The sequence below is a fragment of the Accipiter gentilis genome, chromosome 26, assembly GCF_929443795.1.
Source record: "Accipiter gentilis chromosome 26, bAccGen1.1, whole genome shotgun sequence".
Lineage (NCBI taxonomy): Eukaryota > Metazoa > Chordata > Aves > Accipitriformes > Accipitridae > Astur > Astur gentilis.
In genome coordinates, this window is record NC_064905.1 from 16,884,742 (window position 1) to 16,944,261 (window position 59,520).

At 42.3% G+C, this 59,520-nt stretch overlaps 2 protein-coding genes across 7 annotated transcripts; both read right to left on the minus strand.

Moving 5' to 3' along the window:
* Nucleotides 1-976: 976 nt before the first annotated feature.
* On the minus strand, nucleotides 977-25,609 carry MAML1 (mastermind like transcriptional coactivator 1). 2 transcript variants are annotated; one of them, XM_049829483.1, is made up of 5 exons: nucleotides 25,050-25,609; nucleotides 13,851-15,260; nucleotides 11,231-11,500; nucleotides 7,286-7,400; nucleotides 977-5,143 (listed from the first exon to the last, which is right to left on the minus strand). In XM_049829483.1, the coding sequence occupies exons 1-5, from the start codon at nucleotides 25,416-25,418 to the stop codon at nucleotides 4,152-4,154; spliced, it is 3,156 nt and encodes a 1,051-aa protein (XP_049685440.1). In that variant the 5' UTR covers nucleotides 25,419-25,609; the 3' UTR covers nucleotides 977-4,151. The 2 variants fall into 2 exon arrangements, with proteins under 2 accessions (XP_049685440.1, XP_049685439.1); XM_049829482.1 differs by having other exon boundaries at nucleotides 13,851-15,263.
* Nucleotides 25,610-27,523: 1,914 nt separating this feature from the next.
* On the minus strand, nucleotides 27,524-47,443 carry CANX (calnexin). 5 transcript variants are annotated; one of them, XM_049829472.1, is made up of 15 exons: nucleotides 47,384-47,443; nucleotides 39,192-39,380; nucleotides 38,666-38,739; nucleotides 38,033-38,091; nucleotides 37,543-37,684; nucleotides 36,171-36,252; nucleotides 34,566-34,758; nucleotides 33,453-33,642; nucleotides 32,593-32,706; nucleotides 31,943-32,099; nucleotides 31,402-31,617; nucleotides 30,880-30,999; nucleotides 30,632-30,767; nucleotides 30,391-30,482; nucleotides 27,524-29,776 (listed from the first exon to the last, which is right to left on the minus strand). In XM_049829472.1, the coding sequence occupies exons 2-15, from the start codon at nucleotides 39,375-39,377 to the stop codon at nucleotides 29,723-29,725; spliced, it is 1,815 nt and encodes a 604-aa protein (XP_049685429.1). In that variant the 5' UTR covers nucleotides 39,378-39,380; nucleotides 47,384-47,443; the 3' UTR covers nucleotides 27,524-29,722. The 5 variants fall into 5 exon arrangements, with proteins under 5 accessions (XP_049685429.1, XP_049685430.1, XP_049685431.1 ...); XM_049829473.1 differs by lacking the exon at nucleotides 47,384-47,443 and adding an exon at nucleotides 47,218-47,240; XM_049829474.1 differs by lacking the exon at nucleotides 47,384-47,443 and adding an exon at nucleotides 47,138-47,155.
* Nucleotides 47,444-59,520: the final 12,077 nt, after the last annotated feature.

The window sequence follows — 59,520 nt, forward strand, 5'->3', positions numbered from 1 at the left end:
CTCAACAATCCAGCATGGTCTGAAAGACCCGTTTTGCCATTATTTTCCACAGCCGCTTCAACCCACCAGCTCTACGCAGCGGCTTAGGGACCTTACCAGCTTGAAGCCAAAAATCCTCACACAACTTGCTGCCAGTATTTCGTTCCTTGTTCAGAAACATTAACTCACGCTTGCAGTACATGTTCCTCATTTCTCAGTTTGGTTCTTTTTTGTGTCTGTGTACCATCTGCCTACATCAAACAAACAATCTTTGTCTTTCTTCAAGTCTCAAGGAAACCAGTTTGAACCTCTAAGGCCTGTTATTTTGAGGGAATGTGAGCATATTTTTGGAACTCTACAATTTTGCACATGCGAGGTCTCAGTCATTATTAACATCTTTTTCACTAGTAACAACAATCTCTGCAGTCGTATTTCCTAGCTTAAGGCCTACAACTGCATTAAAAAAAAAAAGTCCAGAAGCAGTGGGTATAGCATAATGTCTTGTTTTCAAAGTAAAGTTTTCTAAGGCCTCTTTATCCAGTTCTGGCCTGTTAAAATGGACTTTCTGAAACCGTAAGAATTAGCAAGACACAGCAGAAGAATTTAAGCCTAAGTAACAGGCTGACCAAAATCGTGTGTTGGGATGAAGGGAACCATCTCACTAGGCACAACAACTCTGAACTCTGCTCGGCTCACACAAATGTATAAAGTCACACCATGTATGTTTAATACACTAGCAAAATATTTATTTTATAATGATAAAACAGAAGTGAAGGATTTCTTTTTGGTGTGCACCAGTAATTGTAGTAAAAGAATAAGGGGATTAATGGACTCTTTATACATTTCAATGACAAAAATTCATAAAGGTTAGCATCAAATTCAACTGTTCTCCATTTACAAGCATAAAACTTACCATAATACCCCCCAAACACATATATAAAGAATTATAGTTTTAAAATCTATAAAAAGTAAAAAATATACAGTCAGAAGATCTAACTCTTATTCAAATCTTTAATATAAAATTGTAAACATTTATTTACACAAAGGAAATGTGTATAACAAAATTTTGAGCACCCTTTTCAATTGAATCGTGGTTTTTGGAAGGCAGTGGATGTTGCACAGTGACACTCTCACCTTTCCCACCCAACCAAAACCGCAGTTTATAAATAAAGCCATGGGCGGCTGGCTAGGTACAGTTCAGGGGAGATACATTTTATTGCTCTGAAGCTGCAGCAAATGGAAAGCCCAAGTGCATATATAGACAGCTACACGTTAAAGGGCATAAAGGCAAAGCCCAGCCCTACCCATGCACCTATGTACATCTAAACCGTATTTTCAATTCCATTGAACTGTTTCAACTTTTTTACAGTGATACGATACCGTATTTCCAACAATCTGATTGCATTATGTGGACAGGGACCAAAACCAGAAGCGAGGGCTGTTTTTTCTATCAGGTTAAATGCTGTTTGGATCCTGTTCATGTATGAAGACCAATGGGCATTATAAGCCAGTTTGCCTAGAACCACACTTAATTTTACTTCAACAGTACCATGAAAAGGCCCTGTCAACAAATCTACACACCCTCCTGAACAAACCCTCTGGTCAAGCAGGGCAATATCCACCTTAGCTTCCAGAAACAGTGGAGGAAAGAGTACAATCTGCATTTTCCTGGACATTTAGCTAGATTGCCTTTTTGGTAGTAATAATGCAAACAGCAGATGTTCTTTTCCTCCAATTAAGAAAACACAACTGGATGGATTGTATTTTGACTTACTCGGAACAAAGACTGTGTGCAAAATCTACTGGAAAACGTAGCAGATTTCACCACAACCTAAACAGGGAAGAAAGAAAAGCTGAATCCTACTACCCTGTTATTTCTCTCAAGTGTTTGTAAGGGGGAGAAAAAACTAGTGACATTGAAGGATGTCACTTGAAATTATGAGGTCCCAAGCACCCCCAACAGGAAGGGAAGGCACACTGGTGCAAAGTTAATCCTTAAAAATAAAAATACAGCAAACACTCCTTCCCCTGCCATTGCTAGTTTATATCTATACTCTTCTAATGACACTTACCTTGGACCAGTTTTTGGTTTAACTTAACAGTAAACCAAACTCACTAGCTCTTTTCTTAGATTGCCAGCATAAGAAAAGTTAGCATCAGTTATTTGCATCTCAACTACTTATTCTAGAAAATATCAGAAGTGTCAACAACCAAAGTCACTAACACCTTCATCTTCCCATCCAAAGACAATCTTTATGTTATCTTCTCAAAAACTCTACGAGGGATTAAGTCTGCTTCAGTGGACTATTATCCACTATTCAATGGTGGGATCCACTGATCAATGCACATCTTTCACCAACAGTTCAACATGATACAATATCAAATCTGTTCAACAGAGCGTAATTCATCCACACTAGGTAAGTGTGCTGGACAAACCATGTTCCATGCATATTTGGAAAGGGTAAAAGTATTAGTGTTAAAAAGCAGTTTTTAAAAGTGCAAATTGTCTCATAAAGGAGCTGCAGATACAGTAAAATATTTTCCTTCTTTGAAATCAATGTTATCCTTCACTTCCCTTCACCCACTCTGGAAAAAACCCTTTCTTGCGCATCTCTGCAGTGCAGAAAACTCCTGAAGAAGCCAGTCTGTGTTGAAGGAAATTGCTTTTAAATCACAATGCTGGGTTCGATTAGAAAGTTTAAAGGAGTTTTCCAAAAAAGTGGATTTAAAAGGGAAGAGGTATTTGTGCATTTAAAACAAAAGCTTTCAACTTTATTTTCATTTTAAAATAAAGGTTAAGGCAAGGTGGTTTGTTGGTGGATAGGGGATTTTTTTGGTAGAAAGTAAGGACTTTGGAACACTGACTGTTCCCATTGTGGTTTTTGTCCTTTCTGGGACTGACCCCAACATATGAATAAGAGGTCTCCTTGGGCTGAGCTGAAGAACCAGCATCTGCTTCAAGGGATATTAAAGAAGTAAATCCACCAGTCTATAGAAAGATTATCAAACTCGTAACCCAGTATTAAAAAAAAAAAGAAATTGAAAAAAAAAAGTATTTAAAGGGGGAGACTTCCATATTGGAGCAACCCTGATACAAGCATTCTCCCAGGCTGCCTGTGCTATTATTGCTGGTAAGGACTTTCCACCTCTCAGCCAAATTCTTTTTTCCTCATTTTTATTCTGAAGTGACAAAGTCTTGTGCTCATTGCATCACTGCTAACTTTGGGGAATGAACTGATCTCAAAAGTTAGTTTTACTTTTTACAACAAAGAAAACTAGATGAGCTGTCATGAAGCAAAGCCTTCATTTAAATACAACTACCTTTGGAAATAAGTTATGAAGAAACAGGTGCAAAGTAAATGGCTTTACAATTCATGTTAAACCTACTATAGTTTAAAAGTTCTCCCATAAGAAATTCCCCCTTTAAACACAGCAAGGTATAAGCCAAGAACTGTGCCTCTCTACAACAGAGTGCAAACTGCAGCTTAAAAGACTACAATCTATTAAGACGACTACCTAGACTAACTGGCCAGGTTTTAATACTTTCTTTCATCTATTAACCAGCATCTAGAAATATTTACTGTGAAATATCACTTGCTTATTGAAAGTACAGGCACGTGCTTCAGCGATGGGGAAAAGAAACAATTCAAAACATTTTGCAAGCGTACTCAGGTGCATACAGCCTCTTCTCAAATAAAAAGTCACAAGTTTGATGGACAGTACTATAATAGCATGTCAAGCTATGAACAAATAATGATTGCAAGTAATAGCTGCAGGAGACTAAGCCCTAAACAAAATTTGTGCAACTATTTGCTTTTTTTTTTTTCTGCACTATTTCTGTGGAATTTATTTTAAATAATTAAAAAGATTTAATTTTAGAACACTGCAAGTGAGATTTCTGAAAGGCTGGCTAGGACACGCACAATATTTTTTGACCTGTTCGAGTGTGTGACTCCTTAGAGACACCAAGATAAAGCGCACTGTTCCTGCAGACCTGCTTGGTGCGCCATTACCATGTATCAACACTCATTGAGAAGCAGCTCTAGTCCCTTTCCCAACCATTTACCTCTAATGCCTGCAAGTCTCCTCAATGCCACAGGTTTTTTGGTCCAAGTGTTGTTTATATTTCATGAAATAATTAAAAAAGTAGAACCCCCGCCCCCAGCCCCATTTTAATGAGTTCCTAACAATTCGTCCAAATCATTCATCCACTCCTCTGAAGTCCTGTTTTTCAGCAAAGAGTCTATCAGATCTGTGTCACCAGTTAAGTTCTGAAGTCCATTATTGCCCGACTGGCCGCTGTAGGCAAAAGGCAGCTCTTGACTGGTTGTCCTCACAGGGTACCCTTGACTACAGTGCAGATTACCTCTGTTGGGCATTTGCTGATTTGGATTCTGGTTGAAAGCATTCAGATCTGGAACAGTCTGGTTCATGCCAGGCAAGACTTGCTGTGAGGGTACCTGCTGTTGTGTAGGTGGGTTTGTCCGCTGCTGCGCACCTAAAGATGACGACAACATCTGCCCAGAGACGGCAGCATTCATAGAGGTCATGGGTCTGCTGGTGCTTAGGCTTACCTGAGGCATTCCTTGGGCAAACTGTTGGTTGGCCATCTTTAGATGAGTTTGCTGCATATGGAAAGAGGAGCTGGCAGTAAATGGTCCTAAGCCACTGTTTGCTTGTGTCTGGTTGTTAATATTAGGGATACCTTGGTGTTGCCAAGATGGATTTTGAGCCCCCATAGCAGCTGGTACTCTCGCCATCTGTGGCTTAGATAAGGTTGGGTTCAGTGCACCTTTATTGTGCTGCTGAGAAATACTTGAGTTTGCTAAGGTATTCTGCCCATATCCAGCAGGAACGGCAGCACCCTGGCCCAAGCTGCCTTGTCTCTGCATCGGTGGCTGTCCATTGGCACTTTGAGTTGCATGCTGGGGAACCATCTGTGTCATGCCAGACGCCAAGTTGTATAATCCCCCTCGCTGAATGTTTTGCATATTGGTATACTGAGTCACTCCCCGATCCTGCTGACTGGAGCCCGACTGGAGTGCAGGAACAGAACTGTGTCCAGGTCCCATCTGAATCATGTTCTGGGTCTGAGGAAACATCCGTGGACTGCTGGAGCTGGACTGTCCTAAATTACTGACCCCAGGCATGGCTGAAGATGACCCTGAAATACAAAGAAATATTTTGTACTTTAAATACCTCAGTTAAACCAGAGCCAAGCCAGGCTTGTAGACACTATAATCCAGAACAGAGGTGCAGCTGCATTTGTATAAACTGACCTATGCAACCAACACAAAGACAGCAGCACGTAATTAAAGAGTGCCAATTGTTGCTCCAGTTTGCACCTCCACCTTGATCTCAAACCCAGATATGCCAATGTCCTAAAAAATCTGAATACCACTTCTAAGAGTTCAGCATCATCAATTTAAAAAAAATTAGACTTTAAAGGCAGGACTCTGATATTTCTTTGTGAACAAAGGTATACACACATACTTTGAAGTGCATGCACATTTGCTAGGCTCTTAAAAACACCATTACTGCACACACACAGACACACACATACACAGAGTCAGTTATTCCATGAATACGCTGTGTATCTCTTATTGAACTGTAGGGTTTCCAGCCCTGTGTTTTCCCAATTCCAGAAATTTCTTCTATTTTATATAACTTTCAGAAATTTTTAGTCAAGTATCTTTCAGATTTCCACAATGAAATTTTCACTATGTTACTATGCAATGCTGATAACCAAGCAAGATGATTTGCAAAAATTAGTCTTCTCAGCAAACCAAAACCAAGTCCTTTGTTCTTGTAAATTCTGAGTAAAAAAAGTTCCTTCCTGTAGAAGAAACAGCCCCCACCTAAAGCAAAAAAAAAAAAAAAAAAAGCACTGTGAAGTGAAATGCATATAATCCCCCCCCACCTTCTTACAGTCGATCAAGGGAAACCTACCTACACTAGTACCTTCTCTGCTTTCAAACCAAAAAGATGCAGATTTTTTTTCATATTTTAAGATAGCTGAGGAATATCAGCTGTCCATTATTTTTAATTCAATTTTTATTCAAATGTAATTCAAATTATACAAAATTAATTATCAACAAAGCACACCATAAAAAAAACAATGTTACTGGGAGGCAGGGGGTGGGGTGGGAAGAACCTTACTGGAACACTACAGTGAAGAGGTAGTACACATACCAGGATTTAAGATGCAAAAATTAGTTACAAATCAGCATAACAAGGGAAAAATAGTTTTAATAATACTGATGTTCATTATAGCAAAACATACTCTGTTTCTAACAGGTGTACTACTGTATTTCTGTAGAAAAGTGGCAGGAGAAAAAAAATGTTTCAGTGCAATTTCAAGAATGCTGCTGATCACAATCCTTTTGTATTGGTATCGAGTTTTTGCAGTTAAGTAACAACACCCAGTCACAGCTCTACCAGACACTGCATAGTCATGAATGCTGCATAATGAGGGTATCACATTTCTATTTGTATCTTTTCCCTTCGGTATTTATTTCTGTGGGAACATAGAGAGCAAGGAAACTAAAGTGAAGGAAATAAGCACTTTTTTGTACTCTAGGTTTATGAAAAAAGACAAGTGGCTTCTTGATGCCCTGTTAAGTGAGAATTTTTCAGGTAAGGAGATGAGTTTTTACTGTTCTCTAGTTCTTCTACATTCCTGAAGCTATTCCAGCTTAACAGTAACAACATCTTTTATTTATCAGCGTTAATAAACTGAAGACATACCAAGCTGCTTCTCCTACAAAAAAACCCATGTAGGACACCAAGATGTAATGAAGAGAATTCAAACTGCATTCCCTTCTAAACATAGCAGGTATAAGAATATCAGAGAATTTTAAACTCATCCTAGTAAATGAGCGAAATAATAGATTGCTTGTCTTTTCTATAACGAGGGCCTGTGATAGATAAAAGCAGTAAGTGATGTTAGGCTTCAGAAAAAAACCCTGAATACTAATATATGAAAGTTAAGGAGAATTTACAACCTGTAAAAGGAAATGGTAGTATAAAAAGGCCTTTAGAACAATGAAGGTACCCAAGAATTTTACACATTTCCAAAGCAATATTAAGAATCAGAAGCTTAAGTTGTCCCATTTATCTGGGACAGGGGAAGCTGTTAGTCTGCAGGTGAATCTAAGTATAGGTCTAAAAGTTTTAAGGCACAGTGGAATGGGAAGATGTTGCGATTAATTAATTAAAAGCTATCCAATCCAGGATATTTGAAGACACCTTGTTTTTTACTCCTGATATTTTTTCTGCCATTATTTCAATTGCCATGTTTACTTACCTGTGAACTGTCCAACCTGTTGCTGGTACGGATTCTGCGGTTGATCCTGATACTGGGGAGGTGGTCGAGTCAGATGCCGCTGCAGCTGTTGTTCTTGCTGCTGCCGCTGTTTCTCCTAACAAAGGTCCAATGCAAGACAGTTAGAAAACAAGTCAAGCCTCTTCCCAGGGTGACCATCTTGTATAAAAACAAGCTATCTGCATACTTTTATGCAGAGGTGGTAATTAAAGGGGCTTCTGCAGCCTTAAAAGTCACTTCAGACCTTTGTTCTCAAGGTTCAAACACAGTCAGTTTAATCTGATGAGTGACAAGACTAGGAACTCAAGAGACAACAGCATGCATTACAGGAGTTATTCCAATGCATGTCTGAAGCCTTTAAAACATTGAAAATCTGAGATGTTAGTCTTTTAACCAGAAACATAATCAACAGGCATTTTTAGCAATACTCTAAAGACACTAAACAGGTACAAAACGAGCAAATGTGAGTGTGTATTAAAAAAACCAAACATATACTTTTTTGCTCTTTACCCCTAGATCAATATATTCTAGACCTCTCTTTAGAAATTAAACTACAAGTCATAAATATCAACAATGTTACACAGAAAAGTAAAAACTGAACATGTAAATATTTTCTATCCCTTGTTTCAAAAATGAAAAAATATACATAAACCTGAATTGCTATATACCACAGGTGTTCCTAAGATTATGGAAAACTGCAGAACTAAGTTTATAACAGAAGCTATACAAGTTTTGTAATCATTGTTCAAACCCATTTTCTTAACAATGCACCAATCAACTGAAACAAACCCTACTAATGATTCAAAATAACCTTGCCTCTTTAAAAGCACATTCAAGCCGTACCTACTTTATGATAAAACCATCTGCAAAATAAAACAAGCAAATTTTCTATTAGAAAACTTTTGGGGAAAATGAAACTTAAAGCCTTGAGGGGAATGTCAAGAGTGTATGTACATGCATTCATAGTACACTCAAGACAGCATAAACAGCCAACAGGCTGCTTTTACAATATGAAACCTATCAGGCATAGTATTTCTGGCTCTTCTTCCACAGACATCTTCAACCAGACTGAAATTCTGAGATAACTAACTAGTGATACAATGCACAACTACCTACTTATCTGAAAAGTTACACAGAGCACAGAAGGGGACAGAAATTCCCTTCCAAGAGTACTGGGCTAAAGACACAAGCAATAAGCTTTTAAAGAAGAGACTAGTGCAATGTAACAAATAGACAGATACACATCACTACCATCCTTTTGAAATGTCTACAACTAAGAAGCTGTTGAGACATGCAGAGGAATGAAGAGGGCAGGCTGCCTGACAGAAAGGACCCGCTGCTTGCAGGACCAGTCAAACCTGAAAGAGGCTGACCACAGAAGCCAAGAAGAGATGCCATAGTTCTGAGAGAAACCAAGAGCTGCAGAACCTGGCTCAGAAAAAAAACACCAAAAAACAGAATACCAAATGCAAATACAGCTTTAGAGTGGCAGGGAATGGCACTGAAGCTACCTGAAACTATAATTCTCTTGCAAAATAGAGATCAACTGATTCAGAAATCTTTTTGTAAAACTACATCCAGCATCATGTGTATCAAAAGAAATAAATATCAAATTAGAATGCTAATAAGATGTAGCTTGACTGGGCAGCACAAGGCCAAGAAACATTGCAAATGCAGTATCTAAGTCTGTTCAGCTCCGAAGCAAAGCTGCTCCTTATTTGGGACCAGTGTCCCAGTACCACTATACAAAGACACAAGTTGAAGTCAGTTACCATAACCAGGACAGGAATAAAATATTTTCATAATACTTGTTTACTACAGCAACACATGCAGGCTAAGCAGAAGCAAATAGGAAGGAAAAAGAAATTTTTCAACACTGTGTTTGAGATACGCTACTCATCACCCTGTTAATACACCACCCCACTGTTCAGAGAGGTCTGACACCTCTTAGGTCCATTACTTAGCTAAGGAAACCCACTGAGCCACTAGCTTTAAGGGCTCTAATAGAGCTCTACTAATCGTCATTCACCAGCATGCGAAAGTACAAGCAGGATGCCAACACCGACTATTTCCTTTCTCACCACCTTCTTTCAAAGAGTACCTGTTTGTTAACATCTTGGGAGAGTAATGATTAGTAATTTTTGACATTTGATATTAACACACAAGTCATCAAAACCTGAATGATTTACTAAAAAGTATTATATTTATTTATATTCAAATAGAAAATACGATTTTATTGATGATTTGGGCATTCTTTGTCCTTCAGTCTTTGACCGTATATATTTCCACCACGATATTCCCTTAGCCCAAACTGTATTTTTAGCCAAATATCAAAAATGTACCTTTACCAACATTCATACAATTTTTCTTTAAAACATTGCCCACCACATTCTTATGTTTTATCTACACTGGGTCAAGATCTGAAGGGGCTTTTCTGTCACCTCAATCTAGTCCTCAATTTTAACAGAAGTCTCCAGGGGATCAAAAAAGCCATTCCATCCACTACGACTTGGCACAGCCACAGCTCCACAAAACTCCAGATTCTACTACACCCTTCCCCTCCAAATGGGATTCCACATGTTTTCAGTTCAGAGGAGACTGTATTATTTCCTTTGTTCTCAAATAAAGGTTCTGATGGACAGTTGCTGCAATAAGTTAAGGTGTTGTCGCCCCTCCCCCCCAACCATTACCTGACCTTCTCTCACCACCTCTATTTTCCAAACTATCATTACAGCAAAAATCCTATCTACCAGGATAACAACTCCCAATTTTAAAGTTGGGAACACTGAGATTTATCGGCTTCTAACAGTGCTGGAAATTAAGGAAATTATACATTCCCAACTGTTATTAGTTGAAGGACTCCAGAGCATTGAAGTTTTTATTTTTTTAACATTTTTTTAATTTTCAGGGATAGATGCATTTCACATTTTTTTCCATTAAACCACTGGCTTTCTTTTTTTTTCCCCCGTTATCCCCAAAGACAACAGTTCCTGTGGCTCTTCCCTCCCCCCATCATCTTCGACGACAAAACTTTTCAGCAGTCCAGATCATTACACTTTTTCCAGAAGATCTGAATACCAGGTTCTCCCTAGTCCTCCCAATATTTCTTTGAAAATTCACCTTCCTGTTCCTCCACACACCAGATATTGATAATTTCTATGTACAGTGCTGATGCCTGGAACATGCCTGCATGGACTTTTAAAAACGCAGAAAAGCACTGATTACAGGAATAAGGCCCTTTGGGCTGATTCCCAGCTGAAAGACTTACAAAAGGTTTAAAGCTTAAAAATGTTTACACAAGGAGCCTGTTTCCCTGAGAGGGGCTAAAGCAGCTTTCTGCAGTCTGATGGACAGCAGAGTTGAATTCTTTTGGCAGGATAAGATGTAAGTTGTATACAGATGTCTAATTATTTTCCCCAAATAAACAAGGGAAAGATGTTTTAAAATTTGAAACATAAACTGCGGTGGATCTCACAGGGAAGAAAGGCAGAAAGCACAATGAGCTTAGAGTCCCTTGCTCATTTCTCCCATTTTTAAAGCTCTACAGAACACACCAACAGTATCCCAACCTTATCTTTTCTTTTTGCTCTGATTCCATTTGCCTGCCTTCTTTCACTGGTATGACATATACTCTCCATGTAGGTATTGTCTTGTATTTTCACATTACTCAATTCTACCTATTTCATTCTTTTCAGTCACCACAGTGCCTTGTAACAACAGAAAAAGTAAGTCTCAGCAATCAAGTGCTATGTGTTTGGGTTACTTTTATGGAAACATAAACCAGCGATTATACTTATGATACCAAAGCACCTTGCAGTTTACATCCTCTATTTTGTAATGCGGTAACTGTTCAACAAAATCTTCAATGCTGATTCATCCACCAAAGCAAATCCGTGCAAAGAAAAGACGACTGCTGGCCCCTCTTACCTGCTCAGCCAGAAGGTGTTGCTGTCTCTGCTCCATTAGGAATTGCTGCTTCTGTTGCTCCATGAGCAAGTGCTTCTGTTGCTGCTCTCTCTGCTTCTGCTGGTCCATCAGCATTTGGTGTTGCTTCATCACTGCTGCTTGCTGCTGATTGCTGAGATAAGGTGGGTTGCTGTGGTTACCTGCCATGGAGACATTGGGCGCCTGGGCACCCACACCAGGGCCCGGGACAGAAACAGGAACGCGAGGAACGTTAGGAGAAGGGGTTTGATCCTGCAAAATATACAAAAAGTAACATGAGTCACAAAAAGAGGTTAGCCCTCCAGAATTTAGAAACTGTATGCAGTTACACAGATGAGGAAAGGCACTTTCATGGTGATGACCACAATTTGTATTATTTTTAATCATTTTACAGGATAGGATAAGGAAGAGAGGCTTTATAAACAAAGGCTACACAGGGAAGGGAATCAAAACACAGAAGAACAGAAATTACCAATTATTGCTTATTTGTACATTTATACTATTTAATAAAAATTAGATCAGTTCCTTGTATTTTGCCATCTTTATGCAATAGCTCCTTCACTTGTAAAGCTTATACCAGAAAAGGCCAAGTGTGATACAGTTTCCAGTTCAGCTAATCAAAGACAGCTAAAACCCCATCTATAAAGTGCCAGACAAAGAAACGACAGTTCAGAGTTAAGGTCAGAAGCTCCACAACATTTAGGAATAGAAGCTTTAGCTTCAATCTCAAAGTACTTCCAAAAGTCCAGCTCAAACAGGTGAGTGAGTATAGCTCTGTGTGCTTCTGCTCAGCCAGAGGAACAGTGCCAGTTACAGCTTCAGTTTACTTTGGTAGCAGCTTTTCAAACAGTACATTTTAAATTTTCATTATACAAAGCATTTATTTAAATCTTGCCTCTTCTGTCAACACTTAGTTCAGCAAGTGTTTATGCCTCCCCTCCTAAAGCTGCTTTTTTTTTTAGTATGAGAGTATTTACTACTTGCAGGGGAAGGCAGCTATCACTGATCACAATGAGTCTTAACATATTTTTCCAGCAATCCAACCATCACCATATTCCACAGAGAAAAATACTATTACAGATAAGCCTGTTATTAATTTTTCATAAGTCTGCTTTTTTCAGAGACTGGAACTTGGGATAAGCAAAAATAACATGGAAAGTTTATCATTCAAGATCTGACACTGTCCTCTTTGTACCAGCAAATCCATTTGAAATTTGACAATTTTTATCATTTTTAACCACAGTTCAGCCTCATCTCTAATTATGCAAACAAATATTACTTTCAAGTTTAGAAGTCAGCTAATGGGTTCGGCTGTTGGTTCTCAGTCTCTGCAGTTTCATAAGAAATTATGAGCCAAATATAGGTAATGCTGTGCTAAGTTGTTCTATATGCAAGCTTTTGAGAAGTCCTCCAGAAGCATTCATCAGTATTTCTGTTAATTCAGTGCAAGTGTGGCAGTGTAAGGTACAAGGTCACCCTCATGTTCTTTAGTGCAGGGGAGATGTGACATACACAATTATCTCCACCCTTCCCCTTCTTCCATCAAAATGTCATTAGATTGTTACTTCTGCTAGCTTTTAAAGAGATCTTTTTTTGTGTGTGTGCCTTATGAAGCACACATTTATCTCAGATTTTTATTTGTACATCAGTGTGGTCTTTATCATAGACTAACCAGATCTTTTTCACAGGTTTTTTTTATTATTTTGATTTGTTGAGGGAACTTATTACTGGAGTTGGATCTCCAACAGCTTTTGCTAGAGGAACCTTAATCCTTATAACAAAGACCCTTTTTTCTCAACAAGCCCTCTAGTATGTGCACTGCAGGCACACGTTACAGAATCCCAATGAGTCCATACCCCATCTACTACATAAATTTTCACCTGCAGCATACCTGTAGCATCAGTTATACATAAGGCAAAGAAGCACCACCTGCAATTTTCCTTTACAGGAAAACCTGAAGTATATTGCTTCAAGCAGACAAATATTACTATTACTCATTCTTAAAAATATATTTCTCTCCTCTCCCATGTTTTCCCAATCCCCCGAGACTTAACCAATAACAAATTCTTAGATTTGAAAAGCCCCAAGGAACACCCAAGAAATCAGGAATGCAGCCCCCACTTCCATCTCTCTTCAAAAAAGAAGCAACTGAAGGCATGTCTTTTTATAGTAAGCCAACTATGACACAAGCAGGGACTAAAAAGAAGGTAAAGAAATCAAAGCTTCTTTGAGAACACTGTTTAACACTACAGTTTTACATGAGTTATTTTAGGCAAAAGTTTACAAAGCATCTATTTATCTTTTTAAGTAGAAGCTTCTATGAAGCGTGACATAATTTGTTGCCCACAAAGTATATTAAGCTGGAAATCACACATTACCACATGACCTAGAACTCAGTATTAAAAACTGCCTGCAGTGGAAAACAGAGTTCTTGATTCTTGTCTCAGCTTATTGCATATTATCATTTTCTTCTTTGAAATCATGTGGCAACTGTTTTGAAACAATACCAAGTAATCTCTACTTTAGCCTTACCTTACCAACACCTTCATGCAAAACCTTAGATCTGCTACTGAACAAAGGTAACAAAACCCAGAACATTCACCTGACTGTGTGGTAGCCGATAGGCAATGTTTCCAGACTTGGGTTTCAACAGGATCATCCCATTTTGGTCATCACTCACGTGAGACAGCGGTGGCTGCTGGCGCTGTTGTATGTATGCCAACATGGGAGTCTTGTTCTGACCAGGTACTGTAACCCCCTGTTCACATTCTGCTTTGTAATGGGAAAGAGGTTTGGTGTTCCCATAGTCTAGCATAGAGCCTTGACTGTTCACAGGGTTCTGGTTCAAGCTGTTTTGCTGATGACCCAAAATGTTCACATGGTAATTGCCTCCCGCTCTCGGTGAGCTTTTATTTCCCATGTTAGGCATCATGAGTTTCTGATTGTTGAAGTCCGGCTGGTAAACTGATGGGCTGGTGGGATTCTCCATGGGGTATGGGACAGCCAGTGGACTATGAGAAGGCCCAGACTGTTGCCACGTAGACATCTGATTTGTTTGGTGGACTTGGGAAGCTTGCTGCTGGTTCTGCAACATCTGGTCTCTCTTCTGCTTGGCAGCAATCTGCTGAAGTTGATGAGCAGAAGACATTTCTTTGGCACTTCCTGCACCCTTCCCAGGTAACAACACATTGGGGAGAGGCCTCTGGACGTTCTGAGAGTGGTTTGATGCCTGCATCATGGGCTGATTAGGATTTTCAGTCATTGACTGACTGGAAGGCTGAAACATAGCCTGAGAACTACCAACCGCTGGAGAAGCGGCACTTACAGGTACAGATGCAGCACCAATAAATGCTGGACCTGATGAAGTGGATCTCACCTGGGGAGATCCCATCTGTTCCTGTTCAAAGGGTGCTGGGGAAAACTCAGTCTTTATGTTAATATCTTGTGGCAAAGGAGTCTGTGCAGCTGAATTTGAAGAATCGGCATCTTTTTTCTCTTCAAAGTCTTCATTGAAGAGATCCTTCATGTCTTCATCAGGCACTGATCTATTAAGCTCCTCAATAAGTTCCTTCCATTCTTGCTCATTAAGATTAAGATCAGGCATCAAGTTATTCTGAGATATAGAACCCCCTGCTCCAGCAATCATACATGGAAGATCATCTACGGGCTCCTGCTTCAGCTCTTTGTTCAAACTCAGAGGAAATGAGTCATCAGCATCACCACCTCCATTCATTTGCAGGCCGGAATCTGGAAGACACTTCTTGCTGATGCCATCTAGCCCCATCGGATGTTTTCCATTAAGTTGTAAGGTATCTCCGCTGCCAGATTTCTTGTCAAGATGATGGAGTGGTGAGACAGGGGGCATTCCATTGGAAGAACCACTCACTCCACCAAGACCATCATCACGACGCAGTTTCTTGGACACAGAAAATACATCACCATAGCCATTCTGCTGGTCTCCATTCTGAGGGGAAGCAGCACTATCAAGCTTTCTTTTCACAGTCTCATGGAGCTGCTGAAAAAAAAAAAAGAGGCAGGCTTTAGTTATTTAGTTTTATGCTTCATAGATTAGGATTTTTATTTCTTACCAGAACATTGTCTACCTCTGACTAAAACATTTTAGGAAAAAAAGGTTAAAAAGAATGGTTACATCTTTGCTTTGATAAGATTTGTTTTACAAGTCATTACATGAGATGACCTCCTTACTACAGTTTCTTAGGGTAAACTTTAAAAAACATGTACTGTATCAAACAGAGCCCCCTCCTTCAAACAAAACCAAAAGCTGCCAGGTACTTTAACAACAAAAAGTTGAGAAATGGCTGTGAACTGGAATATATTACGCTTTTTCCTATTCAAAATGAAAAAACGTTGAAGAACGTTAAGATTCAAATTTTAGATGAGACAAAACCCCTGTATTTTATTTGGCCCATGTACACATGGTATAATTGTTCTGTAAGACTGCTTTATAAAGCAGTCTCACATTTAAATATTTAGAGAAAAAGAGGACCATTTCTCTTGTAATTATAATTTTTGGAGAAGAGCTGTGTATATAAGTTTTGTACACAATCACATTTTTGGCACTAAAGCAAAACCAGCTTGTCACTAAGGGACCACTGTTTCACTCTTATATAAAAGGCAATTCAGAGTTCAGTCAATTCTATCACAACAGAGTAAGTTTATTCCTCCCCTCCTTTCTCCTAGAGTATTTGCCAGCTGCTCCTCTTTGCACTATGACCATCAGAGTCCCAACCAGCTCAACAGTTGGCTTCTCGTAGCTAGTGAATGCACGTATTCTTTTTCTTGTAGTGCCACCTAGAAGCAACCAGAGGGTACAGCAACAGTTTTACAACCAGAGTTTGAGCGCCTTTGTTCAACTTCTCTTTCCTGGCAGCATTCTTTCAAATAGTTCTTTCCATAGACCTCAAAAACATCTGAAAACAGAACTCCTGCACACATCAAAGATGACTGTAAACTTTTCTTTCCCTTAGGTGCATTCTGTAAAAAAACTTGGTGTAGTGTTCCAGCACAAACAAAGCACAACGCAGACAAACCTGTAGGGCAGAGACGCTGCTGGAACAGAGCAGTGCGCTTACAGAGGGAGAGCTCCCATCAGCTCCCCTGACCTGTATGAGATGCCTTCGTACATCACAGCAGGACGCATGAGGAGAATCCCCACAAAAAGCCACCCATCTGAAGCATGGTGTACTGAACAACAGCTCTCTCAGATGGCAGGAAAGCAGCTCATTAAACAAACCTCAAGACAAGTATGCTTTTTTTAATATTCCTTGCAGTCTCCACAACGCAGTCCACTAACCCTTGGGGAAAACTGTCTCATCCAAGAACAAACAGGGGAAACCTCAAGATCTCAGTACTCAAGCAAGAGGTGGTATGTAGAGCCAGCATAAATTATCAGAAGAATTTTACAGCACTTGCCTGGGCAACAGCATTCTTTGATTTAAAGACAAAAGAACTGGTTCACAGTTAATTGTTGTAATTTTTTTTAAACAGTCAACAGTTAGCTGATCTTTGGAAAAAAACCTATTTGTTTAATGCTTGCATAGGTAGTAGCAAATTCTTATTTTTATCTAAGGGATTGGCTGCAGCTTCCCAGGAGACTACGATCTTCTAGATGGATCATGGAAATAGCAGCAGAGTAGCAAGATCAGCAGAAGACCTAGTAGGATCAGGTGAGGTGTACATTTGGAGAGGAGGCTGGAACTTGAATTCTCTTAATTTGAACATCAGGTCTACAGCTTGGAGTAGCAGGTCTAGAGTGAATTTTTCAAACACCGACTTGAAAGAATAATGGAAATTTACTTTTTTGTAAAAAGGCAAAGTAACAGAAAGCAAGGAAGCCTCAACTCAATCACAACATTTGGCTTTCAGCAAGTTTCCCATTGTTTACTTAATACTCCAACTGGGAAAACTGAAGCTTAAGGTGGATGAGTAACTTGCCCAAGGTCATATGATGAGTCAATCACTCAAAGTTTGGGAATGGATGCTCCTTAATTCTAAATCATTAGGGAACAACACGCTCCCTGAAAACTGACATATAAGTAGTAACTTAGTTTTGTACACTGAAAGTATTCTTCTCACAGTTGAAGCAAATTTCTATATTAAAATAGAATATATGCCCATTGGGGTCACTGCTGTAATTGTAATTCCCATAAACAACTCAAGGCAACTAGGATTTTGGTAGCATTATAGCTATAATTGCACACAGCTTTTCACAGGCTGCAAAACCCACCTGGGTTGCTGGACAAATATTCCAGAAGTTAATCTGCCCTAAGGTCTTTGCTACTGTACTACACCATTTGCAATATATGCAGCTAACTAGTCTAAGGTTAAATCATCCACGCTTATAAACTACACTTACTGTAGTCTAGAAAAAGATACAGAGTCCTAATATCCGTCACAGGCTCTCTCCATCAATAAAAACACATAGAAGTTTTCATATCTATATGGGTTTTAAGTCATAACGCTCAGATATCTGATTCTTGGTGTTATCTTGACTTTAGCTGCTCTACACAGTCCTCCTTTCACCTAGAACTATATTCCCGTGTCAAAAAAGTTTAAATAAAAAATAATAAATTCACTAATGATGTAAAATTTGGGAGTGACTGCTTCCAGCCTTGCTCCACCCCAGCTAAATCTAAGATTATTTGAAATATAGCCTACCTGTACACGACAGCCAATAGACACGTAGGAATGAAGAAAATCAGCTTATCTTCTATCCCTATCAGAAAAGATTGAGCCCAGTTTGTAACCAGGACACTTAACTTCTGAGTTTTAGAAGCTATTCACCAACTGCACTTGCATCCTAGTTCACTTTTCACGTTAAAAAGAATCAAAAAGGTACTTGGATATTGTGGCAGTAAGTCTACACTGAGATTTATGCTACTGTAGTTAGCTATCTACAATACAGCCCGCTAACCAGCTTAAAACTAACCTAGTAACAGTGTTCCACTTTCTACCTCCTTTCTTCTCAAGAAAAGACAGCGCTATAAAAATTTGTGGGAGCCAAAAGTTACAGGTTCCTTCTCCTCTGCCGTTAGAAATATATCCTGATACCTTCCATTTACTCATGTTTAACTTTGAGTAACAGAACCTGAAATCCTCACATGAAATAGTCATATAACTACTCTGCAAATAATGCAACTTTCTCTTGTGAAATTCCTTTCTTATATGCATTTCATACATACTATCTCAGCTCTTGATTTCCTAACAGAAAAATAAATTAAATTTGGTTCTTCCCCAATTTGTCTGTGTCTATTCAAATAACCTGGTTTTGGGGGAAAAAAATAACAAGGAGCATGTGAGATACAAGTCAGACTGCACACTATCTACATATCAAGCTGGTCCAACAGAGTCCCCAAGGCAAGAAAAACCTGTTCTCTTCTACCAAAACAAAACAAAAACAAAACGAAAAAAAAAAAAAAAAAAAAGAAAAAAGGAAAGAAACACTGACAAAGTAAAGCACAGCTTGCTACTCACTAAGAAAATCCCTTTAGCTTTAATTTTATTGTCCACTATCATTCTGTAAGTCACAGTGGCCCTCTGGTATGCTGTCCATGGTTTCCTTACCAGAATCAATCAATTTCATCCGTAACATGAGCTGATCCTTTCCATTGTCACAAAAACAGGTACAGAAATGCATTCCCATTTTCTCAGCCTATTCCACTTCCCAGCAAATGATGAACCTCCAAGATCTCTGCTATTTAGCTTTGCCTACAAGTATTACTCCAAAAGCATTTATGCAAAGTATTTAAACCAATATATGAAGGGATGTAAGCAGGCCTCAATCCTTTGGCCCGAAACGGGACATACAGTTTCTTAAAGAGCCACTGAAGGGCCATGGGCTGCACCTCCTCCACATCACATCGTCAGAGCTGCATTTTATTCACATGAGCAAAACAGACAGTCCTCAACATGGTCATAAATACACTTACTTGGCAGGAGCACACATGCAAGTCAGGCCGTAACTGTGGATTCCTCATGCGAGGAACACAAACTGATAAAACCCAGGTGTCATCCATCACAACAAAAGGGGTGTTCAACACAAGCAGCCCCTGATCATATAATTCACAGTACATATACGCTATACTTGACTAAGACACGGGACCACAATGCCAGAGATGGATGCATGTCCTGTCAAGTGACAAGGCTTCCATCAGCAAATGGACACCACACACATCATTTTGATGAGCTATATTCAATCTCTGCCTCACACCCACCAGGTTTACCACAATGATGCTCAGCCGTATTGTGGTCTTACTGCAGGGGCAGGTTGGAAGACTTCATAAAAGCCATCCACAAACTAGCACAGAAGCCCAACAAGAAGAAACTGTAAAAGCTTTAAAATTTCATCTATAGCTTTTCTGTTAGCACTGGCGAAGTTCAAAATGTCAGCCCAGCGCAGTGCACTCTTACTGCCTTGGTGGGGAAGGGGCACGAATCACTGATCAAAACAGTGGCACAAAGTTGTTCTGGTTTTTGGTGGGTGTTTTTGTTTGTTTGGTTGGATTTTTTACAGAGAAAAAGATTATTCCAGGAATCAAAACATCAGTGTGAAACACTCAATACCTAAAACTAGTTTTAGATAATAATCTGAAACCAGGGACATTAAGGCATTAGAACTTAACAAGCATGACAGTTTAGTTCACATTGTTCACTTGAAACCAAGAAATCCTTCATAATGCAGAATTTTTAAACTGAAGACAGTCAACTAAACTACTTCAGTAAAAATCCAGTAATTTGTTATACTTTGGAGTCCTGTAACTGAAGGCAGTAAATATATATATATATATAAAAGAAAAATAGAAACTCCATGCAAGTTTCATTTTTTCTGAAAAAACACCTACTGAACATTGTAGAAACAAAACTTTTTTAAAAAGAGGGTTTTATACTGCGCCTTTTAGGCTCCACATAATGTTCTTGTTTAGGTTTTTAAAGCATCTGTACAGAGATTAAAATATACTTACAGGATTCAATAGAGCTTCAATTTCTTTGTATTTTATTTGGAATAAGTTTACCATTTCAGTCTCAGAATTAAGTTATGTCTACAAGGATTTTTCCTTAAATACCAGCAAAAGAAACATAATGCTGGTCATTTTCAAAGAAGAAATGCTGTATTACTCTAGAAACATAATAAAAATCTAGTTCCAATATGCCTCCTAGCTAGATACCAGCATTCTCACCTAGAAGGGGAAACCAAAATATGATTTGTCCATTTTTCTGCCATGGAAGTGGTGGCACTGCAGAGCAGATAAGCTCCCATGAACCAGAGCTTACAGTAGGTCCTCTATGGACACAGATTCTCCTCTCCTGCCTGGCCAAGGACAGGAGCAACAAAGATGACAACCTCTTAAGCTGGAACAACGATGCAAATATCAGAAATTGTGGTGTATGAGTTTTGGATAGAAAACGTAACATTTTGACTACACAACGCACTAAGAACTCTCCATTTACTGTGCATCCATCTACAGCTTCCAAAGTTGCACTCCTCCACAAGGAAAGCATTTTATTACCCAATGTGTTCCTGCATTCCACTGTGTTGTCAGAACCAAACTGCTGGACTAATTTTAATTTTGACTTTTACTTTAATTCCAGAAGACTTTTGTATTTGGGTGACTGCCTGCTGGAGTGAAGAAGGGCTGTGGATATGCACATCTATAAATATCCCAAGCCTGCATTAGTCACAAGGGGCAGCTTCTGCTACAGGAATTGTTCTGCTCAATCAAAAAAACTGCTGTGCCTTCAGCTGCAATGCCGGATCCTCCACCTCACTTGAACTTAAAACAGCAGCAGCAGATCAGTCACTCCCAGATCCTTACAATTTCGGAAGCATCACTGCATATCTAACTAATCTAGTAAGGGAAATGTTTCAAACATACAACAATACCTCACATAGAATTAAAAGGAGACAAAGAAAAACCTGTCTGAGTTGTTGGGCAACAAACTATCAGACTTGTCAGCAAAAACAAACAATGGTGGCAAGACTACACTGCACTATAGTTATGTATAAATAACGTGGAAATAATTTGCTATTTTTGTGGTAAAACATAATTTCACAATTCAACACCCCTACACCACAGCTTAAAGAAAAATGAGGTCTTCTGAATTGTTAGTGTACCAGCCTGAGCTTCGTTAATGGAATACAATTAACGCTTGTCAGTACAATCCAGGCAATCTATTCCCTTTAATTTATTACTTTAGGTCTTTCAACCAAGAAACATCGCATTGCTGTCCTTATACTTAAATTTCTTTTTAAGCTTTTTACTCGGTGCTTTTGCTTAAATTAGAACTCACCTATTATTAACGTAAAAACTTCTATCACTCCCAAATAAATACTGGCCTGCTCTTCAGCTTTAACACAAAGCATTCCCAAAACAAGCCACCGACTAGACCTTCTCTGCCCATTCCAGAAATGCTGTTTGTGGTTTTGTGGCAGCCCTAGACAAAGCAAGCCATCTACGCAACAACTGCTCTCAGGTGCAGAAAAAAAAACAGTGAGAAACAGGGAGCAGGTCTCCTGCCAAGAGACCACATCACAAAACAAGGAGTGGAGATGAAAATCCCGATCTTGCCATTCTCCTCATTCACATGTCAATGAAACACTTTCTGTTCAGCTCAGTGATACACTACATTATAGTCTATCAGAGAAATACAAGGAAGCCTACCTTTTTACTGCTAAGAATTGAAACAGCGTTATTAGAATGAACTTCCTCAAATCAGAACCTAGCAAAGAGGAAAAAATGTTCTAGGGGACAAGACCTGTCTCTTCCCAACTTCCCTGTTCCTCAAAAATATAAGATTAACACAACAGACAATACGTTATCCAAACATTAAGCATCTTCTACTTTGAACATAGTCTTAACAATATCATCTTAAATAACAGAAATGTGAAGTAAACTTCAACATTTGAATTTCCCATTAAATATTGGTCTCATTTTTTAAAAAAAATAGGAAGCTAATAAGTTTTTCATCTTTCTCCTCAAATGCAGGACAGGCCTACATGGTGCACAAATCATCCAAGGTATTTCTGTATCAATACTGCATTCTCTTGGCTTCTGTGGCTCAAATTTTAGAGCCTCTTATTAAGAAAACAAAGGAAGAATCTACCCCTTACCTCTGCTTGTAAGCAAGATCCATCCAACTTCAGGATCTAAAACAGAGGAAAGACTAATGGAAGAGAAAATACCTGATTTTGGCCATATGAAAAATCATACAAGATGGTAAGAAGGAAGTGGCGGTGCTACACTGTTCCCCATGACCACTCTGAATTTGCAGAAGATGCTCTGAAGTAAGCATCTGGGAGCACACACATTGTCCACTGTCCACACTTGTGGCAGTGCAGCTTCACATCCTTCTACTACAAGCCCTCTGATGCTAGATCACAAATCTTTTACCTTTACATGAGTTGCTTTCTCTTTCAAGGATCGAAATAAACACTTCATTAACTTCAACACAAAGTACCAGTTTCCAAGAGAAGACCCATATGCAGCTTCATGGAAAACTCTGGACTGTAACAGCAGTGATAGCTGATATAATGCATGTTTCACTGATCTACCGCATTCTTTTGAAAGGAATGTGTCCAAGATACTTTAAAACAAGATAATTTTGGTGTTCGTCCAAACTTTATTCGATATTGTAAACCAAACCCACGTCCTTCCCGTACAAAGCACATGCTTGGTCTTGATAACAACTAAATGATTGCTAGAGGTAAAATACCAACCTACAGAGGTACCTTTTACACCAAAGGAATGAAACTAGCAGCAGAGGGTTTTTTGTTGTTGTTTTTCAAAACTTGAATTACTAAGCAAACCAACTTTATACCCTAGTAACGAGGTGATGAATCAGCAACTACAATTAAGCTTACAGTCATGTACCCTAGGAAGGAAACAGCAGGCCAGCACGAGGAAGAGTCATTCATACACTAAAACCCTCTTCTGTTGTGTAAATTGGCCACTGGCAGCAGCTTCCTGTACAAGAAGGGCTTCCCCAGATGTGCAGTGTATTTCAGAACCTCACTGCTGTTGAGAGCCCTCATTATAATGGATGCTAATTAGATCAAATCCACATCCAAAGCAATTTAAAAGAAACAACACCAATGAATTAAAGACGTCTTTCTTTTAGAAGATCAATATGAAGACGTGTGGTGGCAGTTTAAGCAACAGGATTTGACATGCTAAAGAGCTCTATGTGTAACAAAAATACACATTATTAATGGATAGAGCCCCATGTGCAAAAAGCCTTAGAGCCCAGACAGGAAATAAATAGAAAACCCACCAAGTATTTAGATAATAAAATAGGAGTTTGAGTCATTTTTATTCTGACACAAGTCTACATTCAAAATCAGCCTACTTAAACAACAGCTACCTGGAAAGTTTTACAGAATGCCTGTCAGGAATGTACCAGGTTTCCTCTCTTCCTCAAGTACCCTTATTTAACAACCACCTGAAGTGCTCTGTGTCACAAGTATCTTCGTCTTCAGAAAAAGTCAGTATGTCCTAGATTCTTATGTATATATATTAGCAAAAATAGAAACAATTCAGCTGAACAACATTTTCAGTTCATCTTGTAAACACTACAAACCGCACACATGCTGCCTAGCGCTAGTTACATTAAAGCTGCCATCACTGTGCCCCACGTTTCACTATTTCACATCGTGTCTGGTCATATACAAGTACGCAGTAATTTCTATCATGATTCCATTTTAAAAACTGTAACTAAACGAGGTCCGAGACAGCAAAGAATCACACCACCCTCGCTTCCAACCTGATCAAGCACACGTACCATCTTAAAAATAAGATTTGATCTGTATGTTAACCTGGAAACGTTTCAGGTTAATCCAGTGTCCCCTTTTAAAGACATTCAGAACAGTACTGTATCATTTTCATGCAGGCCACCATTTAGAGACACCTGGTTTTAAGGAAGACGGGTATTAAGACAGGCAACCTTTAAGAGGTTATCCTACTAACCTACATTACTGACACATTAGTACACAGCAGTATATTTAAAGGGCTCAGAATAAGTTAAGCAGTAGCTATCTTGATATACAAACCGGGCTGCATGAATATATCCTGACAACCAGAAATGCTAGAGAAGCCAGAGAAACATTAAGATTTTGAGCTAAGCCAGTTTTTAATGGGTGGAGTGGGATTCCCATAGTGTTCACACCCACTAGAGCGAGTGGCAAATAAGCAGCTGCCTTTCCACTGAAATTCTTTCCAATATGCACCAGAATTAATAGACACATTTTTTGTCTTAAGAATTCCCCCGCAGTAACAAGCATATCCTTATCAAGTGACTCCACTAAACCCTGACAGCCTAAATTCAAGACGTAAGCAAGCGAACAAAAAATCCAAAGCCACGGCAGTACCAATGCTCCTCTGACAGCTTCTGCAGGGACATTTTAGGTGAATTACCCAGAAACGCGATTCCCAGGACGCTTCTCTGAACGACCGTAACCACGGCAGGCAGCCACCCCCTACTCCTACCTCAACAGGCAGCAGTTCTTACGGACTCTCTCGGCGCACAGAGGTGACAAGGCAGACGATCGAGCAGCCCTCACCAGCTGCGAAGCTGTAACAGAGCCGACACCAGCGCTCCGCAGAGCAGCACCGACCTCAGCCCTCCCACCACAAGCCATCGCACCAGCCGCGGGAGCTCCTTCTCCTTCCTCCCTCCCTTCCCTCCGCCGCCAGCTCCAGAGGAGAGGTCACGGTGCCAGCCGGGCACGACCACGCCGACCGCCGGCTCCCTCCCACGGCCCCCGACCGGGAACGGGCCGGCCCCTTACCGCGATCAACGTGCTGCTGCGGCCGTGCTGCTCGCCGCTCGCCGTCTCGGCGTCCAGGCCGTTGGCTCCGGTCCTGTCGGCGCTTCCCGCGACGGCGGCGGCCGGCGGAGGGGGCGCGGGCGGCGGCGGCGCCGGGGGCGGCTGCCGGTGCTTGCCGGCCCGCTTGGCCTTGGCCTGCAGGCAGCGCTGGTGCAGGGCGAAGGTTTGCTGGCGCTCCAGCTCCAGGCGCTCCGGGGAGACGGCCTGGTAGCGGGACTCGCAGGCGCTGTGGTGCCGCCGGCAGAGCTCGATGCGCCGGCGGAGCCGCTCCATCACCGCGCTGTGCCGCGGCACCACGAACTCCGCCATGGGGCAGGGGGGCAGCACCATGGACCGGAGAGCGAGGGGGGCGGCCGCCGCCGTTCACCGGTTCCTCACACCGGCCCCCACCATGGCGGGGACTCCCCCCCGCCTCGGGCCTTCCCCGGCCTCCGCCGCTCCTCCACCACCACCACCCCCCTCCCCGCGGGCTTTACCTAGGCGCCCCGCCGGGCTCGCCCCCCGCCCCGGTTCCTCCCCTCCCCGGCCCGGCGCCCGCTCCGCTCCCCCCCGCCCCACTTCCTCCTTCTCCCCCGAGGCCGGTGCCGCTTCGCTTCCCCCCCCCCTTCCCTCCGCCGCCTCCTACCCTCAGCCCTGCCCGGCGGCCGCTGCCCACCCCCCCCGGGGCCCGGCCGGAGCCCGCTCCGCTCCCCCCCCCCGGCGCGGCGCGGCCCGGCGGCCGCCGCTCTCAGGCACGGGCCGGCCCGAACCCCCGACTCCCCATTGTTATCCGCGCCGCCGCCATCTTGAAATTGTTTTTCCCCTCAAGAGCCGAGTTGAGAATAAATAGGCGGAGCTTCCTGGGTGGTGGGCTACGTCACGTCGCGTAGCGCGTCACGAGCCGTGAGGGACGTCCCTCCGAGCCAATAGGAAGGCGCGGAAGCGCGAATGCAGCCGCAGAGGCGTGGGCGGGCAGGGCGGCTCTCCGGAGGCGGCCTCCGGCGCGTTTAAAAGGCTCGGGCGAAGAGGGGGCGGGGCGGCGGCGGCGCAGCCATTCAGGCGCGCCGGGAGGCGGAGCCAGAGGTGATTGACAGGGAGGGGTGGGCAGCGGCGGGAGCCGGGGCGCTGGAGCAGAGCCCGCCCCGCCCCACCTGCCGGCAGCAAGGCCCGGCGCCCTCAGCCGCGGGCCGACCCCGCAAACCGGGCTCTTTTGGGTCAAAACGCGAGCTTACCTAGCAGCTGGCGGTGGAGTCCTGTGGCAAAGAGAGTTACTGATCACCTCACGGGGTCACCTCTTCTTCGCCGCTGGCTGGAGCTAGTTCCTAGCCCAGACACGCTCCCTTCACCGCGAGTCCAGCAGGAGCGATGAAGACTGAGGCAGTTTTGCTAACTAGACAAAGCAAGCCGAACAGATTTAAGTTTCTTTATTGATTAGTTTGTACTTTTTTTTTTTTCCCAAGCTGCATCTACAGGTACCTTTTTGATATGGACAGGTCCTTCCTGCCAGTGAAATCAGTCCTTGTTCAGCAACACTTAAAAAAAAAAAAAAAAGGCAAGCAGAAGACCCTTTCTGAAACCATGAGGCAACAGCGGTAGTAACCGGAGCACAGGTAGGGATGGAGACGGTGGTCACAAGCGCCACACACGTAGCCACAGTCTAAGCGGAGCACTGCTTTTGAGGAAGGAGCAAGGAGAGGGTGAGAAACGACCGCAGCGATGCACATCTACCAGCAATTAGCACTTGCAAGAATCCCTCCTCAGGCCCAGGAGGCAATCTTAAAAACAGACATTCACACAATGCATTTTATAGGTCACAGCCTCAAGCTGTGGTAATTCGCTCTTAGCCAGACCCAGAAAGGCTACATCACATCCAGATAGGCTTCTGGAACAGGTTAGTTGGTTAGCTGCATCTTTACCAACTCCAGGTGAAAAACGGGTTTTAGCATTTCTACTGCCTTGTGTTTCAGAGCATCTGCACCTACTTCCTAGGGTTTTGTTTTCATTTACCATTTCCATCTAAACCACCTCCCCAATCCTCAGACACAGCATGTTCAGTTCAGCAGAGCATCCTTTTCAGAAGCTGCCACTCTTGGGTGCACAGACAAAAAAAGCCCAAATACACCTCCAAGTATTTGTAACAGTTCCAAACCTAGTTCACAGGATACAACCAGGTAGAGCTTCAGTACTTCAAAAGCACAGCTATGCTTTAAAAATAATCAGGATAAGCAGGTAGCTAATTTTTTTCTTCCAAGGCTTTAAAAATAAAAGTGATTCTGCAGCTGAACTGAGCCACCCAAGTCAGAAAGCAGGATAAAAAGTAACTTTGGAGTTGTCTATCCATTTTGGAAAGTCTTCATTTATTGTAGTGATTATTTAAGAAGCATACACTATGGTATCAAAAAAAGCCATAACATGCAGACAGGAGACCTTTTCAGGAGATTTAGCAGAAGCGAATGTAGATTTACAATTAGCTTTAATATAATACTATTTAAAAGCTGATAGCAGATCTTAAGTTCACTTTCGATGCTTTGAAAGAACATGTATGCACATGAATTGTTTGGGAAATTAAGGCAATTTGCATATTAAGATAAAAAACATTAGATGAATAGATTTTTATGTTGTGCTCAAAATGTTAGCTGAATTGAAATCATTTACATATACTTCATCTCAAAGGACTGAGAGTCATAAATAGCAGCTGCTCCTTGATAAAAATACAGTCCTGAGAACAAGCTAGTAGCAATGCTTAAGCTATGACATCTTCCATGTCAGAGTATAAGCTATTTTTGCAATAAGGAGCAGTATTTACCAGGTGTTCAACAGGCAAAGGCATTCTAAACATGCAATAGCTCCCAACAGAAGTCTGAAATTACTTCCAGTATCTTGCTTACAATAGTTTATTTACACACTGCAGAAAGATCAAGAAATCCTGCTATGCATTTGTGATCACTAATATTTCAAACACAACAACCAAGGGATACAACATAAGGACAGGCAGCAAAAGGTGTTTTACAAAAAACCCCCAAAAACAAGAGTCTTTTAGTAATTGGTTAGATTGTTTGCAAGGTAATTAGAACACTCTTCCCTCCCCAACCCCTGGGAATTATTCCCCACATTATACCTATGCTATGACCAAACAACACTGGAGTGTTTAAATTCAGTGCAAGAAGAGTAACTTCAGGACATTTAATTTCACTCTAAACAAAGGCAAAAGTTTATCTATATAGACATCCAAACGCCAACATATTTGGTACAGTGTAATGAAGTTACATAGATTTCACCCTCAGAGGTATGCTCTTGTAGTGATCACCTGCATTCCACAAAAAAAGTGTTTGAAACAGTATAATATGGTAGACTCAACGCTTTAAAAAAATTTATTCAGCTGGAATTGGAACTCCCTAACATTCACAATATAATTTAGGATGCATTTGTTACATGAAGAGCAGATAAAAGACTTAAACAGTTTCACATACCAGTTAAGATATTCCACATGCTCCTTCCCCACCTACAATACTGACATCTTGGTTGGTTGTTTTTTTTCTTAACAAATACTCAGTTTAACTTGTCTACCTGACTACCTCCCCCATTTCTACAGGAGTAGACGTACAGTGATAACAGTGAGAGGATATGGGACACTGTCCTATCCAGTGTTTGGACCCTGGAAAGGAGTAGGCCTAGCTATAAAAATAGAGTTCGACGATGAGCTGAACACAAAGCACTTCAGCGACCGAGGCAAAGCTGCACTCAGAAAAAGCTGTACGGTCACAGAGAAAGGAAAGCATCAGTGGCTGAACAGAGGGGAAAGGGGGAAGTAGTCTAACCCCCCCACCCAACAACCCACTAGCTTTACCAGAAGAGTTCAAGAACTAACAAAATCCATTATCTGCAAGGTCCGCAGGATTAAATGCCACTTTAAGATGACCCACTCCAAATCCTAGATCATTTGTCAACACTTAACAGGGCTTTAGCCATGCACAGTATGCATACTTTACAGACTGACTAACCCCTTCCTTCGACCCCTTCTTCCTCTTTCCCCTCCCCAGCCCAAAATGAAGTTGATTTATTAGAAAGTTTCACTACTGGTTTCCCCATACATCCCCTCCCCCCCCAGTTTTCTTCTGAGGGCAGAGGGGTTGTCAAATACATTGACAACTTTTCTTTAAACAGTTATCAAATTTTAAGGGATATAAAGACAATGGTGCATTTAGGAATTTACATATTTGTAAAAAAAACTAGTTACAAAACTGCATTTTTATCACCTAGCACTTTCAAGATTCATTGTTATTTTTCACTAATTAATATATTAAATTAAGCCAAGGTTCGAGACTGGAAAAATTCTACCAATCTACTTAAAAACAGAAAAGAATATTTAAAACCAAAAATGAAAAAGGTTAGTTATGTTACATTCCAAAATCCACAGCCCATTATATTAAATGCATTCTTTCTACAGGAATGATGTTCTTTAAAACAGATGATTGCAAATATTTTACTGCTAGACACTCCATTACATTGGATAGTGTGACTGCAACCTGTGGATGGTGAAATCTTGAGGTTTGTCCAAGTTTCAATGTAAGGTGTCCAAGGTCCTCTCCCAGAACCAAGTTTGAAGAAGAAAACAAAAAAAAAAAAATCACAGATCAAGTTCTTAGGACTTTTTTTCAATCTTTCCTTGGCTTTCTGTTTCTGGGTGATCTATTCACAGTTTCCTCCTCCTGCAAGACAGTAATTTGTATAAACATCAAGGAAATAAAACTGAAGAATACCCTTAAAAACCATTTTGAGCAAACCTACAAAGAATAAACAACTTCCACTTCTATGTTAGGATTTATGTTTTGAAAGGACCTACTGCTGTTACTACCCTTCCTTTCTATACATGGCAAACACACAAATCCTCTTGTTTTCACAGTGGCTGTACACTATTTGCTGAGAGTACTCAACAGCTGCTGCTGTAAGAATCCCTTTAACTTCAAGCAACACTCCACCCATTTTTAAGTCAGCCATTATGTCAGTGTGGAGCACTTAAGAGGTCACATCCTGACTGCATACAGAGCTGAAAAAGCCTTTTGCCTCAAGAAGAGGCATTCTACACAGTCCTACTCCTCTCAATGCAGGGTCTATGCCAGTGCCTTTAGTAAGGTGCCCAGCTCTGCTGAAGTTAATCACCTTGCAGAATTGCTGTGGCCAAGTTTTCCAAAGTTATGACACTGGGAGGAAGTATCACATGAGCCAGGTTAACTTTTAACACTTTAGTAAGGCTTGTTCTACAGGACTTAAGGTAAAAAAAAAAAACCGCACAAGACTTCCCTCAAAGATTAAGCACTCTTACCTCTGATGGGGGTTTCCTGTCCTCTTCCTCCTCCTCTTCCTCCTCCTCTTGACTAGCACTTCCTATATCAGCATCAGTTTTCTGCTTCTCTTCTAAGGGAAATAAAAAATAAATAAATCTCATTCTCATTTCTGACTTATCTTCAGTTCACCATTGACAGACATGGAGTAAAACCAGTCCTGCTGTGTTAGTCAACCAGAGGAAAAACTCAAACTGTTTCAAGATTATCTAGTTTACCTACCTAGCTTTTCCTCATTTGCTTCCTCTTCCTCCTCTTCTTCCTTGTCCCCTTTGTCTTTTTCTTCCTCTTTCTCCTCATCCATCACATCAGGCTGAGGAGCATCAGTCTTTTTGTATTCTGCAGCACTTGGCTGTTTCTAAAAAAAATTGTCAGTTATCAAAACCAGGCAGTTATTGTGACATTAAGGCACGTTTTTCCTGAATCTCTTTTTAAACACTATACTACTTATTATTGGAGGAAATGCATACCTTCCCAGAACAGCAGAAAAGGACAACAAGGAACACTGGCAAAGCCACAGTGAGGATGTAGACTACCCAAAGCCAGGGACGCTCTTCAGCAGCTGCCATCATCTGGCCCACAACGCCAGGCTGCAAGATAACAACAACTGTCAAACTTCATCCCATACAGCAAGTTTAAGCTACAGAATTTTCAAATGGGCTTTTTGCAGCTTTGACCATTGTATTTAATGCCTCACAAAAATTAAAGCTAACCTCCACAAGTGCTTTTTCCATAGGTTACGAATTAAGAATTAGGCTAAAGTTAACAGTCCAATTGTCATAGCAAAAACCTCACAGAAGAGCAGTGAGTATTCATTGCTACTTATAGCAACCACTACCATATTATAATTAGGAACTAAGGTTCCAGTCTGGTTTAGCATAACCCCTGGCCTTGGTACATAGAGGTATATATTGATAAAGACTGTAGGAGAGAACAGCAGCAATGCTCCTACTGTTCAGTCAGGAGCACACAATTAAGCCTTTATTTCTCACCTCTGCAGCACCATCGGCTGCCTTTTTCAGTCCCCATCCATCACTGGCCCAATCATCAGCCACAGCTCTTTCAGTACAGATGATAAAGTTATCAAAAAAGATGTCAGAAGTCATTGACCATAACTCAAGTCCCACAGCACTGAAGGGAGTCATCTTGAAAGGTTCCAAGTCTTCAAAGAAATCTGGGTTTGGGATCTTCCTAGGCTTCCATATACCCTAGGAAAGACAAAAGACATTCAGCCTCACCTGCTATAATAAAATTTTTAATTTTCAGCCCATTTTGAACAGAGATAAAGACAAATCCATTACACTTAATTACAGTGTCTATAGACACAAGTTGTCAGGTTTTGGGAATCAATTTTCATTTGTGCTACAAAGAAGTGAAGACAAGTAAGAAAACACTTTGGATCTGTCCACTTGAAACACAATACAATCATGACAGTACTTGTATTCATAATTACACCTGCTGAATCGAAATCATTCTGCTTTTTGTAAGAGAAATGCTGTGTTGGCCAGCAGTTTAAGCAATGAAAACACCAACCTGATAGTTCACGTTATCAATCATAGGAGGCTTCCATTTGCCTTTGTAGTTTGGATTGTCAATCATCGGTCGCTGCCAGGTACCACAGCCAGGGGCCGTCTCACATTTAGGATTTGCTATCTGAGGTGCCTCCCATTCACCGTCCATATCCTCATCCCTGGAAAGGGAAATTCAGTTTTGAAGTCTGCACCTTGCCTTTATACCAAGTAAGACTTAGACAACATCTGATTTCTGTGAAAATTAAAATTCCTACCATAAAATGGAGATACTGTAACTTTCTATAGCATATATCTGTAGATAAAGACACCACAGAAGGAATGAGAATTTCAACAAGTAATTTGGAAGTACTGAAGCTCAACAAAACCCAGTCCCTGAGCACAGCCTCCCCCACCGCCCCTTCCAAGTATGGTACAACTGCAAGTGACCATCCTTGCCCTGTACAGCTCACAATCACAATAGAGTTGAAAAGTGCGCAGGTGAACGCAAGACGACAACACTCCTCAGACCAACTCTGCCTTCTACTTCTGAAGCAAGATAGCTTGAATCGATGACTTCATTAGCGAGCAACAACGCAAGTAGCTATTCTTATACTTGTAAAAGCCAGTACCAAAGAAATATTTGCTGTCATTTACAATAGGCAGTAAACATACCAGTCTTCAGGCTTCTCAGCATCAGGGTCTGCTACATATTCTGGCTCATCATCCAGCCAGCCCTCTGGTTTCACAGCATTTTCATCTGCTATCTTTGCAGGAGCATCCTCATCCCTTGAGAATAGAATATTATGTATTAACACACACAACACAAAAGTTCTTAACCCCAAGGCATTATTCTACAGACCCTGAACAAGCCCACTGATCTAGACAACCAGCCAGCTTCACTTCTGATAGGGTAAGCATAACACCATGATTTCATAACAGAATTGCCTTGCAAGCTTTTACCTATACATATGCCTCATGGCACAGTCACGGCACAAGCTCTAAGGTAATACTATTTACTTTTTAAAACCAACCTAGAAAGGGCATATTACAGAAAATCCTGTATCTTGGTGGCTGCTGCAAACATGCATTTGAGCTTGAAACTGCGTCTGTGGTTCACAAAGCATAGGTTCAAAGACAGAAACCCAGTATCAGCCTCTGATTTAGGACATCAGATATTTCAGTCACCTGTAACTATGCATTACACAAACAACTACAAACTTCTTACAGTTATACCTTCTGCAGTTTATCTCTTGATTTTGTCAAGGAGTAAAGCACCAGCTAGCATAGCTGTTCCAGTAAAACCTTTATCTGCGGCCAGCACAGTAACAGGCACACTAAACAGTAATTCCCGGAGGACGTGGATCCTGTCTGCCTTTGTCTACCGAACTGCTCCTCAGATGCCTAAAATGATTGTGTTTTGAGTACAAGGATGAGACTCAAAACCTTCTGTAAGTCATCTGAGAAAGACTTTTTGATCAGGGTCAAGTTATCAGGCCAAGATCTCCCTCAATTCCATCCCTCCAACAGCTTACCAGTCATCTGGTTTAACAGCATCTGGGTCTGGGATTTTTGGTCTCTCATCCCAGTCCTCAGGCTTCTGGTCATTCGGGTCCTCAATCTCTCGGGGTGGATTCACAGGAGGAGACATATCATTTAGCAAATTCCCACTGTTGACAACCGTTTGATCAACCAGTATTTCAAAACTATTATCAGGATTCAAGACTGTAACGAAAAAAGTTGATGTAGCCATTACATATATGATACAAAGCGTGCATCATAAATTACCACTCATCCCCACTGTACAACTAAAACTTCAGCAATCCAAGCTACCACCTACCCAGCAACTGTTTTAAAGAATTGTTAAGAACCTTTCTTCTTATGCCAAAGTATAACTAGTGATGACGTATTACATCTCACCTTGTGAGAAAGAAGACTCATTGCAGAAGTCCTACTTTAAACATGCTAAAAGCACGAAGAAGCTTGTAGAGTGATTTACCGGTTACCACAGCAAGTTGACTCTGATACAATAAGTATTGTTTTAATAATAAGAATGTATATATTCATATTCTACTCAAGAATAAGACTCCCTACTACTGACTCAAGATTTTAATCTCACTCCTTTATCCATTGTTGCCTCTGTAGTAGAAGAGCTAAAGAGATCCTCCCAAGTACTCCCTGAAAGACATTAGTCATAGCTAATACACCACACCAGACACTGTACTTCAAGAACCACTAAGTTTGGTACTAAGAAAGCAGCAAGAAAAAAAAGACTATCCCTCTAAATCTAAAGCCTACTATACCCCAAATTACTAGGGGGCAGCATTCAAGCAGTTTATAAATGTTGATAATTGTTTTGGATATACTTAGCATATCAAGTTACTAACAACTGCTCTGAAATTCAGTTCTCCTTTAACTATTAAGTTCAAGGTCTCATGACTTTTCTTACATGAATCAAGACTTCCTGCAAGGAAGAAATAAGCCTTTGTATAATAAGATCAAGTTTTGCATTCAGAGCTTTCAAGTGGTTTTTAGTTGTATGGTGTGTTGACACAAATATTCAGTTGTTCATCTGGCTCATTTTATGAGCTTTTGATACAGGAAACACAGTAGTAGTTATCAGCATGCAGAGTTAACAGTCACCATACCCAGAGTATAAAGATGGGTCTTCTTATCAGTAAAGTAAGTCTTCAGGTCTGCATCTGGACGCTTTGCATGCTTCTCCTCGTATTTGCCAGTCTTTGGGTTTTTGTGCCGGAAGATGAAGTGCAGTTTATAGTCCTCTCCACATTTGTCAGGGCCAAACATGATAGTATATGGAGTTTTGTCATGGAACTGATCCTTTAAAAACAACGCAAAACTGCGTTCCATTATTTTGAAATACAACTTGAGTCACTGCCTGCCATAAGAACTCCCAATGCATTAGAAGTTATTCTGCAACTTGGATACCAAGCCAGTGAAGTACCCCCACTAAAGCTTATATGATGAATACAAGCCTCTAGAGAAAACACCAGAATTATACCAGCTACTTGATTTTGCACCTTTGGTCTCTACTTTCCAGATGGAAAACAACAGCTATTCAAGTGTTATCAAAAAGATAAGTGTAAAGTGACAATCACTAAGTGTATCTCTACGTTACAGTAAAGGATTTTAAAAGCTATCAGTATAGAAATAACAGTTACTGGTAATAACGAATGATTAGCTAATCCAGCGAGTTTCTTTCACCAAACTGATAAGCAGTATTAAAAGCGAGGCCAAGTTGTATTTAGTTCACAGATTTGTAAACTGGGGTACTATCTCAATCTAAGAGCTAACTGGATGTAATAATCTCACCACTGAACACTGCAAGCAAGTCTATTTGTCCTTGCTAACGTTATCTTAAAATTCAATGCATGTATGAAACTGGTTAGACAGTCAAGTAGTCTTTCGGATGTCTTTTTTTTTTAATAATTTGGAATCTGTATTAATAATACAACTCCAATAAGACTGCATAAGGAAAGGATGGGTAACAAGTCATAAAAGGTACTTCCTATCAAGTCTAGGAAGAGGGCTAAAGAAAACCCATAGGCTACACAAGCCTATGCAAGCTGACCCAGCAGTTAAGCTTTGTCTGAACAGGCTAAACCACTTCAGGTTGGTGTATCACAGAGCAGAGAAAATTATTCTTAATCCTAAGGAGCTGTAGCACAGTCTCTTGACTGACGACACTTTTAAGACAATGCATTCAAGGTCATTTATGAAGCAAATGGTTCTATATATATCTAGCATGTGCAGCTGAACATATAAGGTTATATCCAGTCCAAGCTCTCAAGACTTTTTTTTTTTTAAATATACCCAGTAACTCACAAGTGGGTTCACATGTCAAAGACAAGGCAATAAATGCAAAGTATATTTTTAGTTATTTGCATTAGCCTGTTTTAAAAGATGAAACATGGTATCTTCCTTCTGGGCAACAACTTCCTGAGAAGGTTTCTCCTCATACACTGGCTACTCTCATAAGACACCCCTTCTTTGGTCCTAGAATCTAGGTAAGTCTGAAGTATTGCAGACTTTAGCAAAGGTCTAGGACTGCTCACCTACTAGGAAATTCCACAGTTTTCACTCAAGAGGCCAGAAACTGCTAAGTGCAAAGTACTTTGGAGATCAGGCCCTAAATATGCCCCACTGCCTTTATTGAAGAGGTTGCTTAAGGAAGAAACAAAATGAAAAAGTTTTCTTTCATAGCTAACACTCAAAGTAGCAGCATTACTCACCAGGTTCAGTTCAGGGGTTTTGGAAAGCAATTTCACATAGGCCCCGCCACACTCTATTCCATTTTGGAAATTTACTTCATACCTAATTTTAGTTTTGGACAGAGAAGGTGAGAACATGTTATACATGAGAAAAAATTACTTCTGTAAAGCACAATTACAGTTTTCAAGTACAAATGAAGAGTAAGACTGTTTTGTTCTTGTTTGCTTTAAATCACATGTTCAGTGAATATTAAAAGTACATGCTGCACTCTAAGACTAAGCAAATATTCATAAGGGCCTGAGAAACAAGAAAAATTGAGGATTTTGAAGACTTAACCTACAGAAAAGATTAAAGGAATTGAGTGCTGGTCTAGATTATGATCTAGAAGTAGCAAGAAGGAAGAAAAAGCTTTCCAGTATGTAAGGCACTGCAATAGAGATTAAGGCAAGCCAATTATTTTTGCCACAACTACTATGACACATAACTCAATTTGCAAGACTACCAAAGGGACAACAATTGGATACTAGGAGAAGCCCCTTTAGGGTTATAAGCATACAACAGTATATTTAGGGATGCCAAGAAGTCTGAAAAAGGCAAAACATCTCTGTCAGGAATAGGCTAAGTATGCTTGATCCTCTCCCAATGCCAGCAGCTGAGTGGATGACCACTGGGATTTATTTTTAGCCTTGCATTTTGAGCCAAAACTAAACAGTCATGCAAAGCAAAGTGACCAATTCATTACCTTGTGCACATACAAATTAGCTTACTCTTTGTTTAAAACTGATAAAGTAGGTAATAATCCACAATTCAACTGGTCTCACTGAATGTTTGGGGTTTTTTTCCTTCTTGCTAGTCTAACCTACATGCAAGTAGATTCTTCTACATCAGTCATGGCCAAACACAGCTAGGCAAGCTGTTCATCTTCCATGACAGAAGAACCAAGACAAAGGAAGGAGGAAATGAATGCATCTTTACCATCCTGTCCACACCACCTTGGAAACATGGGGCAGTTTACTGCATAAGGAAGTGCACTGACCTACATACAGACCAGCTTTCCTCCAAAAGGACAAGGACTTTCACAATTAGCAGTACAAAAGTCAGTTGCCTGACCTTGTTACTACAATTAAATCAAGTGAATTGAAGTCCCAAGACAGGTTACCAAGTCTAGTTTTCATAGACTTATTTTCTCTTCAGGCTTCAGAGGGACCCATGCTGTTCCTAACTTCCCACTTTAGGAATACGGGTTGCTATTTTACTCTTACTTAAAAACAGTATAATAATATGTTACAGTATCTAGACTCCCAGTCAACAAAAGGTCAGTTATGGAATTAACCCCAGCCTGCTACCATGTCACCCTTGAAATAATAGAAGACTAAGTTATCCTTTACTTACTGTATAATAAGGGGTTTGGTATCAAATACAAAAGGCTTTGAAAGTTTGGATGAAATTGCATGATGCTTGGCTCGGGTTACCAATACAAGCCCTTTGTCTCCTGGAAGCTTTGTGTCCTTCATGTCTTGGACTTCCCATTTACCTGGAGAGACATTAACCAAACATTATCAAAACTTCTTCAAGACAGTCTTTGTTTAGCCCAATTTTGAACAAGATAGTCAGCATTCTGAAATAAAACCCAACAGGGTAGGTACCTTATCAAGTTATTAGCATATCTTCACTAAAAATTATTTTAAAAACTCCAAGGGGGTATTTTGCCTAAATCAGAACTACACTTTATATTCTTAGCCAGGTATATAAGCACTCCTTCCATTTTCTTCAGTGAATAATATTTTAACTGGGAAGCAGAAACCAAAGGCTTGTACCTCTTCTTCAGGTATGACAAAAGACATCAGAAATATCTATCATCCAAAACCCGAGTTGGACTCACCATCATATTTGGCAATCTCATCATCCGTATCATCTTTTTTCGCTCTGGAAAGGATCCATCTAGAAGACAGATATCCAATGGTCAAAACAACATACTTTTTTTTCCTCACTAAAAATCCTGCCCTTAAGATAAGATAACTCTTGCTGTCCTATGACTACACCCCAGTGTCTTGATCCCCGAAGGAGTTCTATGCCCAAGCCTGCAAAGTTTTCTGCATTTGCCACTTCCCACCCCACTCCAAAGTAGGATCATGGCCTCAGTGTCTTGCTCTTGTAAAAAAAAAAACCACCAAAAAACAACAAAAAAAAACCCCAAAAACAAAAACAAACAAAACCAAACCCCAAAAGTAGTATCTCACCATCCTTACGCTACCAGAAGAAAGTGAAAAGTCAGATGAGGGTTAAAACATTACACATGTATGGCTTACCTCCCCCTTGTTACCGTAACTTAAGGAAATACCAGTTTAGCTCAGTACTTTAACAGCCAGCCTCACATAGTCACTGCTGTAATCCTTGCCAACCACTGCCCTTTGATTCAATTTTGAATAACACAGGCTCTAGCAAGGATTTCATTACCTTTCACCAAAATTTGTTATTATTTGCTATACTGAATCTTCCTTCAGATTATACTCACCCATCCAGAGTTCCTTTATCAAAGGACTCCGCAAAATACACCTCGCCAGTTGGGACTGGGGGCCTGTAGGTAACCTATTGGAGAAGAGGGGCATTTACGCACCTTTCAAGACAAATTCTCTACTCTAAAGAAATACAGCTCACATTCCCCCTCTATACTCAAGTACAGCTTACCTGGAACACCCTTGCAGCATAAATACAGAAGTTACGTAAATACTGCTGCTTGTGCCAAGCCACTGTGCTCTTGTCTGCAACTAAAGTATATATCTAGCTGGAAACATTAGCATTAACTCCTGATAGTCACATCACAGATGTCAAGGGTAGATCTAAGTCTTCAGGAAGAACATGGGGTACATGAGAAAAGGAACAAAGCAGCTAAGCTTAATTCCAAGCTCTACTCCCAGATAACATCTTTGGTAATATCACAACATATTGAATGTTAGCAAAGTAAAGACAACTCTGATGAGACTCGCATCAACCACAACACAAGCAGTAATTAAATTTTTAAAAGAAGTTCCATGCCAAACCTTTGGAGTTGGAGGAGGAGTGCTCGTTTCAGGCTTTGACTCTTCTACTTCATCAATGCCATCATCCAAGTCATCATCAATATCAACTACATCATCACCATCATTGTCATCATCCATATCATGTGCCTGGACAGCAAGAGTCCCAAGAGTGAGCAGGGTCACATAGAGTAGCCATTTCAGCTCCATGATCTGAATAAATAAGACAAGGCAAAGAGGTCAAACCAGCACTGCACAGAGCAAAGCATTGCATCTTGGTACAAAACCAAGCATTCAAGACAGCAGGTGAAGCGCCTAGTCATACCACTGAAGGAAAAGTGCAAACTTCTCTTTCCAGCTCTGTTATTTACTGCATCTGGCTGGCTGAGACAGCTCGAAAAGCTGGAGAGGAATACAACATAAAGCTGAAGTATTTAATACGAAACAGACATTAACTGAGTGGAGGACCATGTGTGCAAGTTCTGCAGATCATGCTGCAGAAGTGCCATAATTTTGCTCTGACACTGCCACAGTCCATGAGCAGAACAGCAGACACATGTACACAACACCACAACCTATGTAACTGCAGAAGTCTAAACAAACAACCTACTTCTTGCTTAAGAATGACTTTAAATTTATCATGCAGAAATTGACATTTTCATCCAGTTCAGGAATTGAAATACAATTAGCTAGCTCTTTCAAGCAGAGAGTAATCAATCCTCTATCTCCTGTTCAATATTTTTCTGTCCTTTCAACTGTAGGACATGGGTTTTCATTCATCAGTCCCCTTCTCCAGGTTTTATTCTGGAATTACTGCCAACAGTCATTGATATTACTAGCAGATGTCTATACACATTTGAGGCTGCTGAGGCAGACCAAGAGAAAATTTCTTACTGTTTAACAGACAGTTGATTTGATTCCCCTCTTTTGATCTCTAAGTTAACAGGATGACCAAAGAAAAAGACTATCTGTTAACAGAGGCTTTACAGAATTAAAATATCACACTTCAACTAATTTATAAGGTGCCCAGCACGTTGTCAAACCTAAAATGTGGTAGAACTTGGCAAGCTGTAGGTCAAAAGATCTTGTAAGTAAAATGGGTTTCGATTTGACTCTCTTCCTAGAAAAAACTACAAGATCACTGCACCTTTAGGTTGATACAGAAGGCAACACTCCTGGCAGGCCGCTCAGTTTTATCTGCCCAAAAACCCCACAAAACCAACCTATCCTTGCTCACCTTTTCTGCTTTGAATCACATTCCAAATTTTTCTTCCAAAACCAGAGTTGTAACTGAGACTAATACTTTTTTTGAAAGCAAGTATAAAACCAAACATCCCCTCCTTCCCTTACACTCCTGCCTCAGGCTGTAGCCCTGGAGACTTACAAATGCAACTCAAGCAGAGTTAATAGCGCCTGCAGGAACATAAGATCATGCTAGAACACAAACTTTCAACTTTCCAAAGCATGTTTAGGCAACTAAAAGAATTTAGTCTTAAAGGCTTATCAGCACTATCCAATACTCCAAAACTACGTTGCATACCAGGTCTACCGTCCTTAGATTATTCTTTAACTTACTTCTAATGACAGAGGGGACATTTTATAACTACAACAAAACTGTATTTTAAAGACTTGTGCTGAGGTCATGTCCCATTTGTCACTACAGCAACATGCAATTGCAGCCAGTTTTCTAACAATAGTGATGGCCTTGAGGATTATGGTCTAAATGCATGCTCACAACCCTCCCCCTCACGGTTCAGGCAACTGCACTGAAGCACCTCTAAGCCAAAAGGACACCATTCACAGCATGAACAGCTGACAAAAACTTTCAAGTGTTGTTACATATGAACAAAGCTTGTTTGCTTAACACACAGTGTACAGCCAAAATTGAAAACAGTTAGACACCTCATAGCAGCTCATAACTCTTACTACTAATGTGGGAACCACCATACAAAACCAAGGAATGAAAACTGTCAAGCAAACGTCCACACCCTTGGAAGTTCAAGTTCCTCTTGCACAGATGCCATGTTCTCTAAATAAACTCACGCCCACCAGCATAAAAACAGTAGAGAAAACAAGAGCCTGAAACTTCATTTGAAAAAATGATCTTTAGAGCTCTGGATGTGTCCAGTGTGACTGAAGCAGCTACAGATAAGATGGCACAAAGACACATTTCCAAGGGAAGGGTTGAATTTTGTCTTACCTTACCAACAGGGCCTCACCAAATACTCTTTTTAACAGAGCTAAATTCAGCAAGATTTTACCGCAAGTTTTATAACTACTTTCAAATTATATTATGCACATACAATGACCACTTCATGATCTGGAAAGCGATACAAGGAAATTAATCTTAAAAATATAGCAAGGTTAAAAATAAGCCAATTCTCTTCTCTCCTTCTAAGAGGAAGGAGTTTCTGCATACCTCTTCCTAAGCCTGTGCAAAGGATATTAATGATTTAGCAAGCAAGTAATCCCTTAACTAACCTCAGCACTAGCCAACCAGCAATAAAGTTTTGGTGAAAGAATTAAATCACCCACCCAACTTTCACGCCAGTACTGACTCCATATGTAATAATTACCTACTTCACAATCCCACCCCAACTACAACCCTTCAGAAATATTCACCAGCAAATGGACTTCAGTAACTGCTAGTACATAAGTTGCAAAGCCACATAGCTTCATATTGCAGGCAAGGTTGCTCCAGAAATTCTTCTGTCAAAGCATCCTAGTGAAAACAGACAATTCTACCAGTGACCTATACAGCAGGGGCAGAACCTATGCCACTCCGCACATCTGTGCTCCTGATACAACCATAGGTATCGACCTTGTAGGTCTACATTTATCAGTTAATGCTGTCTGAATTTGAGGCCTCATTGAACCTCATTTCAAGGTGGAAGTACTATCTGTTCAAGTTCCCAAGCAAGCCTTTTTTTTTTTCCCCCCCTCTCAAAAAAAAAAGCTAAAAGCATGAAGAGAAGCTAATCTAGTTTCACGTCTTTGCCTCCATTATCATTAGCAAGCAGTATTCTCAAGTTTATACCCCTACGGAAAGCTGTTTAGGACACTTCCTATATATTACATCAGTCCCAAATTCCACATAAGCTACCATTCATACACCTTGAGTACAAACTGGTAGAATCTCCTGCAACTGCCAGTTGTCATGCCAAGCTCCTTATTCTGTTAATCCGTAACAATATAAAAAATAACTAAATTATAAGAAATAAAAGACACTATGTTCTCAGAAGAGCAATTTAAGTGAAGCACACATTTTCAATATTTAAAAAGCTACTTCTACCCATAATGGATGCACTGCTACAGGAGAAAATTTCAACTTCATTTCACACAATCCTTAGGGACAGAACATAAACATGACTATGCCCTAGTAAATTAGGTTATTCCTAAACAGAAGATAGAAAAGGAAGGGAGGAGGGGAGACAAGAAACTCAAATTTTATACAAAATAGGCATAAACCAATTTTTTAGTGGAGCTTTAAAGCTGCTAGCAACTACAGGTGTTCAATTAGTCACCTAAAATGTAGTCTAACCTTCAGACACACAGCCACCTACTCTATTATGATCAGATTTCTCCCTTGAAGAAGTGTCCAATTTCCAAGCAATTACCATCATTAGCCATTTTTTACTCTGCCTGCACTTCCCTTCTTTAGGTTTAACTGTGTAATATTTCTGAAGGTTAGTGTATTTCTGATCATGGAACTGCCAAAAGCCTTTAACAAAGGAACGCTTTCATAATAGGCGAGAGCTTCTGACGTCTCCATTCTACTTCAGTGCAACCCTCATTTTCACTGTAACAACGTTTCAAGTCAGACATGACTAAAACTTCATCTACTTTTTTTTTTGGTAAGGTCTTCAGACACTTACTGACATTGGTACACCACTTGGATCGAAGGGAAAACTACCGCAGTATACCACCAAAGTACTAAGTAGGAAGAGAGTTTGGGACTGCCAGGGCTATCCTATGTGTCCATCCACAGCCAGCTTCTACACAAGAAAATTTATAGCTGACATTTAAGCACTGTTCACCTGATGGTCAAAAGGCCAAAGCATTTTCCCCTGGAATTTACAGGAACTATAGCAGAGCACTGAAAACAGACACCTGGAATAGCCGTACTACACTGACCTTACAAAGTAAAAACTAAACTAAATTGGAATAAGAGTCAGAGACAGGATCAGCTTCTTGCCATAGAAGTGGCACTCTTAAAATGTAGGGCTAAGTGATTGCTACCTTTGGGTTTCAAGGCTTTCAAGGAAGTCATGCAGATTCAGAGATTTATTTTTATTTAGAATCCCCCTTTTACTGGACATAAACTGGAAAGTTCTTCTTAATTATTGGCATGACACTGGAAACACTTGACCATACAGCAGACAGTTGTCACCATTCTCTCTAACATAGATGTCCTGAGGAAAGAGAGACAGTGAAAGGGCCCACACAAAGGATGTTTAAGTCCTTTGCTATCATACTTCCAGAATATACTATTTAGAAAGTAACTTCCCTGTCAGGTCAAACAGAGCCTGCAAAACCAGTTTAATCATCTCCTTGGTTACTAATCTGAGTGGTTCATCAAGGCAGTTCTTAACACTGCATATTTCAGAATGCATAACTACATTTGAATTGCTACTGGCTATCTAGTTTAGTACTTACTTTTTTTTAAAAAAAAAAAAGAATTAACAGTCAGATTAAATGGGTCTTATGAAAAGTCACTTACTACGAACTACACCTCAGCAATTTAACTGGAAGAGCATCAGTGGTTTCTATTTCAGCAGCATCTGAGGTGACAGCTGAATGACTTAAGTATAAGAGGAGCAAAATTTGCTAGCAAAGTTCTGTGTTTCAAATACTGGATGGTATTTATGGTGGAAGCACACCAGTAAAAACAAGCACAATGCGTCCTCATGCAAGGCAAGAATTATGGAAGAAAAATTTAGAGGCACAAAAGTAAAGAAAATTCATCACAACACAAAAAAATGCAAGGAGACAAGAACAGAAAGGCTGAGACAGATACACATTTTCCCTCTCAAATGAGATTTTTATGGTTTCTGAGCAAAGTCTTGGCTACCCTATTTGGTAGTCCACTAGTTTCTTAAAGTCAGAAGTACTGAAGAGCAGAGGAAATCTCTTCTACATCTCACAGTCCCCCCACCTTCCACATCCTGGCTCCTCTGCGGTGCCAGGGTAACTGTTTACACAGCCTCATCATGAACTAGCAGCTGGTTTAAGGTGGCTCGAAGTTCTTCTGCCATGTTATTTTAACCTTGAATCAATATCCCAGTCCAATCCAGCATGCAAAGGCAAAAAGAGCTGTAGCAGGACAAGTGAAAGCACCATGAGATAAAGTAAGTAGCCAAGGATAAAGGAAATTAAGCTGTTGGCAGCAGAGTCAGCTTAATGCCATAGTTTCAGGTGCAGTTCTGTCATCCGCACTTGTCCAGGACAGACATGTCTTTGGGCAGGTTTAGGAGATCTACGCTCTATGGCAAAGCTGAACAACTGTGTGGCCAAACACTGTAATTTCAGCAACCAGTACATTACCTCACCACCCCTCTGAGGATATAATAAAACTATGTTCATATATATGCAGCAATTCATATAATGCAGACAGCTAAACAACTTCCAGCATTGTGAAGATTCTGCCTTTTAACACTGTAACTCGATGAACAGCAGACAAGGCCAAACTAAAACTGCCTTCCTTACAACAGGCAAGAGGCAGGAGCTCTGTGTGAGGTGGTTCCCCCCCACCTTCCTCTTTTTTATTTTAAAAGGAGAGGGTGGCTAGAATACATTGCTATGTAAGATTGGAGGAAAGTCTCCTGGAAAGGATTAGCCGAACCTCTCCTGAAGAGCTTGACAGCCCTGCAGAGGAAGCTGCCTTCTGCTGGGGTTGTAAGGAGCACAAACCAGGCAAGAGATTAGCTGTGAAAGGTGACAGCAACAAAGCTTGTTTTTAATAAGCATTTCAAATATGCCAGTTTCTAAAAATAATGTACAATGGTGCAGATACAGTAAGGGAGAAAACACCATGTACCATTTGTCAGCAAAGAGATCATTCCCGCAGAACTGGAAGTCCTTGGAGGGCAAAAAACACAGCACTGCAAAGCTTTTTGACCATAAACCAGATGGGCTGCTAGGGGAAATTACATTAGGCAGGGGGGGATCTGGAGGTGCCCTGAGCTCTTTCAGACCATCATGCCTAGAAATCAATTCAAGTTTGCCCTGCTATAGAATTGATTCCAGCAAGAACAGACTGCTATCGTTATCACTACTACAGGCAGAAAAACAAAAGGCCAGAAAAGGAAGTAAAAGGCAGGGCTATGTGCAAGTCACAGCGTATTCTCAGTAAAGGATTTATTCATTTACCTAGTGGGAAGTGCTGCGGCACATCAAATGAGAGGGTCATCTAACAGAAGCTGCAGGCTTCCTTACTGTTTTGCATTAGGCTTCCCCTCCTAGGACAGCAGTTGATACCAGGAAGCAGTTTACATCTTATACACAGCTTGCGATGTTGTCTGTGAATCGTACAAGTATTCCCTTCATAGTATCTTTTTGTTAAAAATCTAGAAATACTGATACTTGATATAAACACAAAATTTAACTCAAAGGTTTTCCTAATTTTGTTAATTGTTTTGGATAAGACCATGTAATATGACCAAATCAACAGTAGGAAGGTTTTTGAAGTAATTTCAAGTGCATTAGAGTGAACCTAGAGTAACATATTTCAACCTGTTTTTAACCAGTATTTTATCTACAATATCTCATACGTTATTACAGTTCTGCTATCTCCTTGCAATATTTTAGCAACAACCCAAACCACAGTGGGTAAAATGTCCCATAAAACCTGTGTGTTAGCTATATTTATTTGACAATGTTAAGTAAACATACTGCATTTAGAAACACATTACATTCCTAGAGACTAGTTTTCAGACATCTAACATACCCTTAAGTTCCAGAAAGTTTCCCACGATGCTCTGCAGAAATGCTGCTGCATTAATTACGTTAACACTAATAGTAATACAGTCTGGACCTTTACCATTACTCCTATTACTATTAATACATGTCTGCTTCCCTTCACAACCAAATCACCTGCAGGATTTCTCTTTCTACAGCCTAGAAAGTTCTCAACCACAAAACTGCATGTGAAAGTTCACTCTTAGAATCAGTACAGACAAGACAGCAGTAAGCTATGCATGTTTTAATTCAAAGGTGTGGGGTTTTTTGCTTTAAAAACCACACAACACAATCTTCAGCCAAATATGAGAACGAAGGTGTCATTTATATACTATTTCGAAGACACCCAAAAAAGTGATATTCAGGCGGTAAAAATCAAAGCACGCATTTCAAGCCCTCCAAAATCTCAGGCCTTGCTGCTGCGGAATCTCCTCGTCTGTACTTCACCTTTGGCCTCCCTCGCTGTTTGATTACCACATCTTCCCCACCTGTTGGGCCTCCAGCTCTGCACCTTCAACTCCCCCTTTCCAGAGACTTCTACTTCCCCTCGCAGGGCCCGAACCAGGCCACACGCTATGCTGGGCGCCCGCCTCCTCTTCCAGCTCTGCGGGGCTTCCTACCGACGGCGACCGTTTTTAGCTGGCTCAAGACTACTTCCACACGTTAGCGGCCGACATTAGAACAAGAAGCCAGAGAAAACCCAAACCGCTCGCCAACCCACATCCACCTCCGACCCCCCGCTTCCCTCCCTCTCAGAAGCCGGTCCCCGTCCCACCCCGTCGCGGCTGAGGGGGAAGCAACCGAGCCCCCCCACCGGCCCCTCTCCACCCGCGGCCCTGCCACAAGCCGCTCCCCAGCCCAGAGATCCCAGAACTTACCAGAAGACCCGCCGCTCCCCGCCAGGCCTCTCTCAGAGGCCTACAACGGCCGACCGGGCGCCGGCGGCGCCTGCAGCAGCCCCGTACCCGCCCCCCAGCCGCCGGGCCTCCCCGGGCACGGCTCACCCCTCTCGCCTCCGGGATCCCGGGGGTCCGTCCCCCCCCCCCCAACACCCCCCTCCCCGGGGAACCCACCGCCCTCCCCGCCGCCTCACCCCGCCAATCCCCCGGCATGCCCCGCGGGCGGGCCCGCTCCCCGCTCCTCCACCTCCCGACGGTGGCGGAGCTGCCCCGGTCGCGGCGGTTGGGGGGGGGGGGGGGGGGGCACTCACCCCCCGCAGCGCCGCGTGCCCCCGTCCGCCGCCCCCAGCCGCCCCTCACCTCCGTCACGTGTCCGCTCGCGCCCAGCGCCACCGCCCGCCTATCTACCGCGCGTCCAGCGCCGCCCCCGGCCCACCTCGCTCCGCCTCTCCCATTGGCGGAGAGCGCGCCCGCCCACCCGCTCCGCAGCCGATCCGTCGCTTTGATTGGCTAACACCGCCGCCGCTCGACGACCCACCCGCCTCAAAACACGCCCCAACGGCGCTGCCCTTCGTGGAGCGCTGTTATTGGTTGGTGGGGTTGCAGGAAGTGTTGGGGGATTGGCTCGCTGAGGGGAGGCCGTTGAAATGTGGGCGGGCACTCAACGGATCTCTGGCCAGGGGCGCTGTGGTGGCTGACAGGGCGGTGCGGGCGGCGGGATGGGGCTGAGGCAGCGCTGGCGCTCGGTCGCCTCACGGCCGCCCCCGCCGCCTCACAGCCACCCCCGCCACCTCACAGCCGCCTCCGCGGTGGGGACGGTGGCGCCCCAAGCGGCCCGATCGCGGGGAAGGGCGGAGGAGGGCCCTCGTCCCGCCTGTGCAGCTGGAGATGGCGGGGGGCTCACCCGGGAGGTCTGTCTGGGGAGGCCGTTGCATGTCCCAGTGCAAGAGCACCACGGTACTAAAGAGCAAAGTCACCTTTGCGTCTGTCTGCTCGTTCCTTGGCTCCTCAGAAGGGGTCTTCAGGTTTTCCTGCCTATTCGGAAAATTCAGTATGTCTGGTATTTTTTGCTCAGATACAGGCTGAGGGTTTAAGAAAACTGTAAAAAGTGACACAAGCTCCAGTGTGTTTAGCACATGGTAGTGCTGCCCAGGCAGCCTCTTGTTTAAAGGCCTTGTGTTATATCAGAAGCTTTAAGCCATGCTGTCTTTACAAAATGAACGTGTGTTTCTGTAGAGGTGAAATACGGTGCAAATGCTCAACTTTTATACATCTGAACAAGTACAGAAGCACAGGGAAATGCAGCAATAACTGTCCCTGCTGTACTGACTGGGAAGGAGAGGCCAAAGGAGGTAATGAGTTTGCATGGGAGCACACGAGTAACTGTCAGAACAAGATTAAACTGCGGGAGTCCCCATCTCCTGCTGTGTACGTACAGCAGTGTGGGATGGCAATGAACAAGCCCCCACGGTGAGGAAAGTGGACTCCTGTTACTCTATCAGTAATACCACTTTTAAGTTGTATCGGAGCTGCTCCAGCTGAGAACAGTTAAGTGGAAAGTTGTATCTGAACTACCCAGTTTAAAGCCAGCTCCTGTGTGGTCTGTGGGCTGCAGCCTGTTGCAGCAGATAGGAGGTATTCTGTAGGAATATCAAATTCAATATTGCTAGGAGGGGTGGGAAGAAAGAAGAGGGGTTTTTTTTGTAAACATAAATCTGTTTTGAGTTGATGCAATGAGTCAGCAACATAAGTCTCCCCACAGAGAAAATTCCACTGCGTTAGGACAATGCAAGCAGGGCCCCGGCATTCAGAAATAAGGCTCAGCATAAATGAAATCAGCAAATCCCTGTTTACACTGAAGTTTGGAATCAAACGCTCACATATTTCCAGAAAGCCACCAAGCTGGCTCCTAAAGTTCCCTGTGGACTGAGCTGCACCCAGAGACTGAACAGAAGATGCAGACAGACAGGCAAGGAAACAGCCATGAATGACAGGCAGCACGGGAGATACCAAGTGCTTTAAATAAGAAACTAAAAACACCACGAAGGAATACTTTAAAGGGTAAGAAAGCAGTATAATTTAGCAAGCTCCCTCCTCAATCTAGGGAAATTCCATTTTTCCACCAAATACCTTTCAAACCCCTCTTTTGAACCAGGTTATTAACTCTTAATGTAACTCGCAGGACAGCATAATACTACCGCTGCAATCACACAAGCACCAGTAAGTCAAATATACACACACATGCTTCCCCTTTCTCTCCCGCCCTTTCCCAAAAAAGAAGACATTCCTTCCTTTTACAACCTGCTGAATCATGGCACAGGCAGGCAGCCCTGAAGCATGCTCCTGCCTGCGCTGCTTTGTCATCGAGGGGAACAGAAAAGCCTAAGTTAAAAAACAATACAAGCTGCTAAAAGCATATCCTAAACTGTGATTTTTCAAGGTGTTTGAACTTAGATAAAAGGAATACAAAATCAACACAAGAGAGACAGATAATCCAGAAAGAGGGGGGAGGGAGATAAAGGGAACAGAAGAAACATGCACAGAGATTTAACTGCTTTGGCAGCTGAGAAGGTGATATTTTTAGATCAGACTATGGAGTGCCAGGGCAGTGGGCGATGAAAGAAAGAGGGATGGCAGATACCACACAGCAAACATGACATTGTCAAGGAAAACCATTTAGGTGTGTTCAGGCTTTGCCGCAGGAGATTTGCCTCGTTCCGCTGATAAACACTTGGGGAGCATGTTGTTCTCTGATTTTGGCAGTAAATTTGGAAAGGCAGAAAACGGGCAGTGTGGCAAGGCTGGCAGAGCCTGAACACGCAGAACTCAGAAGTGAGAGGCAACCCTCAGCGTAAAAGTGAACCACAGTTTTGAATAATTGTATTTTGGGGAACTTTTCTTGCCCTGACTGTTACCAGACAGAGACACCTCCCGCACTTTCAGCCGGTACTTTCCTTTCCTAATTCCCTCTAACCTCGATCTCTGAAGAATTCCTCCTTCCTTAAATCCCTGCAGGGCATTGCCCCATCGCTAGCGCTCTCCTTGCATTTCAAGCATTAGCAGTAGATCTTTTCAGACTCATTCTGCTCTGGAAAACTGGCAAGAAGTGAGTGGAAAATCAAGCAGGTCAGAGTTGCGGGACATTAGTGACACCACACTGACAGATAGCAGGCAGTCAAGGCAGACGACCAGCAGGAGAACGCTGACTTTTGCTCTTAAAAACTTTGAACTGCAGGAGGGAAGACAAGCTCACATCTCTGTAAGGGGCAATGTCCATGTGCCCTGGTACGCTTTTCATGGAAAACACACTTTTTTACAATGACACCTCTGGGGAGCATGCATGAGAAAAGGATGGGAAAAGATACACTGACATTATCAAAACGGGGGGGGGGGGGGGGGGGGGGATGGGCGTCTAAGTGTCTAAAGGAAATAATAAAGTCCTGTTGTTTTCAAAGCTAATAAACACAAATGTAAGTGTTATAAAATAATTGTAATAAGAGGAGGCAGATAAGTGGAAAAAGCAACAGAGAATCAGAAGCAGAGCACTAGCAGATGGATTGGAGGAGATGGGGTGACATGGTACTGAGGTGGAAGAAGAGAACACATCCACCTGATACCATTTGCACAAGCTAGGAAGTGCCCTTGGGAACAGGAACTTTACAGAAGACTTCTGGGACACAAGAAGCTCAGTTATCCAGGACAAGGCAGTAGGTGCAAGTTTGGGCTGGACATAAGCTAGGGAAATCCCAATGGTTTCCATGGGTTGTATACAGCTTTCCTGGCTCCCTTAGGCATTGCACCAATTTGCTGGGCACCGTTTGGTTCCTACTTGTGTCCCCTTCCACCAGTTCTTTTACAGATTTGTTTGATTGTAGATTTGCTTGAGAGTAGCCTTCAAATGTCCCCAGAATTGTGTCCTCCCTGAGGGTCTCATATCTGAGGCGTTTTTATCTGAGCACGGCTGCAACGCATGCAACAGGAGTTGGACATCAGATGCTTTCTGGTATGTTGAGGGTTGTGCTGTTATTCCCTTGCTAGGGAAATGCAGATTACCCTTCAGATGCAAACACAGCATCCCCCAACCAGCTAAAGACTTGCCAGCAAGAGCAACAGGCTACCACCACCTTAGTGGCCTGAGTGCATCAGCAATGCCCAAAACTTTTTGCAAAGGAGAAGACGCTCATTCCACACAGATCGGTGGGAGCCAGGGCACAGAGAGAGGCTGTGTCATTAGCAACGAGGCCAAAAGAGAGAACGCTGTGCTGAAACAGAAAGTCTTTCCGCTTTAGCTCACGCGTTTCAGATCAGCCAGGGCTGATAGTGACTGACAATAGTTGCTCTCCCCCAGCTGCTCATGGCTCCGTGCTAACTCCTCTATGACCGGTGTCTGTACGGCAACACGCAGCTCCCGCTGTGAGTCGGTACCGCCTTGCATGTGGCCAGCCGGCGGGCTCTCTGGCTCAGGGCTTGTTGTTCGTTTGTTTGTATGGAAGCGGTTGTTTTGCCAAGGAAGCTTTTGTTTGTTTGTTTTGAAGAACATTTTTAATTCTCAATGGTCAAGTTCCCAAACATCTTAAGTTTTGACAGGTTGATTGGGTGTGATTAATGGCAACTGAAATTCCATTAAAATGTAGAGTATCACAGGGAGAAAGGAAAGAGGTAAATGGGTTTATTTTTTAGGGGAGAGAGGGGCAGGGCAACATCTGGACTGATTCTACGAAGGAAAGGAGGCAGGAAACCTCTTCTTCTCCCACACCAACACGTGATTGCTCCAGGGCACGGCGAGGTCCCATGGCCAGGATTGCCCAGGAGCCCCCCACCCACCCCCCCGCTCACCCCTTGGCTTCAGGGGACATGAACACATCCAGCCCTGCGGGAGAAGCCAGGCGTGTGGGGCCAAATGCAGCCCTGGGGTAACTGAGCTGCCTTCAGCACAGTGCTCCCCCTCGGCAGCTGCCTGCCTTCCCCACCACGTCCTCTTCTTAAAAAACAGACAAAAATCATGCTAGAGCAGCTGCATTCCTGACATGCTGTGTAAACAGCACAAGGCGACTTCGCACCCCTGGCCTGTCCTAATCCCAATTTGCTGAAGTCAATAAACAGGGAATTAGCAGCACTTAACTCGGTGACCTCTCCGGATGCACCACTCTCCTGCTCGCAACCATCAGCTCCTGGAGCTGAAGAGGCTGGATCACAGGAGACAAATCTTTCAGTCATTTTGGTGGGTCTTCATGTCTGACCAAAAAACCCTCATCACTCTCTTAAGGAAGACAGAAGCCCAGATGTGGTTGGTACTCTGCACGCTGGCTTTTGAGCCTAATTTTTTTACACTTCTGTACTGTTTTCACTTAAACCTCGTGTGTGGTTTCACACTGAGCCTGTTTCTCTTTATATTACCACCATGCCACCCTCTGTGTGGCTTCCTCCTTCGTGCTTGCGTCGCTGTGCCATGGCTGGAGTCGGGCACCTGTCCCGGCTGAAAGTAAATCAGCTAAAAGACACATGGTTTGATCTCAGATGGATCAGCAGGATTGGCATTTTTAGGAGTGGCACAACTTGTGAAATTGAATCCCTAACACCTAGTGTAATTGCTAATGAAGATAGGTTTGTGCTGAAATACTCCACTATCAGTCAGAATGGCCGAGGTGGGACATATGTCCTATTCAGTTGCCCTTGCTATGGAGCATCATCTTCTGGTGGATGGCCCAGGTGGAAAACTGAGCTTGGCAACCTCTTAAATTGCCATCAAGCGCTCTGTAAGTCAGTAACGTGCAGGAGGGACTTGCTTCTGAGAAACAATCCTCCCAGGGAAAAACTCTTCCTAGAAACAGCTCCTTCCCGCCATGCATGAGATGTGAGGAAGAGCACATACCCACAGGGAGGGTCACAGCACAGCTGCACTGTGGCCGTGGCGGCTGCAACCAGCCAACAAGACTTTCACATGCACTCACTGTATCCCTAATAACCACTCAGTCAGACATTGGAGCTGCAGGGCAGAGTGACTTTGAACATTTGGCTCCCCCTCAAAAAACAACAACAGTGCTGGAGAATTGCTGCTCAAGGGGATGGTCCGTGCCTGTGCTCACCCCAGGAAGGTTTCAGCAGATGGAGGGGCAAGGTAAGTCTGTGTGTGCTGAGGATTGTCGTGGTTTAACCCCAGCCAGCAACTAAGCACCACGCAGCCGCTCACTCACTGCCCCCCACCCAGGGGGACGGGGGAGAGAATCAGGATAAAAAAAAGTAAAACTCGTGGGATGAGATAAAGACAATTTAATAGAAGAGAAAGGAAGAAAATAATAATGATAATAACAGTAATAAAATTACAATAATTGTAATAAAATAATTGGAATATAAAAACAAGTGATGCACAATGCAATTGCTCACCACTCACCGACAGATGGCCAGTTAGTTCCTGGGCACTGATCCCCCCCCACCCAGGCCAACTGCCCCCAGTTTATATACTGGGCATGGTGGTATGGAATACCCTTTTTGCCAGTTTGGGTCAGCTGTCCCAGCTGTCCCCCCTCTCAACTTCTTGTGCCCCTCCAGCCTTCTTGCTGGCTGGGCATGAGAAGCTGAAAAAATCTTGACTTAGTGTAAACGCTACTCAGCAACAACTGAAAACATCAGTGTGTTACCAACATTACTCTCATACTGAATCCAAAATGTAACATTTTACCAGCTACTAGAAAGAAAATACCAGCGATGCTCCCTCCCGGCTGCCTTGCCAGGACTGATGCCAAATCCCTGACCCGCAGTGGTGTCTGCTTTTGCTTCCACTGCTTGAGGTATTCCCAGACCTAAGTGTGCCTGGTGGGAAGGTGACCTGTGTGGCCGCAGAGATGTTCTGCCCCAAGGAATGGCAGCAGATTTCCAGCAGGTTCATCCCAGGCTGGGATCCCTCCCTTTGCAGGCAGGACAGTGTTTGCTGCCCTGTGGATGCTTCTGCATCCCGGCCCCTGGAGACCATCCCCACCTTCCCATTCTGATGGTTTTATTTTCCTGTCTCGTATAGCTATTACTCAAAAAAAAAAAAAAAAACAAACAGGCTGATGCACATTTATTTTCCAAAGAAAAAGATAACGAGATTCTCTTTGCAAGCTGCAGTCTCCTGTGCTTTCCTAAGGACAGCAAAGGGGGCTGAACGAGAGGACTATAACCAAGCACAGCACAGGGAGAGGCTCCTTCTGCCGTTTCTCCCAGGGGAAGGTCCTTTTAAACACCCACTGTTCACATCTGCAGCTCCCCACTGCCTTCTGGTGGCAAAAATGCATTAAAATCTCCCTCCCAGCCCGGGCTTCTCCTCCCAAGCGGGTGCCAAACGCTTGGGCTGGGTGTGTGGTTTGGGTCCTCGCCTCACACCCTTCCTGGCATCCCCTGACCCTCCCCTCCCCGCAGAGTTCTGCTGAAATTCCTCCTCTTTTCTGCAGAAAAAAAGGGCGCTATTCTGTGCCGGAAAGCAAGGTGGGGAATAAGCAAACCCTGTATTTCTAAGGGTCCGACTCTTGCCTCCAGGGATGAGACGTGTCTCCGACATTTCTCTGCCTCACAGGGGCTCTCAGCTCCTGGCAGCTTTTTGCCAACATCCCCAAAAAAGTGCAGGCACCTCCGAAGGTCTCTCTTGCTCCGGCTGCCCAGCGTTAGCTGGTCGGGAATGGTGAACAGATCCCCAGTTGCCGGGAGCAAAGCAGCCAGGAGTGAAGGGTTTATAGGATTTGCTGCTGCTTGTATTTGTCATAGTCGTTTCCTAGGAAAGGATTAGCTGCTGGGTCCGGAGGTGGTCCTGCGCCTGCTTGGCCTCCGAAGTCCAGAGGGAACAAAAGGTTTGCTAAGGACTTTGTCACTGCCGGAGCGACCGGCTGCCAAGCCGCACTGTAACCAGGGACGGCAGCGAATTCGGCACAGATGTGGCAGCAGGATGAAGAGGAGGACCGTGGCTAGCCCCTACTTCCAGCCCTTTGCGTGGCATTGTGTGCCGTGAAGGTGACCTTGGCAGGATTAAGCCGGTGGTCTGCCGGAGTTTTCTGTGGGAATAAGCCATATTTTCTTGCATTGCTGTGCCTGACAAAACCAACATAATGTTACGGTGGTGTATGCATTTCCGCCCTCGTTCGAATGGTTACAGAGGAAAATTTCCTTTCATTCGCTTGTTCTTGTGAGCCTGAACTCTTGCCCAAAAGCATCTGGAAATGGGCAAAAGGTGTGCACCATGGAGAGGCACTGGAGGTTTCTTTCATAAGAATATCTATGTTTATATTGTACCTGAGCCTACTGCTCCCAGGAGTTCCCTCAAGTGGAGGACGAACCTGAGACACAGCCTGTGGTGTCCATATTGTCTTTGCAGACATCCGAAAACCCTTTCCATACGAAGCCAAGGCTGTCCACATCACTGGCAAGTGCCCATGAGAGCTCTGCAGCCCTCCCCGGTGTCAGCCCGAGGGCTCAGCTTTGGAGCTGCTTGTGCATGACAAAGTGGAGACGAGGGACCTGATGACTCTGTTTCTCCTTGTATTAACACCAAACATTTCTGCCCATCTTGACTCAGACCAAGGGGACAGTAGAGCCTGTCCTCCAGGCTTACCTACCGAGGTTGGGTCTTGCTGCCACTGCTGTTTGATTATGGGGGAATGAAAGGAAGCAATGCTTAGTGTTATTTCAGAAATCAAAGAACCTTTTTAAAAGCAGATCTAGGCAAGAGCATGTCAACCAAAGATGTAAGTGGGAATCTGGGATCCACTGGGTTTTCTTCCAGTTCAGAGTAAGGAGACTGATTAGCGTGACCCTAAGGGCGTGATGTTCTTTCTGTTCTTCACTGTCCTGAGCTTAGATTTACCTGTTTTCAGTGAAGCCAGCTGAAAAGCTGGAAATTGTTAAAAAACCCTAAAATGGCTGTTCTAATAACATTTCCAGGGAAAACGGTGAGTCACAGATTGAAAAGCAGCTCTGTGTCTGTGTGCAAGTGCAACAAGTGGTACAGTATTCTCCATGGAGTTAGAAGATGCAGAAGCTTTCTAATGTAGAAACCCAAGAGACTGTGGATGTAGGGATTTATTTCGGAACTGGCTGGCTATTTAAAAATCAAACAGTAGCTGAGGGATGAGAGGCTTCCTTTGATATATGGGCTGATAGGAAAACAAATGTAGTCTAGAGTCAGTCACTGAAAATGTCTGCTTGGCAGGAGAGTGAAAGGAATGGTTAAGGTTACACAAGTGAAACATGACAACCTTTGCTCTCATTTTCAAGTCAAATAGCTTCGAGTTAGATCTTATCACCCAAGACTTGAATTAATCATGGGGCAAGTATTATAACTGAGAGAAATAGATCAAATTATAAAGGCAAGCTGCTACCAAGCTCAGTGGAAACTCGAAAGAATGAGGAGGAATGAAGAGAGAGATCTGATTAAGACTAATAAAAATATCAGCTGTGCCTCAGGGAAAGTTGCTGTTCTCAGACACAAATTCCAGAGTCAAACCCATGGTGCTTTAGCTTTCCATCAAGAAACTGGGCTAGGTAAGAGCTTGGATTCTTTCAGAGCGCGCTAACCCTGCCGAGACGAAGAGGCTTGCAGCTGAGCGGCCCCCTCATTTGCCTACATAGAAACTGTGGATTATAACTATCCAGTGCGTATCAGACAAGCTCACTATTTTGGTTTTACAATTCCAGTTCATTCCTTTCATTTATTCGAAATGTTTCCCCCATTAGACTCTTTTTTGCAAGTGCCTGTATGCAGAACTGGAATCAGTCACTGACTTACTTTATAAAAGCATATAATTACCTTCCTTTGTTATTTTGGGACATTTTAATCTAAGACGTTATCCTGTGAACAGGTACATTTTTAATCTGTCCATCAACTCAGTGACAAGGGTCTTTGCTTTTGTTCTCGCTGGACAACCCCTATCCAAGATACCAGTGGACTGAGCTGCAAGCTTTCTGTAATCCTAGATAGACTTTTGTTAGAGGTTGTTTTCTGATACCTTGTTACAAGGCAGCAAAAAGAAGCAAAGAGATCCTCCCTTTATGAATATAAAGATGTAGATCTGAGGCAAACTCAGAAAAATCCCCAAATTAAATTTAACATGAAACCTGTTTCTAATTGTTTACTAATTTTTTTAACTGATTACTAAACCAGAGTCTGCTTTATAGCTCTTCACAGATTTTTTTAAATATATATACACGTGTGTATATATATATGTATTTTAAAAATCTGTATCTATATGTATAATAAAAATCTATATGTAATAAAAATATACATAATAAAAAATCCATATATATATATCTATCTGTTTAAGAAACCCTGTATTTAGGGTTAAGAAGATCACTGGTAGAAAAATACTGAAAGGGTTGATCATTAGAGGATTTGGGGAGGAATTTGAACTCATTTTCACTGGAGTTAAAAAAAGCATTCTGCAGATCGCAGCTGACTGTGTTAATCTATTGTAAATATTGAACCTCTGGAAATTATGGGTGGAGATTTTTCGTTTGCTTTAGTAATAACCTAAACACTGATCCCTGATAAGTCCTGTACCAGAGGACTTGCTGTCTGCTTGACATCCACCCTGCTATTTATCAGACAAAATAAAAGATTTTTCCTTGCAGCATAGTCTGTTGGCATTTCTTTATCGAAAAGGTGAGACTGACCCTTAAAGTTAGTGCACAATAAATGCCCTTGTAGGTGAGCATCCACGTTCTCCTCCGGATACACTTTTCCAAATGGAGGTTCAAGCTGATGTCCCAGTTCTCTGCCCACCTTCCCCGCTACAGATAACTGGCTCAGAAGGGATTTTGCTGGCTTGGTTGGCTGTAGTCAGTCCCAGAAGCTCTCCGGTTGCTTCATAGCTATCACTTCTAGTCTTGCCTGCACTAGGACGTCTGGCAGTTATAAACAGCAAGAAATTACTGGTTTGGTGATGTCAATGACTTAAAGTCCTATTTGGCTGCCTTGGCCCAGGCAATACCCTTATAGCATTGGATTGTATCAGCAAATGATGAGCAGTCATACGGGTTATTGCTAATTCTCTTTCTGTGGCACGTGGCTTAGTGAAAGATCTTTTAAATAGATTGTGAGACACCAGTGCTCCTCTTGAGGAGGTTGAGCTCACTTAAATCCCTTTCTTCTATAATCTGCTTTTATTTTTAATTTCTAGTGCTGTTATTCCTGCTGCCAAAAGCTTAGTTGTCACAGAGATAGCAGAGCTCTTTTGGCCACTCAAAGGGCAAGGCAAATTATTCTTTGGTATTTGCAGAACTATAGCAACGGCCAAAAATTTAAGAGGCCTATTCAGGAAGAGAAGACCAAGACAGTGAGTAAAGTGCACAAGCTGTTACATGTAATCACTGAAACTGTGCGGGGCATAGCGTCCGTTTGGGATCTCTGCAGGTGCTAGACAAAAGGACTAAATTGTGATGTAAAACCGAGATGACCAGCACTAATATCAGGGCTTTCAAATGCCAAAGACCATGGTCCTGTGTGCCGTGTTCAACTCTGCTTTGCCACACCGGACCCCAGATAAAAGCCTACTCGGGTCAATTTTGCAGAGGTAGGGCATGTACGCCGTCCTGCAGACAGAAGCCTCTATAGCCAGGAGGCGTTGAGCGCTGACTTGGGCACTGAGAATTTTCTTAATGGAAGTGACTACCATCAAGACGTGCAAAGTTATTAGGCAGCATCCCAGTCCTGTGTGGTGTGGAGCAGATAGATGGATGCTGGAAAATGGCTTTCCTTAAGTGTGATGCAACAGGCAGCGAGTTCCACGTCCCAGTACTGCCAGTCTTGCTTATTGCTGTCACAGGCACAAATCAAAAAAAGTATGTCTATATGGTTTGCGGACAATGTAGTGAAAGCGTGATGGCTTGTGAGGGATTTGTATCACTATGAAAGCAAGTTTTCCTTAAAACAATCATGGAATGCACCTTGCTGGAAGAGAGCAGTGGAATTATGTAAGGAAACTGGAAGCGGCGAAACGCTTCTTGTGTAAGGGCTACAAGAAATCCTCAAATTAGAGCAGGCGCTCTCTGCCTTTTTCCCCAGCACAGCTCCAGGGTACCAGTAGTACAGTTCTAACCAGGAGCTCAACAACTGCCCAGTCTCACTCGATGAATCCTCTTCTTGTCAGAGCACTTACAGACACCATCCATTCTGCCTTTGGATTTTGGGAGGCAGATAGTCTGCAAAGTAACATCCCTTCAATTGCTGTTTCAGCCTCCCAGTGGTTAAAAGGGAGGGTGTGCAGACAAGTTTGGTATTTAGCACTGTTTCTGGTCCTTCTATTCTTTTAGACAATTGCATCATGCAACCATTTCACACCCTAAAAATAAACCCATCTGGTTTTAAAGCAATTCCTTTGTCCCAGTGTGGGGTTGGTCACCGCTCCCTGACTGCTGAGAGGCAGTTTCTCGCCTTTTGCAAAAGCTCCCTGTTCTTGATGAACTCATCAGCTGCTTCTCAAAGACCTCTGGGAAGAGCAAGATTTTCTACCTTAGAGCCTCTGTCTGTCTGT

Excerpts from the sequence above, each read along its gene's own strand:
- MAML1 (XM_049829482.1), bottom strand. The coding sequence starts at position 25,418 with ATGGTGCTGCCCCCCTGCCCCATGGCGGAGTTCGTGGTGCCGCGGCAC. Across the intron at positions 15,264-25,049 it reads GCAGCAGCACGTTGATCGCG|CAGCTCCATGAGACTGTGAA; the intron begins GTAAGGGGCCGG and ends TTTTTTTTTCAG. Across the intron at positions 11,501-13,850 it reads ATCGGCTACCACACAGTCAG|GATCAAACCCCTTCTCCTAA; the intron begins GTGAATGTTCTG and ends TATATTTTGCAG.
- CANX (XM_049829472.1), bottom strand. The coding sequence starts at position 39,377 with ATGGAGCTGAAATGGCTACTCTATGTGACCCTGCTCACTCTTGGGACT. Across the intron at positions 30,483-30,631 it reads AGCAAATGAGGAAAAGCTAG|AAGAGAAGCAGAAAACTGAT; the intron begins GTAGGTAAACTA and ends TATTTCCCTTAG. Across the intron at positions 29,777-30,390 it reads ACAGGAAACCCCCATCAGAG|GAGGAGGAAACTGTGAATAG; the intron begins GTAAGAGTGCTT and ends ACTGTCTTGCAG.